Source organism: Leopardus geoffroyi, chromosome A2 (assembly GCF_018350155.1).
Source record: "Leopardus geoffroyi isolate Oge1 chromosome A2, O.geoffroyi_Oge1_pat1.0, whole genome shotgun sequence".
Taxonomy (NCBI): Eukaryota; Metazoa; Chordata; class Mammalia; order Carnivora; family Felidae; genus Leopardus; species Leopardus geoffroyi.
The window spans coordinates 93,619,449-93,691,537 of NC_059331.1; the positions used below are offsets into that span (position 1 = coordinate 93,619,449).

The 72,089-nt window shown below is 35.0% G+C and overlaps 1 long non-coding RNA gene across 2 annotated transcripts; it reads left to right on the top strand.

The window, feature by feature from the left end:
- The first annotated feature begins 11,284 nt into the window (after positions 1 to 11,284).
- On the top strand, positions 11,285 to 56,242 carry LOC123606416. Of its 2 annotated transcripts, XR_006716274.1 has the most exons (5): positions 11,285 to 11,315; positions 35,899 to 35,904; positions 42,405 to 42,719; positions 43,369 to 43,527; positions 55,339 to 56,242. It is a non-coding gene; the product is annotated as an uncharacterized LOC123606416 (long non-coding RNA). The 2 variants fall into 2 exon arrangements; XR_006716273.1 differs by lacking the exon at positions 55,339 to 56,242 and having other exon boundaries at positions 43,369 to 43,906.
- The last annotated feature ends 15,847 nt before the right edge of the window (positions 56,243 to 72,089 follow it).

Consider the following 72,089-nt stretch of genomic DNA (forward strand, 5'->3'; position numbering starts at 1 on the left):
TTCTGCTCCATTGATCTTGGTGTCTATTTTTGTGCTGGTACCATACTGTTTTGATTGCTGCAGCTTTATAGTACATAATTGAAATCTGGGATTGTGAAACCTTCAGCTTTATTCATTTTTTCTGAAGACTGCTTTGGCCATTCAGGGTCTTCTATGGTTTCTAGAAACTTTAATGTTATTTGTTCTGGTTCGATGAAAAATGCTGTAGGTATTTTGAGAGGGATTGCATCAAATCTATAGATTGATTTGGGTAATATGGATATTTTAACAATACAAGTTCTCCCAGTGCATGAGCATGGAATATCTTTGTATTTATTTGTGTGGTCTTCAATTTCTTTTATCAATGTTTTATAGTTTTCAGAGTTACAGGTATTTTACTTCTTTAGTTAAGTTTGGTCCTATATTATTCTTTTTGGTGCAATCGTAAATGCGATTGCTTTCTTGCTTCTCTTTTGCTGCTTCATTATTAGTGTATAAAAATGCAACAGATTTCTGTGTATTACTTTTGTATCCTGCAACTTTACTGAATTCATTTATCAATTCTAATAGTTTCTTTTTGGTGGAGTCTTTAGGGTTTTCTATATATATTATTACCTCATCTGCAGATAGTGAGATTTAATTCTTCCCTACCAATCTGGATGTCTTATAGCTCTTTTCTCTGTATGATTGGTATAGCTAGGACCTCCAGGACTATGTTGTGTAAAAGTGTTGAGTAAAAATACTTCTCTTGTTCCTGATCTCAGAGGGAAAGCTCTCAATTTTTTATCATTGAGTATTGTAAACTGCAGGTTTTTCACATATGGCTCTTATTATGTTGACTTGCGTTCACTCTAAACCTACCTTGTTGAGAATTTTTAACAGAAATGGATGTTGTATTTTGTTCATTGCTTTTTATGCGTCTATTGAGATGATCATACAGTTTTTATTCTTTCTCTTCTTGATGTAATAAATCACATTGATTGATTTGCAAATATTAAACCACCTTTGTATCCCTGAAATAAACCTTACTTGATCTTACTGAATGATTTTTTAATGTGTTGTTTAATTTGATTTGCTAATATTTTCTTGAGGATTTTTTGCATCTCTGTTCATTAGAGATATTGGCCTATAGTTTTATTTATTTTTATAATGTCTTTGGTTTTGAATTCAGGGTAATGCTTTGTAGAATGATTTTGAATGTTTTTCTTCCTCTTCTATTTTTTTTTTTTTTTTGGAATAGTTAGAGAATAAGGACTAACTCTTCTTTAAATGCTTGGTAGAATTTACCTGTGAAACCATCTGGTCTGAACATTTGTTTGTTAGGAGATGATGATGATGATGATGATGATGATTATTCATTAAATTTCATTGCAAGTAATCAGTTTGTCCAAATTGTCTATTTTTTCTAACTCAGTTTTGAAAGGTTATATGTTTCTAAGAATTTATTCATTTCTTCTCAGTCATCCAGTTTGTTGGCATATTAGTTTTTATAATATTCTTTAACAATCCTTTTGTATATCCATAGTGTCAGGTGGTATTTCTCATCCTTCACTTATGATTTTATTTATATTTGTCTTCTCTCTTTTTTTCTTTTTATGAGTCTGGTTAAAGTTTTACCAATTCTGTTTATCTTTGTAAAGAAACAGATACTGTTTTCATTGATCTTTTCTATTGTATTTTTAGTCTCTCACATTTTTCTACTCTAATATTTATTATTTCCTTTCTTCTGGCTTTGGGCTTTGTTCTTTTTCTACCTCCTGCAAGGTGTAAGGTTAGGTTGCTTATTTGAGATTTGCTTATTTCTTGGAGTAGGCCCATATTTATATAAACTTCCCTTTTAGAACTGCTTTTAACTGCAGCTCAAAGATTTTGGACCATAATATTTTCATTTTCCTTAGTCTCCATGTATTTTTTAATATCCTCTTTGATGTTATGCATGACCTATTCTTTAGTAGCATCTTATTTAGTCTTCATGTATGTATTCTTTACAGATTTTTTCTTGTAATTGGTATCTAGTTTTATAACATTATGGTCAGGAAACAAGCTTCATATGATTTATCGAGACTTGTTTTGTGGCCTAACATCCTGGAGAATGTTCCATGTGCACTTCAAAGACTATGTATTCTGCTGCTTTGGAATAGAATGTTCTATATATATCTGTTAGGTCCATCTGGTCTATTGGGTCATTCAAAACCATTGTTTCCTGGGGCATCTGGCTGGCTCAGTTGGAAGAGCATGTGACTCCTAATCTAAGGGTCATGAGATTGAATCCCACATGGAGTGTAGAGATTACTTAAATAAATAAAAAACTTAAAACAAATATTGTTTCTTTGTTGATTTCCTCTGTGTGTGATCTTTATACATTGATGTAAGTTGGTTATCAAGTCATCTACCATAATTGTATTGTTGACAATTTTTCCCTTTATATCTGTTGATATTCACTGTATGTTTCCATGTTAGGTGCACAGATATTTACAGTTGTTATAACTCTATTTGGATTGTTCCCTTTATCATTACATGTGCCTTCCTTTGTCGCTTGCTACAGTCTTTTTTTTTAATGTTTATTTATTTTTGAGAGAGAGAGGGAGACAGAGCATGAGTGAGGGAGGGGCACAGAGATAGGGAGACACAGAATCTGAAACAGGCTCCAGGCTCTGAGCTGTCAGCACAGAGCCCGATGCCGGGCTCACACCCATGAGCAACGAGATCATGACCTGAGCCGAAGTCGGACACTTAACCAACTGAGCCACCTAAACACCCCATACGGTCTTTGTTTTAAAATCTATTTTGTCTAATATAAGTATTGCTACCCCAGATTTTTTTTCACTTCCAGTTGCATGGTAAATATTTTCCCATTCATTTACTTTCAATCTGCATGTGTCTTGAGATTTGAAGTGAGTTTCCTGTAGATAGCATATATATGGGTTATGTTTTTTAATCCTTTCAGTCACCTTATATGTGTGTGTGTTTGTGTGTGTGTGTGTTTATTGAAGCATTAGCCCATTTATGTTTAAAGTATTATTGGGGAACATGGGCGGTTCAGTTGGATGAGCATCTGACTCTTGACTTCAGCTTAGGTCATGATCTCAGGGTCACGGAATTGAACCCTACCTTGGGCTCCACAGAGAGCATGGAGTCTGCTTATGATTCTCTGTCTCTCTCCCTCTCTCCCTTTGCCCCTCTCCCCTGCTGGTGCTCTCTAAATAAATAAATAAGTAAATAATTATTGATATGTATGTACCAATTGCCATTTTTTAATTGTTTTTTGGTTATATTTGTAGTTCTTTTTTATTCTTTTCTTCTCTTGCTCTTTCCTTGTGCCTTTATGGCTTTCTTTAATGTATGCATGGGTTCCTTTCTTTTTGTGTATTTATTACAGGTTTTTGATTTGTGGTTATCATTAGGTTCATATTAGAACATTTTATGTGTATAGCAGTCCATATTAAGTTATTGTCGCTTAAATTTAGCACATTCCAAAAGCACTAAATTTTACTCTGCTCCCCCCCACATTTTATACATATAATGTCCTGTTCTACATTCTTTCATTTTGTGCATCCCTTGACTGATATTTATACATATAATTAATTTTATGGCTTTTGTGTTTTGACTTTCATACTGGTTTTATAAGTAACTAATCTAATTTGACCACATGTTTGCATTTACCAGTGAAATTTTTTTCTTTCATAATTTTCTCACTTATAGTTATGACTTTTTCACTCAAATAATGCCCTTTAACAATTCTTATAAGAGTGATTTAGTAGTGATGAACTTTTTAAATTTTGGTTTGTCTGGGAAACTATCTCTCCTATTATGATAGAGAACTCTTGGTTGCAACTTTTTTTTTCCCTTTCAACACTTCGGATATATCATGCCAATCTCTTCTAGCCTATAAATCTTCTGCTGAAAAAGCAGCTCATAGCCTTATAGAGATTTTCTTCTATGCAGCAACTTTTTTTTTGCTCTTACTGCTTTTAACATTCTCTATCACTGCTTTTTGCCATTTAAATTATTATGTGTCTTGGTATGGTCCTCCAAGGGTACATTTTGTTCAGCACTCTCTGTGGTGCCTCAATCTGTTTATCTTTCTCCTTTACCCACATTAAGAAAGTTTTCAGCTATCAATTCTTCAAATAAGTTTCTGCCCCCTTCTCTCTTCTCTTTTTAGGATTCCTATAAGGCAAATGTTTTGATTGAGGCTATCACCGAGTTACCATAACCTATTCCCATTTTTTATTCGTTTTTTTCTCTTCACCTTGGTTGCTTTATATGACCCTGTCTTCCAGATCACTGATTCATTCTGCATCCTCTAATCTGCCATTGATTTCCTCTAGTGTATTTTTTAATTTCAGGTATTGAGTTCTTCAGTTCTGCTTCTTTTTTATATTTTCTATCTCTTTGTTGAGGGCCTCAGTGAGATCCTCCACTCTCTTGTCAAGTCCAGTGAGTATATTTATGACCACTACTTTGAATTCTTTATCAGGCATATTGCTGATCTTTGTTTGATTTAACTCTTGTGCTGTCATTTTGTCTTGGTTTTTTATTTGGGTCATATTCCTTTGTCTCTTCATTTTGTCTGATTCTATGTTTGATTCTATTTGTTAGAAAAGTCAGCTACATCTTCTGTTCTAAAAGTACTGGCCTTATGAAAAAGAAATCCTATGGTACCCTGTTGTGTGATGCCTCTGGTCACAGAACCAGGCAGTCCAGGGGTGTCTCCTGTGTGAGCTGCCTGTGCCCTCCTGTTTGGCTAACTGGCATTTGCTTTCAGTCCAGTAAGCTGCAATTTACCTGCTCTGGGTGTACTGGGTAGATTTTGGTCCCTGCACTGGTAAGGGGTCTGTCTGAGGTTCCATGGGCTTGAAGGTAGGTAGTATGAGCAATCTGGCTAGTAGTGTGCACCTACTCTGTCTGCTACAGAAGCATGTGCCTCAAATGGCTATGTGCTTTCCCTGTAAGGCCTCCTGATAGGTTTTCATTGGTAGGCAGGGTTGATAATCAGACCAGATGTCTGCATCCCATCTGTTTTCCAGAGCTGCAGGCTTACTAAATGGGAGGATACTCTTCCTGCATGGCCAGCTGAGAAACTAGGCAGCTGGGACTGATGGTGTGCTGGTGGGTGTGGTTATCTCCCCTTTCCCCAGGGCAGGAGTCACTCTGGAGTGGTGCTGGTTCCAGCCTGGACTGCTTTCAATGTGTGTCAAAGTCCAAGCTGCTTTAGAGGATACCTGCTGAGACCGGCAGGTTGATGAGGTAGATCCACAGGGGAAACAGGGGGGACAGGGCACTCAGTGCTGGAAAAATAGGTGGAAAGTGTTCCTGCTGGTTCACACAAATCCCATATCTAGACTGAGAGGAAAGAAAAAGAAATGGTGCCTGTCAGCACTTTTGTTCTTGAAGAAGTCTCCTGAGTTCTCTGCCCCTCAAAGCACTTTCTGAGATTAGTAAATAACTTTCCTTCATGTATAACTCAAGTGCTTTTCAAACTGCTACTTTTGTGCTATGTCTCAGCTGAATTATGCTGCTTCTTTAAGACTGTTTCCTATTGTCCCCCACCTTCCCAGGAGCTAAGCCTGCTGATTTTTAAAGTGTCCAGAGTTAATATCCACTAATTTTTAAAGCTCATGAATTTTAGCCCCACTGGTTTTCAAAATCTAATGTGGTGAGCAGCCGTCCCAATAATGTGATCCTCGGGCTTCTCCATGCTTGTGATGTCTCATTTGTGATTAGTCTCATCAGCGATTTGGTTCCTAACTGCGTACCTCCCTCTCCTACCCTTTAAAAAATTTTTTTAAGTTTGTTTATTTATTTTTCAGAGAGCGAGAGAAATTGTGAGTGGTGTAGGGGCAGAGAGAGAAGAGAATCCCAAGCAGGCTCTGCACTGTCAGCATGGAGCCTGACGCAGGGCTTAAACCCACAAACTGTGAGATCATGACCTGAGCCAAAATCAAAAGTTGGATGCTTAAGTAGATGAGCCACCCATGCACCCCATTCCTAACCTGTTTAATGTGGCTTCCTGTGTATGATTAACTATGGAAAGTCTGTTCTGCTGATCCTCAGGTCATTTTCAGAGTGAGTTGAACAAATGTGGCTGTTACCTTGTGTATCCATGGGATGAGGTGAGCTCTGGGTCCTCTTACCCTGCCATCTTTTTGACACTTTCTAGAGGGTCAGTCTCCCAGAGGTAGACTATTGGTTGGTACTTGGCTCAGGAAAATTTTCATTGTGATAATTGGGGTATTTTTCTCAATCCTCCTATAGTATCTTCATGCTTCCTCATATCTTGTGCACCTGAGCCCTAGGAGTAAACTTAGCTCAGCCTTCCTTGTCTTTTCCCTTTGGTGAGTTTAAGCATAAGAGTTTCCTGCTCTGTCTTCAGTGATAGCAGCACCCTGCATTGTATCCTCAGGAAATCCCAGGTACAAGAAGGTTCCTGACCTTTACACAGTGGAAAGTTATTTTCTTATGTATATCCCCAAGTGAGAGGAGGAGGAAAGAGAAGAAAAGAAGGCTCGTTGTCATTCCCTCTGCAAAAATATTTTTTTCCCTTTAACTTCATATCAGAGAAATGTCCAGGGCACCAAATAAGCTTTGGTATATCACCCAACATCACCTAAGCACTGTCTGCATACCTTTGTCACTAGGCATGTCACTTCATTCTCTTTTCTGTCCCCAATCTTCCTCCTGAGGCCTCTTAAAAATGTCAAATAGGTGCTAACTCCTATTGTGTCTGGAACTGCATGTGATTTTCAGTTGTCAAGCAGACTTGCATTTGACATTTAAGAATTTATTAAACTTTTATTTTTTTTTTCCTGCTTGCTTTTATATATGTTGTCTCTTCCTCTTGTGCTCTGTTTAATAGAAACACCATTTATGTGCTCTGTCTCTTCTCATGGGGTCTTATTTCTTTGAAATTTAGTTCAACTTACTGTTTGGGTTAGTAGTTTGCTAATGAGCTTTAAAAGTATCTGATTGCATAGATTACAGATTTTACATTTAGTAGTGTGGAATCTTTTGCAACATTCTACATTCTAACTGAAAGTGGAGTTTGAACACAAGTACATTTTGGAGTACAGTTTTTTACTATTTATCCTAAGGCCAAAGATTATAAAGTATTTCAACAAATTTTGAATTCTAGTTAGTATGTGTATATATTCTCTCTCCCTCACCCCCCTTGCTCTCTCTCCAGTGGAATAACAACTTGTAAGTGTAGAAGAAATGATGTAGTTAGAAAATCCCATTTTGGCAATCAAGACACTAATTTATTCAGAAAATGATCCTAAATTAATGCTCAAACTAACAGTGAAAATTTGATGAGAAACAAGATACAGCCTGAAAGTATCTCCCCAAGAAATGCTTATAAATTACAAAAGCAAAAATAGAAATAGCTGGCAGACACCACCTGAACCATGTGGTTAAAGTTGCCATAAACAGGATTGAGACAAGATCTCGCCTTCTGACAAGATACACAGAAAAGGACATAACACTACTTCTGCGATAATTCTGCCAAATATGAGTCACCTGGTTCTGATCACAAGGAAATATTAAACAAATCCAATAATTGGACATTCTACAAAATAACTGGCTGTGTTTTCAAAATTGTCAAAGATGCAAAAGGCAAAAAATCATTTTGAAGAACTGTTCTAGATTGGAGTCTAAAGGGGATGCCAGTAATTGAATCACAGATCCTGGACCACAGTAACTTTTTCTCCTGTTTGCTTTGTTTAGATGTTATTAGGATACTTAGGTTTAATCTCAATAAGATCTGTGGTTTAGATGGTAGTATATCAATAATTTTCTGATTTTGATCATGGGATAATGGTTATAGAAGAGAGTGTGAGACCTCTCCTATTTTATTAGGAAATATATAATAATTATTGGGGTAATAAAGTGTCCTATCTGCAAATTATCCTCCAGTGATTCATAGAAAAATATTCAACTAGACATACGGAAAGATAAATAGAATGTATGGAAAAATTTTAATAGATGGGTAATGTAGTTGAAGGTCATATACAGTTTCATAGCCTTTTCTAGAAACTTTTCCATAAGTTTGAAGTTACTTTGGAAAGATGTAAATTTCTAGTACTGGAAAGTAGTAGATCTCATTAGGAAATTATGCTTTATGTTTTCTTTTGCTTTTCTTTTATGTCTTCCCACCCTTCTCCCAGCTTTCTTGAGATAAAATTGATGCATAACGTTTTTAAGTTGAAGGTGTACTAAGTGATAATTTAGTACGTTTCTATATTGTAAAATGATTACCAGAGTAACATTAACACCTGCCTCCCATCATAAAGTTATCATTTCTTTTTGTAGGGAGGACATTTAAAATTATACTTCCTTTTTTTCGTTTAAAATTATTTAAACTATTTGAAACTTTTTAAAAAGTGATTTAAATTCCATTTAGTTAACAAACAGTGTAATATTTTTTTCAGGTGTCCAATACAGTCATTCTGTACTTCTATAAAACACCCAGTGCTCCTCATAACAAGCGTACTCCTTAATCCCCATCACTTATTTAACCCATCACCCCACCCACCTCTCCTCCAATAACCATCAACTTGTTCTCTTGTTTCTTATTTTTTTCCTCTTCTTTTTCCCCATGCTCATTTGTTTTGTTTCTTAAATTCCACCTTTAAGTGAAACCATATGTTATTTATCTTTTTCTGACTGATTACACTTAGCATAATATTCTCTAGCTCCATTCACATTGTTGCAAATGGCAAGATTTTCATTCTTTTTATGGTTGAGTAACACACACACACACACACACACACACACACACACACATACATATACATTCCACATCTTCTTTATCCATTCATTGGTCAATGGACGTTCAGGCTATTGTTGATAATGCTGCTATAAACATTGGGATGCATGTATCCCTTCAAAGTAGTATTGTATCCTTTGGATAAATCTCTAGTAGTGCAATTTCTGGATCCTAGGAAAGTTCTATTTTTAACTTTTTGAGAAACCTCCATACTGTTTTCCACAGTGGCTGTGCCAGTTTGCATTCCCACCAACAGTGTAAGAGGGTTCCTCCTTCTCTGCATCCTCACCAATACCTGTTGTTTCTTGTGTTTTTTTTTTTATTTTAGCCATTCTGACAGGTGTGAAGTGATATCTCATTTTAGTTTTGATTTGCATTTCCCTGATGATGAGAGATGTTCAGCATCTTTTCATGTGTAAGGTCACACTTTCTTAGCAATATTCAAGTATATAATATAGTATTATTAACTGTAATTACTGTGCTGAACATTAGATCTCCAGAAGTTATTCATCTTATAGCTGGGTGTTTGTACCCTCTGACTGACCTCAGCCCCTGGCAACCATCATTATAGTCCTTTTTTCTGTAAGTTTGGCTTTTTTTTTTTTTTTTAGATTCAATATGTAAGTGATACCATGCCATATTTCTCTTTCTCTGTCTGGCTTATTTCACTTAGTATGATGTCCTCAAATCCATCCATTTTGCCACAAGTGGTAGGATTTCCTTCTTCTTCATGCCTGAAAAACATTCCATTGTGTATATGTGTGTGTATGTATGTATGTGTAGATATCACATCTTATTTACGCATTCATACATTGACACACACAGGTTTCCATATCTTGGCTAGTGTAAATAATGCTGCGATAAACATGAGAGTGCAGAGATCTCTGAGATACTGATTTTGTTTTCCTTTGGATACATACCCAGAAGTAAGATTGTTAGATCATATGGTAGTTCTATGTTTATTTTTTGAGGAACTCCATACTATCTTCCATAGAAGCTATACCAATTTTCATTCTACTATCCATGCAGAAGGGTTCCCTTTTCTTCATCCCTCACCAACACTTGTTATCTCTAGTCTTTTTGATAAGAAAGTTTAACAGATGTGAGGTGATAACGCATTGTGGTTTTGGTTAGATTTCCCTGATAATGAGTGATGTTGAGCATCTTTTTCTTCTGCCTGTTGACAATTTGCAGTTTTTCTTCAGAGAAATGTCTATTTAGTTCCTCTGCCCACCTTTAAAAAGTTATTAGATTTCTTTTCTATTAAGGTGTATGAGTTCTTTATATCTTAGATATTAACCTTTTTTTCAAATACATGATTTGCTGATATATTCCATTCTATAATATACCTTTCCATTTTGTTGATTGTTCTTTTGCTGTGCTGAAGTTGCTGTTTTGTGTGTGTGTGTGTGTGTGTGTGTGTGTGTTTTTTTTTAATAGAAAGGGTGAGCCAGGGAGATGGGCAGAGGGAGAGAGACAAAGAATCCCAAGCAAGCTCCATGCTCAGTGCAGAGCCCAACACGGGGCTCAATCCAACCATCCTGGGATTATGACCTGAGCTAAAATCAAGAGTCAGACACTCAACAAACTGAGTCACCCAGGCTCCCGTGAACCTTTTTTGTTTGATTTTGTTGAACCATTTATTTTGCTTTTGGCACATTTGCTTTTGGTGTCATATTCAGGTAATAGCTGCTGAGAACATTTTCCCTTTATTTTCTTCTACAAGTTATATGATTTCAGGACTTAAATTTAAGTTAATTTATTTTGAATTCATTTTTGTAAGTTGTATAAGGTAGGGATCCAATTTCATTCTTTGTCATGTGGTTATGCCAGTTTTCCCATTGTCAGATATTAGTTGACCTTAAATGTAAGGATTTTTTTCTGGGCTCCTAATTCTGTTTCATTGGATTATGTGTCTATTATGTCAATACCATACTAATTTGATTACCATAACTTTGTGGCATAGTTTGCAATCAGGACACAGGTTGTTTTTGGCTTTGTTCTTTCCCAGGATTGCTTTGACTGTTTGGGGAGATTACTTGTAGCTCCACACAAATATCAAGTTTTTTAAAAATTTCTGTGAAAAATGCCATTGGAACCTTGACAGGTATTGCAATGAATCCATAGATAGATGACTTTGTACTGTATGGACATTTTAATAATATTAATTCTTCCAAACTATGAAGAAGGAATATGTTTCTATTTGTGTATTCTTCAATTTCTTTCATCAAAGTCTTGTTACTTTCATTGTACAGTTCACTTTCTTGGGTAAATTTATTCCTAGGTATTTTACTCTTTTTAATGCTATAGTGAATAAAATTATTTTCTTTTATCAGTTGCTGTATTGTTAGTATTCTGTATGTTAATTTTATGTCCTGCAACTTGGCTGAATTTATTGATTAGTTCCAACAGTTTTTTGGTGGCCTGTTTAGGATTTTCTTTATAGATGATCATATGATTTAAAAGCAAAGACAAGGTTACTCTTATTTTCCTATTTGGATGTCTTTTATTTCTTACCTGATGGCTCTGTCTAAAACTTTCAGTGCTATATTGAATAGGAGTGGTAATGGTGAGTACCCTGGTCTTTTCTGATCTTAGAGGAAAAACTTTTGACCTTTCACCATTAAGTATGATGTTGGCTGTGGGGTTATTGTACATGGTCTTTATTTTGATAAGGTATATTTCTTATATAACCAACTTACTGAATGTTTTTATCATGAAAGGATATATTTTATCAAATGCTTTTTTGATATGATCATAGGATTTTTAGCTATTTATGTGGTGTTATCACATTTATTGATTTGTGTGTGTTGAACTCTCCTTCTCTTCCAGGCATCAATCCCACTTGATCATGGTGAATTACATTTTAATGGGCTGCTGAATTTGACTTACTAATATTTTATTGAGAATTTTCTTCATCAATATTTAGTGATACTGGTCTTTATTTTTTTTTTTTCTTATAGTTTCTTTATCTGGTTTTGGTATCAGGGTAATGCTAGCCATGTAAAATTGAGAATGTTGATTGTTCTTACATTTTTGGGAAGATTTTGAGAAGGATTGGCTAGGTTATTTTTTTAGTTTCATAGAATCCATCAATGAAACAATCTGTGGCTTTTCCGTGTTGGGTGGTTTTGACGACTAATTCAATCTTACTAGTATTTCATCTATTCAGATTTTCTATTTCTTTATGATTCAGTCTTAATAGGTTTTGTTTCTAGGAATATTCTCTTCTAGGTTATCCACTTTGTTAGCATATATGTTCATTGCAGTCTATCTCAGGACCCTTTGTATTTCAGTATTCAGTTGTAATGCCTCCTCTTTCATTTATAATTTTGAGTCTTTTTTTTTTTCTTAGTCCAGCTAAAGTTTTGTTACTTCTGTTAATTTCTTTTTTCAAAAATCAGCTCTTAGTTTTATCAATCTTTTCTTTTATTTCCTTATTATTTTTTCTGGACTCCATTTTACTTATTTCTGCTCTGAACTCTATTTCCTTCCCTCTAAGTTTGGGCTTAGTTTCCTCTTTATTTTCTAGTTCATTGAGGTATAAAGTGAGGTTTTTTATTTGAGATCTTTCTGGTTTCTTAATGTGTAAGTGCTTAGAAACTCCCCTATAGAACTTCTTATGCCGCATCCCAGAAGTTTTAATATGTTTTGCTTCCATTTTCATCTGTTTAAAGATATTTCTTGATACCCCTTTTGATTTCATGTTTGATCCACTGATTATCTGTTTAATCTCCACACACTTGTAAGTTATTCAGGTTTCCTCCTGTTATTGGCTGCTAGTTTCCTATCACTGTGGGCAGAAAAAATATTTCGTATTATTTCAGTCTTTTCACATTTGTCAAGGTGTTTTGTGACCTAGCATGTGATCTATCTTATGCAATGCCCTGTGTGCCCTTAAGGAAAATGTGCATGCTACTACTATTGGATGAAATATTCTATACTTGTCTGTTAGGTCCATTTGGACCAATGAGTGGTTCAAGTCCAGTGTTTCTTTGTTGATTTTTTGTGTGATCTGTCCATTGTTGAAAGTGGGCTACTGAAGTTCTCTGCTATTATTGTTAATTCTCCTTTCAGATCTGTTAGAATTTGTTTAATGAATTTAGATGCTCCAGTGTTGGGTACATATGTAATTGTTATATGTTTTCATGAAATGACTCCTATTTCATTATGCAATGGTTTGTTTTCTCTTATCAATGTTTTTGGCCTAAAGTCAATTGGATGAAAGTATCATTTCTTCCACTTTGTTTTGATCTTCATTTGGATGGAATATCTTTTTGCATTCCTTCACTTCTAACCTATATATGTCCTGAAGCTGAAGTGAGCTTTTTTTTTTTTCAATACATCCAGCCACTCTATATCTTTCATTGCAGAATGCAATCCATTTAGAGTATCTTTAACATTTAAATGTTTACTGAAGCCACCTTATTGTTTTCTGGGTGTTTTGTGGTTCATTCCTTCCTACCCTTCATTGCCTTCTATGTATGTGATGATTTTCCATAGTGTATGCTTGTCTTTATCTTTTGTGTACGTATTGTATATTTCTCTGTGTAGCTCCCAAGAGGTTTACACAAAAAAGTCACATGTTTTATATATATAGTATATAATCACATATATCCATTTTATACAGATAATTTAATTTTTATTGCATTTAAATTCAATTTTTTAATGTTTATTTTTGAGAGAGAGAGAGAGAGAGAGACAGAGCAGAGTGAGAGCAGGGGAAGGTCAGAGAGAGGGGGGGACACAGAATCCGAAGCAGCTCCAGGCTCTGCACTGTCAGCACAGAGCCTGATGCGCGGTGAAACTCACTAGTTGTGAGATCATGACCTGTGTCAAAGTTGGACGCTTAACTGACTGAGCCACCCAGGCACCCAATTGCATTTAAAATTTTAGTTTAAGTTTATTGTTATTTTACCTTTCTCTTTTATATTTTTGATGTCACCATTTACATAGCTTTTATTGTGTATCCGTTAACAAATTGTTTAAGCTATGGCTATTTTTAATAATTTTGACCTTTAGCTTTAATTCTAGAGTTAAGTAGTTAGCACATCATTGTATTACAGTTAAAGTATTCTGAATCTGACTGCATGCTTACCATTATCAGTGTTGCATATCTTCATATGTTTTTATGGTACTAATTGTGATACTTTGCCTCAGCTTGAATAACTTCTGTTAACATTTTTAAGACAGTTTAATAACAAAGGATTCCTTCAGCTTTTTTTTAATGTTAATTTTCAGAGGGAGAGAGAGTGAGAGCAGAAGAGGGGCAGAGTTAGAGGGAGACACAGGATCCAAAGCAGGCTCTAGGCTCTTTGCTGTCAGCACGGAGCCTGACGCAGGGCTTGAACCCACAAACCAGGAGATCATGACCTCAGCCGAAGTCACACTTAACCGACTGAGCCACCCAGGCGCCCCTATTTAATTCTGAAGGACAACTTTGGGCAAAATATTTTTGATTGGCAGTTTCTTTCTTTAGCTCTTTGAATACATCACCCCATTTCTTTCCTGGTCTCTGTTGAGAAATCTGATAAATTCACTGGGTTTTCTTTTTTTGATAATTTTTTTTTCTTGCTGCTTTTAAAATGTTCTTCCTTTAATGTGAAACAGTTTTATTATTGTGTGTCTTGGAGAAGAGCGTTTTGGATTCAAATTTTAAGGTGACCTATTAGTTTCATGAACTTCTTTTTCCAAAAATCCCCTTAGGTTTGAGAAGTTCTCAACCATTATTTCTTTAAATAAGTGTTCCACCTTTCTTTCTTTGTTCTCTTTCTGGGACTCCAGTAATACATATATTATTTCTTTTCATGATTCTTCTGCTTTTACAAGATTGCTGTTAAGTTCTCTATGGAATTCTTCAGTTCAGTCATTGCATTCTTCAGCTCCAATTTTTTTTTTAGATTTTTTGGGGTTTTTTTTCCTCTTTATTTAACTTCCATTTTATTCTTGTATTTTTGATGTTAAATTGCTTGTATGCTTTGTAACAGTTTGAGCATCTGTATATCAGTTACTTTGAATTTTTTTATTTCCATTTCCATGGGGTCAGTTACTAGATGTTTACTATATTCCTTTTGGATATATGTTCCCCTGTTTCTATGTGGTTCCTGTAGCCTTGTGTAGATGTCTGCACATTTGAAGAATCAGTCACCTCTTCCAGATTTATGGGCTGATTTTGATAATGAAAGTCTTTCCCCTGAAGATGGGGGCATATTGTATCATGCTGTGACCCTGGGTCTGGTTGTAGAGTGTGCCAGTGCAGGGGAAGTGTGATATCTCTTCAACTCAAGCAACTGGGTCCACAATATTGATAATTAGGTTTTCCTTGGCAAGGATTGTGGAGAATCTTCAAAGGTTTCAAGGGTTGATTAGTCTTAAGTGGTGCCTTCAAGTCCAGTAGCTAGAAACCAGGGCAGGGAGCAATGGTGTCCAGGGCCCGTGGTATTCACACACTTAGCTGTGGAGGCTAGCTGTAGGTGTCAATGTAGTGGCAGAGACCAGTTAGAGACAAACTCATGGAGATGGAGATCAGGGCAGGTAGCAAGGTCAGAACCAACTATGGGCTCACTGGAATCTGCGGAGGCCCCAGCTGTTAGTGTGCTCTCCTATGGCTTCACACCCCATCCCTAGTTGTGTATTGTGCAGTGAAGTGCAGTCACAGGAGTCACACTGGGGAGTATGCAGGTGCACACATGGAGGGAGGGGCTAATTATATGTTGTCATGGTGTTGCCAATGACAGAATGGAGGGCCTGATCTGGGCCTGCAAGCAGTTGTGGGGGCCCAAGATGCCAATATGCTTTCCTAGTTATGCATACTCTCCCACTGGGCATGCACACTGCAGTGGAGGCTAGTGATGAGGATCAGTCTGAGAATATACAGGTGCATAGTGGGAGGGTCAGGAAAGGACTGAAGTATCTGATTTTAGGAAACAAAAATACCTGTAAGCTAATAACTGCCAAGATATGAGGGGGATCTACAGTGATTGTACAGGCTGGTGACTTTGTCAGTGGTGGAAGCTGCTGAGTCTATATACAGAGCAGATCTTTGGGAACCACAGACATTCTCCCTGCCTATCTGGTAACAATTGTCTTTACTTTCTTGTTTGTTCCTAAAGAGATTTATATGTATTAGCTTTGCCAGTCTGGGTTTTATAAAACCAAAGCTGGACTTTTGTTTTGCATCATGCCTGAAGAGGCTGGTTGGTCACCCCACTCTTCCTTTCCTGGTGAGAACTCTTTCTAGTTGGTTAGACCCTCGTTGTCAGAGAACAGTGCCAACTTAGGGCATGTGATGATGCAGGCTAAACGAAGTCTTCTTTTACTTCTTGTATAATTATTCTCAGGTTTGTTTTCATTCCACGCTGTGGCTAAAATTTCCTAAATGTGTTTTCAAGGTCTTCTGGAGCTACTTTTATTTGTGGATAGCTGTCCAATCACTTCTCTTTATGGAGAGATGTGGAAGCTGGGTTCTTGTACCTTGCCATTTTTTTCTACAAATGAAAGTATTTTAATATTACCCTCTAGCAAAATAAAAGGAACTATGAATCAAACACAAATTTATTGCTGTTTCATGGAAGTTTTGCCTATTTGTTACACTCAGAACATAAAATTATTTTTCTATGAGATCCCTCCCCCAATTTCTTCTAATACTACTTTTACAATGAAGATAATTTCTGTAGAGAAAAAGTGGATCTACGTGATTTAGTTCTCATACAAGCTTTAGACCTAAGCTTGAGTGTGGTATAAAAGGTTCTTCATACAGTCAATGCATCCCGTAGGTATAATTCATTCATGGAGAACCAAACACCTGTGATTCCATATGTTCTCATTGATTTCACTAAGTTGGAACCTCATGGATGAATCTCTGTGTAATTAGATGAGCATGATAACTTCCCAGAAAGACAGGCTTTCCTGGGATACACTATTATCCAAATGCTTGTGAATTTAGAGGGAAGTAAGGATGGATGTCTAACTTGTCATACATGTATACATCAAATTAGTGAACTTGACACAAATAATTTCAGTCATATTACAGATATAAATGAATGCTTAAAAGTGTGAACTGTTAATGTGTTTTGCTAAAATACTTATAAAACATTAATACAACAGATGGTGCAATATACCTGAATGAATCCTATGCCTACTTAAATGGGTGCATTTCTGGGTTAGGTCAGCATTTAGGTTATTTAGAGAAACGTGGACAGCTCCACGCTCTTTAAGAAAAATCATTTTCTGTCTTTTAAAAAATTTAAAAGACACAGACATGAATATAGTGTGATATTCTTTAACAAAGTCAAAGGGATTTTTTTATATTCATGATAAACTCACTGAAAATTCAGTGCATGATCTTGATATTAAAAAGCGATATACTTATTGTACATCTGAAACACATACTTTATTGTAGCTGCCAATTTTTCTTCCACCTAGTTAGATTTTACTGCTAAAAAATTACTGTTTCAGAAGAATTAAAACTACAGAGAATTGCAAAATAAAAATAAAGTCTAACATTCTGAAACATGAGGTATGAAAACTTTATGAATGATTGAAAAGTAAAGAACATATTCCTTTGAAAAAAATAAAAGCCTAGAGAAAAAAAAAGATTTAATGGAAAAATAAATGAATTACAGAAATGTCATAAAGCATATATGCATTATAGATCTAACGTTTTTAATCCTGTTGATAGAATCTAAATATCAACGGAATGCTCTTGTGAGGAATCAAATTGAATTTTCAATGACAAGTGGAAAGTTTCTGTGCTACAATGTCAACAGAGAACTGAAGTACTTTGTTAACTTGAAATTTTGACAAATTAAAACCCTCCTATTAGTGCATCAGTAGTTTGTAAATTCTGAGTACAGAAAGCAGAGATACGTAACCCTTTTATTATATTAATATGCTTAAGAATGTAATGAATAATTGTGTATTAACAGATGATTCTGAGGTTTTCTCCAAGAGTAACTTTAATCTCTACTAATGTCTATAAATTAAAATAATATAAATATTAATAACTTAAGTAAAAGGCTTGACAAGAAGTTCCAAAAAGCATGGTAGAAAGAAAGTAGTAGAGGAGGAAACAAAAAAGGAATGGACTTAAGGATACATGGTGGAAACACAAGATGAGAACACATTATTCTGTGGGTGTTATTTACCTATACTCACTTACCTATACTGTGGGTGTATATTTACCTAAGGAATTCAGTGTTTGTAGACAGAATGGGGGGGGGTGTACATGGATACAGTTAATTTAGAAAAATCTTCTGAAAGTAAACAACCCTACACAGGTCAATGGAATGTAAATATAGAGGCCTAAAAAAGCGAAAAGAAATTCCATTAGATAATCAAGCATTTAATCTCTAGATCATTAATAAAAATTATCCTAACTGCATGATAATTTTAAAAATTTAGATCTTTGAATATGAAAACATTTCATCATTTTTCAGAAAGTTTGAGCAAAATGTAAGTTAATATCTCTTATCATATATATTGACCCTACTCAAAAAAAGTAAAATTTACCCATGTTGTGGTTTCTTCTTCAGAAACCATGCTTTTACCCAGATTTTATATTAAAAGATTCTGTGCTATTTTTAAATCTGTTAACTATCTACTTTTAGAAATGAGACACATCAACTCTCTATTACTCAGTACCCTTTTCTCAATAATTAAAATCTGAAATTAAAAATTTTGATTTTCGCGTCACTAACCATTATTCAAACACTCCATCGTTACTAGTGGACAGACACCATTGCAAGCCAAGGATATTTTCATCAACACAGAAAATTATATTAATCAGGCTTGTCTAAGATATATTGTATTTATATAATTTATTTCGTGTGTTTTGTGTCTTTAAAAAATTATATGTAAATTTAAGGTATGCTACATGTTGATTTGATACATTTATATATCGCAATATGATTACCATCCTAGCTTTACCTGACACTTCTATTACATCACAGAATTTTTGTGTGTGTGGTACCATAAATTAAGCTCTAGTCTTAGATAACAATGCTGTATCATACACTTCAAATTGCTTTCATCACTCTGCTGTACATTAGATCTTCAGGGCTTATTTATCCTACTAGTTGCAGATTTATACCTTCAACAGTGTATCTTCCCAATTCTCCTACCCTCTTGAGCCTGGTAATCACAATTCTTCTGTTTTTATGAGTCTGACTTCTTAAAACTTCCACATATATGTGATATCATACAGTATTTGTCTTTCTCTGACTTATTTAGCATAATGTGCTCAGGATTCATCCATACTGTCCCAAACGGCAGGATGTCCTTCTCTTTCACAGTCGAATAATAATACATTGTGTGTGTGTGTGTGTGTGTATGTGTGTGCGCAAGTGTGCACACAGGCATGAGAGAGAGAGAGAGGGTGGTGGGGGAGGGAGAATGATCACCTCTCCTTTATTTGGCCATCCATTGATAGACACTTAGGTTCCATATCTTGGCTACTATGAATAAATGCTGCAATAAACATGGGAGTGCATACATGTCTTCAATATCCTCTTTTCATTTCCTTTGGTTATATAACCAAAAGTGGAATTGCTAGATCATATGGTAGATATATTTGTAATTTTTCAAGGAAACTCCATATTGGTTTCAAGGAAACTCCATATTCAACTCCATAGTGGTTGAACCAACTTACATTCCCACCAACAATGTACAAAGGTTCCATTCCCTTTTCTCCACATCCTTGCCAATTCTCTTCTTGATGATAGTCATTCTGACAGATGTAAGGTGATACCCATTATGGTTTTGACTGCATTTCTCTGATGATTAGTGATGCTGAACATCTTTTTAGATTCCTATTAGCTGTTTGGATGTCTTCTTTGAAAAAAAAAGTGTCTATTTAGTTCTTCTTCCCATTTTTTTTTCCATTGAGTTATATGACTTCTTTATATATTTCAGATATTAATCCTTGTCCATATATGGTTTGCAAACATTTTCTCCAATTCTGCCTTTTCATTTTTCTGATTGTTTCTTTCGCTGTATAGAAGCTTTTAGTTTGATATAAGCCCACTTGTTCATTTTTGTTTTTGTCACTTGTCCTTTTGGTGTTACATCAAAAAATGCATTTCTAAGACCAAAGTCAAGGAGCACCTTCCTTTTGAACTCTTCTAACACTTTTATGGTATGAGATCTTATGTTAAAATCTGTAATATGAGTTCATTTTTATGAGTTGTGTAAGATAGAGGTCCATTTTCATTTTGCTGCATATGATTATCCAGAGTTTCCAGCACATTTATTTATTTATTTATTTATTTATTTATGAGAGAGCCAGCAAGCAAGGGAGCACAAGTGGAGGAGGGACAGAGAAAGGGGGAGACAAAGAAGAGACAGAATCTGAGTTGTTAGCACAGAGCCTGATGTGGGACTCAAACCCACGAACCATGAGATCACCATCTGATGCTTAACCAACTGAGCCACCTACGTGCCCCCAGCACCATTTGTTAAAGAGGCTATCCTTCTGCTATTGAGGATTTTGGCTTGTCAAATCTTAGTTGACTTTAAATGTACAGGGTTTTTTTTGTTTTGTTTTGTTTTCTGAGCTCTCAATTCTGTTTGGTTTGTCTTTGTGTGCATGCTTTGATTACTGTAGCTTATAGTATTTTATATCAGGAAGTTTGATGCCTCCAGATTTGTTCTTAGTTCTCATAATTGCTTTAGCTGTTTGGGGTTTTCTGTGGTTCCATACATATTTTAGGATTAATTTTTCTGTTTCTGTAAAGAATGCCATTGTAATTGGGGTTGGGGAGTTGCATTGAATCTATAGATTGTTTAATATAGTATGGACATTTTTTTTTAATTTTTTTTCAACGTTTATTTTTTTTTTTGGGGACAGAGAGAGACAGAGCATGAATGGGGGAGGGGCAGAGAGAGAGGGAGACACAGAATCGGAAACAGGCTCCAGGCTCTGAGCCATCAGCCCAGAGCCCGACGCGGGGCTCGAACTCACGGACCGCGAGATCGTGACCTGGCTGAAGTCGGACACTTAATCGACTGCGCCACCCAGGCGCCCCTAGTATGGACATTTTAACAAAATTCTTCCAGTCTGAACAAGGGATATCTTTGTGTATTCATAAACTTCTTTCATCAAAGTTTTTATTGTACAAGTTTTTATTTAGCTAAATGTATTCCTATTGTTGTTCATACTATTGTGAATAAGATAGTTTTCTTTATTTTTCAACTTTGTGTATGGAAATGCATCTGATTTTCTGTATGCTGACTTTATATTGTGCAACTTTACTGACTTTGTTGATTAGTTCCAACAATTTATTGGTTGAATCTTTAGGATGTTACTAATATCATATTAACTGCAAATGAAGACAATTTAAATTATTTTACTCTGATTTGGATGTTTTTTATTTTTTTCGTCTTGCCTAAATGCTACAGCTAAGACTGCTAATACCACATTGAATAAGAGCAGTGAGAGTGGGTATCCTTGTCTTGTTCTTTGTCTTAGGGTAAAATCTTTTAATATTTCACCACTGAATACAATGCTACCTATTGGTTTGTTTTATATGGCCTGTATTATGTTATGCTGAGGTAGATTCCCTTTATATCCAGGCTGGTGAGAGGTGTTTTTTTTTTTTTTTAATGAAAAAATACTGTATTTTGTCAAATGTTCTTTCTGCATCTATTCAGATAATCATATGATTTTTATTTTCTGTTAATGTGGATATTTGCATACATTGAGACATCTTTGTATCCCAGGGATTAATTCCTTTCGATCATGGTGCATAAGCCTTTTAATATTCTGTTGAATTTGGTTGGCTAGTATTTTGTTTAGAATCTTTGCATCTATGTTTTACATTAGGTATATGGGTCTTTAGTTTTATTATAGTGTCCTTGTATCTAGCTTAGTAACAGGGTAATCCTGCCCTGTAAAATGAGTTTGGAAATGTAAGAGTTTGAAAAGTTTGAAATATTCTTTAAATGATTGTTGGAATTTGTCAATGAAGCCATCTGTTCCTAAAGGTTCTGTATTGGGAGGTTTTTGTTTACTGATCTAGTCTTCTTCCTCACATTTGTCTATTCAGATTTTCTATTTCTCTCCACTTTAGTGCTGGTGGATTTTAGAAATTTATCCATTTCTGTTAGGTTATCCAATTTGTTAGTATCTCACTTTATAGGAGTCTCTTATGAAACTTTATATTTCTGTGCTGTTTTAACATCTCTCTCATTTCTGATTTTGTCTTCTCTTTTCCTCTTAGTCTAGCTAAAGATTTGTCAAATGTGTATTTTTTAAATTAGCTGTTTGTTTTTTTCTATTATTTTTCTCATCTCAATTTCATTATTTTTGCTCTAATCTTCAGTATATCCTTCCTTCTGGTAAACTTGGGCTTAGTTCTTTAGTTTTCCAGTCCTTTGAGAGGCAAAGTAAGGTTTCTTGAGATATTTCTATTTTTAAAAATATTTATCACTATAAACTTCTTCTCAGAACCACTTTTGTAGCAGTCCATAAATCTTGGTATGTTGTGTTCCCATTTTCATTTGTCTCAAAGTATTTTTGAATTCCTTATTTTTTCTTTGATCCATTCTTTGGTCAGGACTATGTTTTCTAATTTTTGTGTTAAGTGTATATTTTCCAGTTTTTCTCTTGTTGTTAACCTCTAATTTCATACCATTGTGGTCAGAAATGATACTTGGCATAATTTCAGTCTTCTCAAATTTGCTAAGGATGATTTTGTGTCTTATATGATCTGTCCTGGAAATTGTACTATGTGCACTTGTGTATGCTGCTACTGTTGAACAGAATATTCTATAATTACCTGTGAGGTTTACTTGCTATAATATATGGTTCAAGTTCAAATTTTCTTGTTGATACTGTTTACATGGTATGTTCATTGCTGAGTGGACTACTGAAGTCACCTACTATTAGTGTATTGTTGTCTATTCTTCCTTTCAGAACTATTAGAATTTTCTTAATATTTTCAGTGCTCCAATGTTGGGTGCACATATATTCGTTAGTGTTTTCTTGATAAATTGATCCCTTTATAAGTGTACAATGACCTTTTTCTCTTGTTAACTTTGTTGGCTTAAAGTCTATCTGGTATCATTACAGTTATGCCCACTTTATTTGGTTTCTATTTGCATGAAAATCTTTCCATTTTTTCACTTTGAACCTTTGTGTATCCTTAGAGCTTTAATGAGTTTCCTGTATACTGCATATATTTGAGTCAGTTTTGTTATCCATCCAGCCACTCTGTCTTTTGATTGATGACTTCAATCCATTACATTTGATGTTATCATTAGTAATTAAGGGCTTATTAATGCCATCTTTTTTTTTCTATTACCATTACTGCCCCCATGCACCATGTTTCTATGTATCTTTGTAAATTGGTGACTTTCTGTGGTGTTAAGTTCCGTTTTACCTTTATACTTTGTTCTGATTTTCTAGCTTCTTGCTTTGTGGTTACCATGAAGCTGACATAGATCTCATAGATAAAATAGCCTATTTTAAAGTGATAGCAGCTTAACTTGATTATCTACAAAAGCTTCACCCTTTTACTTCCCCCCTTTCACATTTTTTATTTCATGATATACTTCTTTTTCATTTCATTACTTGTTCATTAATAAATAACTTTTCCTTTGACTTTTATACTATAGTTAAGTAATTAACTCACCATGCTATTACATAATTAGAGTTTCCTAGTCCAACTCTGTATTTACTTTTACTAGTATATTGTATACTGGTATATTTGTACTTTCGTATGTCTTTAGAGTCCTGATTAGCATCTTTTATGTCAGCTTGAAGAAATTCTTGCAGCATTTCTCACAAAGTAGGTGTAGGCCCTCAGCTTTTGTTTGTTTAGGAAATATATTTTTCCTCCAAATCTGAAGGATAAGCTGCTGGATAGAGTATTCCTGGATGATTTTTTTTCCTTTCAACATGTTAAATATAATATTCCACTCTCTACGGGCTTGTAGGGCTTCTACCAAGAAATCTGCTGATAGCCTGATGGTGTTTCCTTTGCAGGTTACACTGCATCAGTGGCTGATTTTAGAATTCTCTTTTTTATCTTTGATTCTTGACAGTTTCTTTATGTTTTACAGAAGGTGTTTTTGCATTGAGATAATAGTGTTTTCTAATAGCTTTTAGAATTTGGAGGTCCAATTGGGGCGCCTGGGTGGCGCAGTCAGTTAAGCGACCGACTTCAGCCAGGTCACGATCTCGCGGTCCGTGAGTTCGAGCCCCGCGTCAAGCTCTGGGCTGATGGCTCAGAGCCTGGAGACTGTTTCCGATTCTGTGTCTCCCTCTCTCTCCGCCCCTCCCCCGTTCATGCTCTGTCTCTCTCTGTCCCAAAAATAAATAAACGTTGAAAAAAAAAAAAAAAAAGAATTTGGAGGTCCAATTCTCTATGTTTGGGATCTTCTCTATGATTTTTTCTTCTTCTTCTTTGTCCTCTACTTGGGCTATTTCAATATTGTTATCTTTTAACTTATTTCTTTCATTTGCTCTACTCTACTGAAGACCTCTATTACATTTTTAATTTCATTCATTTTTGCAGCTCCAGGATTTAAATTTTTTAATTGAAGTATAACAAAATATTTTATTAGTTTCAAGTATACAACATATTGATTTGACAATTGTATAAATTATTCATTGCTCACTATCTGTCCCCATACAACATTATTACAATATTATTGGCTATATTTTCTATGATGGACTTTTCATCTCCATGACTTATTAAGTGGTATAAATTTCCAGTTATAAAATAATCTCTTTATTTCATCCATCCCCTTCCTCCCTCTGGCAATCATCATTTCTTTGTATTTCAGAGTCAGTTTGTTGTTTAGTTGGTTGGCTGCTTGGTTGTTTAGATTCCACATGTAAGTGAAATCATACGTTATTTATCTTTGACTTATTTCACTTAGCATAATACTCTCTAGGTCCAACCACGATACTACAAATGGTAAAATCTCATTCTTTATTACTAATATTCTATTGTGTTTGTTTATGTATATCACATATTCTTTGTACATTTATCTATTGATGGACAGTTGGGTTGTTTCCATGTCTTGGCTATTGTAAATAATGGTTCAGTAAATATAGGAGTGCATGTATCTTTTTTTTAACATGGAAAATGTATTTTGTTGTGTTTTACATATTCATTTTTTTAACTTCTAAAATTCCAGTTAACATAGAGTGTAATATTAGTTTTAGGTATATGATATAGTGATCCAACACTTACATATAACACCAGCACTCATCACAACAAGTACAGTCTTTAACCCCCATCACTTATTTAACCCATCCTTAAAACCACCTCCCCTCTGGTAACCATCAGTTTGTTCTCTATAGTTAAGAGTCTGTTGGTTTGTCTCTATCTCTCTTTTCTTCTCCCTTTGCTCATTTTTGTTTCTTAAATTCCACATGAATGACATCATATGTTGTCTTTCTCTGATTGACTTATTTTGCTTAGCATAATATTCTCTAGGTCAATCCACTGCAAATGGCAAAATTACATTTTTTTTATGGCTGAATAATATTCCATTGTGTGTGTATATATATATGTATATATATATACACATATACATATGTGTATATATATATACACATATACATACATGCGTGTATATATATGTATATATATGTATATACACACACATATACATATGTGTATGTATATATACACATATACATACACACTTATACATATGTGTATGTATATACACATATACATACATGTGTGTATATATGTATATATATGTGTATACACACATATACATATGTGTATGTATATACACATATACATATGTGTATGTATATATAAACATATACATATATATATACACACACACAATGGAATATTATTCAGCCATAAAAAATGTAATTTTGCCATTTGCAGTGGATTGACCTAGAGAATATTAATGTAAGCAAAATAAGTCAATCAGAGAAAGAAAACATATGATGTCATTCATGTGGAATTTAAGAAACAAAAATGAGCAAAAGGAGAAGAAAAGAGAGATACATATACATATACATATACATATACATATACATACACACACACACACACACACACCACATCTTCCTTATTCATTCATCAGTCAATGGACACTTGAGCTATTTCCATAATTTGCCTATTGTAGATAATGCTGCTATAAACATTGAGGTGCATATATCCCTTTGAATTAGTATTTTTGTATTTTTTTTATATAAATATCTAGTAGTGAAATTGCTGGATTGTTGGGTAGTTTTCTTTTTAGCTTTTTGAGGAATCTCCATACTGTTTTCCACAGTGGCTGCACAAGTTTTTATTCTCACCAACAGTACAAGAGGGTTTCTCTTTCTCCACAACCTTGCCAACACCTACTTTTTCTTGTGTTGTTGATTTTAGCCATTTTGACAGGTGTGAGGTAATCTCATTGTAGTTTTGATTTGTATATCCCTGACGATGAGTGATGTTAAACATCTTTTCATGTGTCTGTTGGCCATCTCTAACTCTTCTTTGGAAAAATGTCTATGTCCTCTGACCATTTTTAATTGGATTATTTATTTGGGGGGTTTTGAGTTTTATAAGTTTTTATCTATTTTGGATACTACCCTTTATCAGTTCTGTCATTTGCAAATATCTTCTTCCATTTTGTAGGTTGCCTTTTAGTTCTGTTGATTGTTTCCTTTGCTGTGCAGAAACTTTTTATTTTGGTGCTCAATATTTGCAAATCAACTACCATGATATACCACCTTAACAACAACAAAAAAAGATAAGAATCATATGATCCTCTCAATAGATGCAGAAAAATCATTTGATAAAGGGCAACATCCATTCATGATAAAAACCCTCAACAAGTAGGTCTTGGGGAAACATTCCTCAACATAATAAAGCCCATCTATGTAAACCCACAGCTTTTATCATCCTCAAGGGAGAAAACATTTCCTCTATGATCAGAAACAAGACAGGGATGTCCACTCTCATCACTTTTATTTAACATAGTACTACAAATCCTAGCCCCAGCAATCAAGCAACAAAAAGAGATAAAAAGGCATCCAAATTGGCAAGGAAGAATGACGACTTTCACTGTTTGCAGATGACAAGATACTCTATAAAGAACAAATATAGTAAAATTTTTATACTACCCAAAGCAATCTGCACACTTTTTTTAAGGAAAGGACTTTTTTATGTTCATTTATTTTTGAGCAAGAGAGAGATATGCAGGGGAGTGGCAGACAGAGAGGGAGACAGAAAATCTGTGCTGTCAGCACAGAGCCCGATGCAGGGCTCAAACCTGTGAACATAGGTAATAATCTCTTTGACGTTAGCAGTACAACATATCCATAAATATGTCTCTTCAGGCAAGGGAAACAAGAGCAACAATAAACAAGTGAAACTACATCAAAATAAAAGGCTTTCATAAAACAAAGGAAAACATCAACAAAGCTTTTAGTTGCCTTTTAAGCAACATAGTGACTGGGAAAAGATATTGGAAATGAAATACGGTAATATTGACATATACAAATAATTTACACAGCTCAGCACCAAAATGTTTTTTAAAAAATCCTATTAAAAATGGGCAGAGAACCTGAATAATTATTTTTACAAAGAAGACACACAGATGGCCAAGAGATACATGAAAAGAGGCTCAACAGTAACCTTCAGAGCAATGAAAATCACAACCAGAGAGCTGTCACCTCCCACCAGTAAGAATGGCTAGTATCAAAAACACAAATATATATTCACAAGGATGTAGAGAAAAAGGAACCTTCATGAACTATTGGTGGAAATCAGTATGCAAGTTCCTCCAAAACTTGAAAATAGAAATACCATAAAATCCAGTAAGTCCCCTACTGGGTATTTACCCAAAGAAAATGAGAACATTAATTAAAAAAGATATGTACAGTCCCAATAGTTTGATTTTGTTTCCCTTTACTCAGGAGACATATCTAGAAAGAAGTTGCTACAACCAGTGTCAAAAAGGTTACCACCTGTGTTGTCCTCTAGATTTTTATGGTTTAAGGTCTCACATTTAGGTCTATAAATTTTTTATTATTTTTTTGAAAATTTTTAATGTTTATTTTTTTGAGAGATACAGAAACAGAGTGCAAGTGGGGGAGGAGCAGAGAGAGAGGAAGACACAGAATCCAAAGCAGGTCCCAGGCTCTGAGTTGTCTAACTTGTAAACTACGAGATCATGACTTGAGCTGAAGTAGATTGCTTAACCAATGGAGCCACCCAGAGACCCCATGTCTTTAATCCATTTTGAGTTTATTTTTGTGTGCAGTGTATAAATTGGACCAATTTCACTTTTTTGCTTATTGATGTCTAGTTTTATTGGCAGTATTTACTGAAAAGACAAACTTTTTCCAATTACATATTCTCACTTCCTTTGTCATAGATTTATTGACCATGTAGGTGTGGCTTTATTGCTGGGCTTTGCCTCTTCTTTCATTGATCTATGGATCAATTTTTATGGCAGTACCATATTGTTTTGATTACCATAACTTTGTAGTATATCCTAAAATCTAAGATTGTGATACCTTCAATTTTGTTCTTTTTTAATCCAGATTGCCTTGGCTATTTTGGGTCTTTGTGGTTGCATACAAATTTTAGTATTATTTGTACTAGTTACGTGAAAAATGCTTTTGGTATTTCGATGGAGATTGCACTGAATCTATAGATTGCTTTGGATAAAATGGACACTTTTAACAATACCAATTCTTGCAATCCATGAGTATGGTTTATCTTTCCATTTGTTTGTGTTGTCTTCAGTTTTTTTTCCCCACAATGTCTTGTAGTTTTCAGAGTATAGATTTTTAATATCCTTGGTTAAATAATCTTTTGGCATTTTATTCTTTGGTTGCATTTGTAAATGGAAATGTTTTCTTAATTACTGTACAGAAATGCAACACATTTCTATGTATTAATATTGTAGCTTGCAACTTTACTGGATTCATTTATAACTTCTAATAGTTTTTTTGGTGAAATCTTTAGGGTTTTCTATATATGTAGTATCATATCATATGCAAATAGTGACAGTTTAACTTCTTCCTTGGATATAATTTCTTACTCTTGTCTGATTACTACAGCTAGGACTTCCAGTTCTATGTTGAATAAAACTGGTAAGAGTGGACATCTTTGTCTTGTTCTAGACTTGAGAGAAAATTTTTTTTAGCTTTTTGCTATTGAGTATGTTGTTAGCTGTAGTATTTTTATTTATTTATTTTTTCAACGTTTATTTATTTTTGGGACAGAGAGAGACAGAGCATGAACGGGGGAGGGGCAGAGAGAGAGGGAGACACAGAATCGGAAACAGGCTCCAGGCTCTGAGCCATCAGCCCAGAGCCTGACGCGGGGCTCAAACTCACGGACCGCGAGATCGTGACCTGGCCGAAGTCGGACGCCCAACCGACTGCGCCACCCAGGCGCCCCTTAGCTGTAGTATTTTTATATTTGGCCCTTATTATGTTGGGATATCTTCCCTCTTAACAACACTTAGTTGAGAGTTTTCATGAACAGATATTATATTTTGTTAAATGTTTTTTCTTCATCCACTGATAGATCTTTTCTTTTGTTAATGTGTTATATTACACTGATTGATGGGCAAATATTAAGACACATTTGCATCCTTGAAATAAATCCCACTTGATTATGGTGAATGACTTTTTTAAATGTATTGTTGAATGTGGTTTCCTAATATTTTTTGAGGATTTTTACATCTATGTTCATCAGAATTATTGGCCTGTAGCTTTCTATTTTTGTAATGTCTTTGTTTGATTTTATTATGGGAGTAATGTTGGCCTTATAGAATGAATTTGTAAGCTGTCCTTCCCCTTCTAATTTTTTGGAAATAGAGATTTGAGAAGAATAGCTCTTCTTTGAATGTTTGGTAGGACTCACCTGTGAAGCCATCCAGTCTTGGGGTTTTGTTTGTTGGAAGGTTTTTATTGTTGATTCAATTTCAATATTAGTAATCATTTTCTTCAGACTTTCTACTTCCTCCTGATTTAGTTTTGGGGATTTTATGTTTATAGCAATTTATCCACTTCTTCTAGGTTGTCTAGTTTGTTGGCATATACTTTTTCATAATATTCTAATTCTTTGTTTTCCTTTGGTGTCAGTTGTTATTTCTTCTGTTGTTTTTTCCTTGAGTCTAGCCAGACCCAAGAAAGGTTTATCAGTTTTTTTATTTTTATTTTTTTTATTTTTTTTCTTTCATCTTTTCAAAGAACCAGCTCCTGGTTTCATTGATCTTTTTCTTTTTTTTTCTTTGTTCTTTACTTTCTTCTTCTAACTTTGGATTCATTCCTTTTCTAGCTTATTTAGGTGAATGGTTAGATTATTTGAGACTTTTCTTTTTATTGAAGTAGGCGTGTATTACTGTATACTTCCTTTTTAGAACTGCATTTTCTGTCTCCCCAAAATTTGGACCATTGTGTTTTCATTATCATTTGTTTCCATATATATATATTTTTATTTTCTCTTCAATTTCTTTATTGATCCATTGGCTGTTCAGTAGCATATTGCTTATCCTCTATGCATTTGTGTCTTTCCAGGTCTTTTTTTCCTTGTAATTAACTTTTAATTTCATAGTCAGAAATAATGCTTGAGTTCAACCTTCTTAAATATATGGATACTTGCTTTGTGATCTAAATGTGATCCACCCTGGAGAATGGTTCATTTGTACTTGAAAAGGATATGTATTCTGCTATTTTTTGATGAAATGTTCTGTATTTGTTATGTCTGTGTGGTCTAATGTATAGTTCAAAGTCATTTTTTCTTTGTTGACTTTTTGCCTGAATGATCTATCCATTGAGGTAAGTGGGGTGTTAAACTCTGTGCTGTTATATTACTGTCAGTCTCTCCCTTTATGTATGTTAATACTTCATTTATTTAGGTGCTTCTATGTTGGGTGCATGGATATTTACACTTGTTATATTCTCTTGATTTGATCCCTTTATCATTATGTATTTCCTTACTTTGTCTCTTGCTACAATCTTGATTTTAAAATCTATTTTATGATATAAATATTGCCTCAACCAGCTTTTTCCCCCCACTTCCATTTGCATGGAATAGCTTTATTACTTCCTTTCAATCTTTGTGTGTCCTTTTGTTTGAAGTAAGTCTCTCATAGGTAGCACATAGACGGGTCTTGTTTGTTTGTTTTTTTAATTCATTCAGTTATCCTATGTCTTTTGATTGAAGCATTTATTCCACTTACATTTAAAGTCACTATTGATAGGTATGTACCAATTGTCATTGTGTTGTTTTCTGGTCGTTTTTGTAGTTCCTCTGCTTCTTTCTTTTCTTTCTTTGTGGTTTGATGGCCTTTTTGTGATGCTTGGATTCCTCTCTATTTTGTGTATCTATTACTGATTTTGGATTTTGGATTACCATTATATCTATATGTAACATCTTATGTATATAACAGTTCATAAGTTGGCAATTAAATTTAAACACATTCCAAAAGCACTCAATTTTTACTACCCTCTCCACTATTGATGTCATATTTTACAACTTTTTATTTTATGTAGCCCTTGAATAATTTTTGTAGATATAATTGATTTAACCTCCATATTGGCTTTATAAGAGGTGATTCTACCACCTTTGGTATGTTTCCTTTCACCTGTGATGTTTTTTTTTTTCCTTTCAAAATGTTCTTTACATTTATGGCCTTTTTTTTCTCCACTTAAAAGAATTCCCTTTAACATTTCTCGTAAGGCTGGTTTAGTGATAATGAACTCTAACTTTTGTTTGTCTAGGAGACTCTTTATCTCTCCTTCTTCTCTAAATGATAACCTTGCTAGGGTTAACCTTGCTTGATTCTGTGGGTTTTTCCTGTCACCACTATGAATATATCATGCCACTCTCTTCTAGTCTACCAATTTTCTGCTGAAAAATCTGATGATAGTCTTATAAGGTTTCCCTTCTGTGTAATTCTTTTCTTTTCCTATTGTCACTTTTAATACTTTCTCTTTATTACTACATTTTCCACTTTAAATGTTACCATCCTTGTTGTGGCCCTCCTTGGGTTCATCTTGTTAGGAGTTCTTTGTGCTTCTTGGACATCTGTTGCCTTTCCCAGATTAGGAAAGTTTTCACCTATTTTTCTCTCTGCTCCTTTTGGGATCAAAACAGTTATTTTGAAGTCTTTATTAACTAGAATGTAAGATTCCATGCCTTTGAGCTTTGTTATTTTAGAATTATTACTATCTTTTGGTGATAACATGTTTTCTTGATTGTCTCTGCTTCTTGTAGACTTATATTGCTGCTTTCATATTTGAAATAACAGCCACTGCTTTGTTAATTGCCTTCAGATAGGGTCTTCTGTCTTTGGTTGTGTTATTATTTGGGGGTTTTCTCTGCCTTTGTATGAATACACCTATTACACTTTTATTGGTTCTTCTTGAGAAATTCTTAAGCTTTCAAGGATTTTAATTTTTTTAAGCAAAATTCTTAAACATTTTTTATTTTTTCAGAGACGGCACTTCAACTCGAACTTGTGGTTTTTCCCTTACCTGTAGGCCCTGGCCTGTTTTCTGGGCATATTCTCTGTCTACTGCAGTTTCCTCTCACTCACACAGGAGTTTATATAAGATGGCTACAGAGTTGGGGAGGTGTGGGTAGTACTCAGGGCGTTAGGCCTACTCTATCTACAAGCACCTCTATCACCATGTGTGGTACTCCCAAAGGCTTGTTGTGGCCTTCCTGCTAAGTCCATTCAGCAGGAACTGTGTCTTGTTATTCTTACCTGCATTTTTCCTGACCTTTTCCCTCCAGCCACTCCTAGAGGCTCCCAACTCAGTACTTTGGGTGCTTTTGGAAACCGTTTTTCCAGCTGTGTCCTACACCACTGGGGTAGCCAGGCACTTACTCACTGTTTTTCTTTTCCCTTTGCTGCCACTTAATAGTTCAGCATTGTGCAATATTATCTTTGAGGGCGTGGAGAGGAATAGCATTGATGAAGTTCTATGTACCAGCTCTACTGCATCTAAACATGTGCACACACACCAATGGTATGCTGGAATCTCCCCTCAGGAAGACTGGCCTTCTGAAATTTTCTTGTCTGTGGTTATCTTCCCAACTCAGCACTCTCAGGTTTGTTTGTTCCCCGCACCCCCCCCCCTACAACAAGAGGGGTTTAGAGCAAGTTTGCTGCTCTGCTGGTTCCACAGTTGATACTGAAGTCTGTCTACCTGTAACTGGATGCACAGGTGGGCAAGACTTCTCTTGAGTCCTTCAGCATATGGTGCTGGATCCTATAACTCCCACAAAAGTACATTTATTCATAAATAAATGTCTAACTCTTTGTTGAAAATGGGGAACTGAAAGGCAGAATGTCCTATTTTTTAACTTTTTTAATTTTAATTTTTAGAGAGAACATAAGGGGGGAGAGAGAGGGAATCCCAAGTAGGATCCATGTTTGTATGAAGACCTATGTGGGGCTCCATGACCCTAGGATCATGGCCTGAGCCTAAATGAGGCATCAGATGCTCAACAGACTAAGCCACCCAGGCACAAAAGACAGAATGTTTAAACCACTTTGATGCTTACATCACTCCTATAATCTTTAAATTATCAACTATATTTTACACTATATAACCTTTCTCCTATACATATTTTTAGTTATGCTTCTAATGTCTTACTAAAATAAACAAATAATGTAATAATGTAATGTTTTTCTGGTAATTCCTTTATAACCTTAGGTATATGACATCTTCCTGGATTTTATGGGCACAGATAGTCTACTCTGTTTGTAATCCCTAGACAATGACTTAATTTGACATATTTTCCTACATAATGATTTATTATTTGGGCTCAGCTACTTAAACACTTAGTATGCCTTTCATATATGCTGAGTATTAATTATAACAAGCTCTTCACTTTAAGTTTGTTTTAAAATTCCTATAACGAAAGGTAGTATTATTTCCATCTTATAGATAAGGAAGCTGATATTGAGATGATATACCTAAGGAAACAAGGGTAGTTTTGAACTGGGATTCAATGACAAAATATAATCTGCCCTTTCCACAACTGTGATATTTCCTTTATGCTGGCTACCTTGGTACCTTTATCATGCTTGTGTAGAGAAGGAATGAGGAGAAAAGACATGAAACATGTCAGAGAATAATAGATAAACTCACCTCTGTTACAGAAACAGAAATAGAAGCTAATAAACATGTCGCCATTTGCGACTCGAAAAGGTAATATGATTATGCATCAACTGAAACACTGGGTCACTGGTCTAAGAGGAATCAAGGGAATAATTATGTCAACTTGCAGAGAGAAGAGTGGTGGAAAACAAAAAAACACAATGTTCTGTAATAACTAACACCAAAATTGGATCAGAAACATACACTGAAGTCCTCTCAACTAGGGGAGAGACAGGCAGACCATATAAAAGGGCAAGCTGCATAAACAGACACATTTGTAGGATTAGCACTTTAATAAAAAGGAAGGAAAGGGAGAATAACGCTAAACAAAGCTTAGTGACAAAAAGAAATAATGTCTTTTCTGATTTTTTCAAGTCAGAAGTTGAGGTCCAAACCAAAAAGTATACTACAGGCAATGGAGCCTAGAAAGTGGAGAAAAACAGGTCTCTGGTGGAAACCTTCACTACAAGGTCTTCATTAATACTGGAAATTATAGAAAAATGATTCATCACCCTGGAAGACAGGGCCTTGAACAGTTTAAAAACATCAGAGCCGCAAACAATAAAGCTGAAATTCTAGGTGAGGCTTCTGCTAGGCAGACAACTGTAACTCCAAGCCAAGCCACAGCAGAACACTCCCAGGCCAAGAAAATGGGACAGAAGGTTGTGAAAGTTTGATTGTCAGGGCCAAGTGGAGGTTCAAGACTCATATTATATATACTGGACAACAGATCTTTGGCAATAAGCTGCATTCTGTACTCACCAGTGGTTAGTGCCAGAGTTGTGTTGTTTTGTTTTTGAGCTACATATAAAGAATATAGGATTCCTAAGGAATTAAGGATTAATTCCTTAATCATGGTAGGAATTAGGCTGAGTCTGTGTGTACTGGCTGAGAAGGTCTGGAGAAAAAAAAAAGGCAGAAGTTGGCATTGTGCATTAAACAAAGCCTGTTCCAACCCCTAATTCTGGCATCTATCTACAAGAGTCTTCTGACTTACAAATTACTTGTCAATCACTGATAAGCTAGCTAACTTACCAGTCTTTCTCCCATAAGCCCTTTAAAAGCAAATTTGTATTCATTCATATGTGTTCCAGTAGGTTCTTTTCCCCCTTTCATAACTATAGAAAATATATTGTTAGTAAAGTGTATCTACATAGAATTTAAAAATACTGCATACTCTTAGTAAAGTCTATATGGCTTAGGGACTATGGCTTTACAGCACTATATAAGGAATATCAATTTATAGCACTTAACTAATACTGTTCTAAAAGATTCCTGTAGGTAGTTGCATTTTACATGTATTACATTTATTTATTTATTGATTGATTGATATTTAAATTCAAGTAGTTAACATACAATGTAGTCTTGGCTTCAGGAGTAGAACCTAGTGATTCATTTCTTACATATGACACCAAGTGCTCATCCCAAAAAGTGCTCTCCTTAATGCTGATCACCCATTTAACCCATCCCTCACCCACCTCCCCTCCAGCAATCCTCAGTGTGTTCTCTGTATTTAAGAGTCTCTTATGGTTTTCCTCCTTCTCTGTTTTTATTTATATTTCCTTCCCTTCCCCTATGTTCATGGGTTGAGTTTCTCAAATTCCACATGAGTGAAATCACATGTATTATATTTTCTTTATCCTTTTCATACCTGATTATATTTGTTTATAAAAAGCTCTCAATTCCTGAGAACTATTTCTTAAGAACTATTTCTTAAGGGTATTTTTTGTAATAAAACATTGATAAATGGGTACCTAGATTATTAAAATTGAGTCCCACAAGTATTTAACTTATATACACATACTGGAGAGACAGATGGATAAGAAGCTATAACCATTGTTAAGAATCTATCTAGGTGAAGAGAAAGAGACCTATTCATAAATAACTTCAGTGCAAGTTCATAGGGACAAATACTATAAAACAAGTATAAAAATTTCCTGTAGGAATAAAAAGAAAAATGTGATTGAAATTATGGGTTGGATGTTAAGAAAGAGAAGCCTTGCAAAGGGTATGAAATGTGAGTTATATCTTTAAGGATACTTATATCAAGAAGGCAGAGGTGGAAAATAAAAGAAAGGGAAAAGGAAAGGTTATTTTTAACTAAGAAAGGAAAAAAAATCCAAGACCTAAAATTCCATGTTTTATTCCAGGGACAAGGAATAGTATCCTGTCTGGAGTATAGAGGGGTAAGAACAGAGACTTTGAAGAAGTCATTGATAAGGTTCTACAAAATGTGTTCAAGAAGCGTTAAATGGTGGTAAAATAAGTTATCTGTCTAAATAAATTATGTAAGAAATATTGTTGATCCAGATGAGGGAATTTGTCTAGAAGAATGAAGGTTGGTAGGAAGAGGGTACATTTGCATGTTGTCTGGATCATACTATCAAAGAACTGGCTGGTCTTCATTTGACTCCACAGTCAAATGGAGTCAAAGGAAGACTGCATCTTATAGCTTTAGAGAATGAGTGAAGAAAAATTGAAAAACTAGGACTACAGGAAAAAGAAGTGGTATCAGGAAAGACAGTTAAGTTTGATGTGAGAATTGATGTGAGAATCTTGATCTGAGAAACGCAGCTAGCCTCATGTCTAGACTACATTTCCCAGAGTCCCTTGTTGTATGAACCACGGATCTGAGCTCTGTGCAAGGAAATATAACTGGCATGATGTGTACCACTTCCAGGTCTGACCAAAACATCCTCCTGTGCATATTTCATGTTCTTTCTCCTTCTGCCACTAATGAAAGTTACTGTGCTGCCCCAAAAGAATAGATGATGCTTCAGTTCCTGGATATCTGAGAACCAGATATACTTACCTTGGTTGGTTATTTGATCTGTAAACCTCTAGTGTTTTTGAGATATTGGAGTCTATTTGGTTCTGTTCTCTGAAACAGTGTAATGTTCCATGAGAGATAAATAAGCAGGGTCCCAAGATAATATGGAGAAGAAGCAACTAATTCAGGATGAGAGGGCTAAGAAAGCTTCCAAGAAGTTTACCTTAAATTGAGATAGGGAGTTTGAAGAGAGAAAATTATTGGGAAAGTCATTCTTAAAAATAAGCATCATCTATATATGAACACAAGATTGAAGGCCAGGATTTTTGTGAATTTCTTGCCTTTTGGATTCTAGGAAACACAGACATCCATTAGTTGGTCTTACTGAGATGTAGTAGTTTGATTATAGATTATCTGGTTAAAAATAAAACAGAACTATAAGCAGGTTCTTTTGTCCCATACAAGTCTTAAAGATTTGAAAGCCTTAAACAAGCTTTAATTCACCCACCATCCGCCCTAGACTAAGTGGAAAAGCAAAAAGTGGGTCCTCAGACCAAAACAAACAACAACAACAAAAACAGTGGTTTCTCACACCTCTAGTAAGGGAATTGAAGAAATTGTCAACAGAGAAGGGGAAATAAAAGTATTTTGACAAGCTATGGTGTCAAAAGAAAGTGGATTTTTCCTCATTTTGTCAGAGGTGAAAAAGCACTTTCTAGTAAGTGCAAGATAACAGCACAGATCAAATTCATCTTGTTACCTGAATTACCCTTCTTTGCATTTATATAAATTTTAAAACCAGCTTGTTAATTTCCAAAAAAAGGAAAATAGGTAGACATTTTATTGGGATTGCATTAAAGCTATATGTCAATTATGTAGTACTGACATCTTTATAGTATTGAGTGTTTCAATCAATAAACATCATAAATCCCTATACAGATTTCCCTTGCTATCTGAAGTGCAGTGTTCCTATGAAATATTTCATTAGCTTCAATGACCTAAAGCAAAGCAGCAAGTGTCATTAATTTATATGGAACATGTTTTAAGCATTCTCAAACCCAAAAAACAACCTTAGGCTTTGCTAAGCCTAACAGACGCACTTGCTCTGTTAACTTTGCTCTTGCTAACAGACGCACAAAAGAAATTGAGATAAAGCACAAATGCTCACAGACACAGGTGAAAACTATAGCTGCTTGATGCGGATGCTAAGTGTAGGCAAGGGGAATATGTGTGATGGTACTATTCTCGTTTTTCACCTTTTTGTTGTAAAAGTGAAAATCCTCTTCAGATTTCTTTGGAGTAGCAAAAACTGGTACTAATGTAAGTCTTTTGTAAAAGCAAAATGGTGTAACACAAACTTTCAAAAATGGACAATACCTGTGTACAGGTCTTCTCTTGCTCTTATGCCACTTTTTAAAATTGTTATCATATAGAGTAGTGGTTCTTGAGCAGTTTTATGGGGTTTCAAAATTCTGATGTAGATACAAATGTTTGCTGGGTTTTATCTACTGTAAGATGATATTGTCACTACTTCATTGATAACTTTTGAAACGCCATTTCTACTTTGTTGCTGAAATAGAAACATGGTATTTTTATATACTGATCTTATATCCAGTGACTTACCCAATTCACTTATTAATTTTAATAGTTTATTCCCTTGGATCTTCTTGATTCAGTCATGTCTTCTATTAATAATGGTAGATTTGTATCTTTCTAATTCATATATATATATATATACATGAATTTGAATATATATATAGAATATACATATATATGAATTAGAATATATATATTAGAATATATATATATAATTTCCTTTTCATGACTTACAACACTGGTTAAGATATTTAATAGAACTGTCACAGTCTGATACCCCCTCTTATTCCTAATCTCAAGCAGTTTTCAGTATTTCACCATTACGTGTAATGTCTGCCAAACATTCTTTTTAGAGATACCATTATCAGATTAAGGAAATCACCTTATATTCCTAGTTGATTATTTTCACTACTGAGTGAACCTTAACAAATATTATTTATACATCTATCAACGTAATAACTTGCTTAGTAAATGTGTACATTTCCTCAAATAAGTAGTTTTTCCAGACAAAAGATGTTACACACTTTAAAAATTAGATTTAGGGGCACCTGGGTGGCTCAGTCAGTTAAACATCCAACTGCGGATCAGGTCATGATCTCACAGTTTGTTAGTTCGAGCCTTGTGTTGGGCTTTGTGCTGACAACTCAGAGACCAGAGACTGCTTAGGGTTCTGTGTCTCCCTCTCTCTGTGTCCCTCCCTGACTCACACATTCACTGTCTCTCTCTCCCTCAAAAATAAATAAGCATTTAAAACAAATTTTAATTTGATTTAAAACCCACTGAAACTCTTCACATGGCAGATTTTAATTTGTTACAAAATTCTGTTTCTAACTGTCTACATTTATACATCCATAAAAGATAAGAGTTTTGATGATCCATATCTGTATCACATAAGACTAGAAACATTGCCCATTTTCAAAATGTTTGATCATCCAAATGTTGGCAATACATTTTCTTGGCATGTCTAAACAAATGAGCAGCATCTCATAAACTCCTAATAAATTCATGAAAATTAGGAGCACTGTTTTGGAGGGCAGTTTAATCCTATCTATCAAAATTACTGCATTTATATCTTCTGCCTTAATCATTCCACTTTTGAGAATTTAAACTTCGTCCATTTAAATATTTTCAAAATGATATGTGTATGTCATTGTAGCTGTATTTATTGTAGCAAAAATACAAAAGGAATTGCCTGGAACATGGGGGGCTGCAGTGAAAAAGGAATGTCAAAAGTATGCCCCATGACATAAAGATTCTTATTACATTAATTCTGTTTACATTCATTTGGCAAGAACAGGGAAGATGGCCAACTTTGGCCCTAATGAGAGAAGGAATCTGAACATAATTCTTTTCCAGAGAATTAAACGCTGAAGAACTACAATAGGCTTTACCACAGTCTTGCTCTAAGATCAGCAAATCTTGGATTCTTCCTTCTCTTGCTTACATACTCACCTCCTCCCAAGCTAAACTATACAATCTTCCCTCTCATTTACTACTTAAGCTCAAATCCTAGGTCTAGGAGTTCTCCACCTGCAGACACCCTCTGCCAGATCATTCAGATTCAGAGCAGTGAAACAAGGAAAGCCTACCTACCATGAACACTTCTATTCAGATGGAGAAACATACACTCATTGTTCATATTTAGCAATGCCAGTTCATATTGGCCATATACAGAAATGGGCTTCTTTCCTAGTTGAAGGGAATAATCCTGGATAGGGCTCTGATTTGTCCTCCTGAAGGTAATCCCCAGTCCATTGTTGTCTATGGTCCTTAATCCACTCACCTCAAGGCAATTCTTTTTCCATTATCTTCAGAATATGCTCCAGCTGAAGAAAATGTGTGACACTATTACTTTTTGAGTGGTGAAAATCTTTCTCAGCCCATTTTCTGACCACAGAGAATTGTAAGCACAGTAGTCTATTTTAGTCCACACTAGTGTTCCTCTTGATAGTAAAACTCTTTCCAATAATTTATTGGCCTCTAATTTCAGTCAATATTATGTACAAACAACCACATTCAGAATTTTTCTCAAGGCATGCCTCTCTATATATATTTAATTGAAGACACCTTGAATGGCCAGGACTTTTTTAAGAAAGTCACATTCTTACTCTTTTTTCACAGAAATTGTCTTTCCAATGAAAAGCACAGACTTTTTGCCACTTAACCTGTTCAGATATCTTAGCAATTGTTATGTGGTCCATATGTTTTATACCATCTTTGCCACAAGGCTGATTTCAAACACTTTTTCTCTAAACTTTTCCTGTTAGAAATCAAAACACAACATGCCTTGCAAACCTCAAGTCTTAACTTTCAGGACTGTCTCTCATGCTTTTCATTTCTTCTCTCAAACTGGCAATTTCTGCCCTCGGCTTATCTCCTCATGTAATTCCTTTTCAAGGATAGTCAACAGTAGACAATTCACGCTACTAGGGTCTTCCAGCATTTCCACCAAACTATAAAAGACATTACCGACTTTCCAAAGTATTGCAGGTGACAGTTTTATCATTCTTTCTCCTTCCAGCTCTAACAACACTTATCTTTCCCCTCCCTTACTTGGGGAAACTGGGACTTATAAAGTAACCTGAAACCATGCAGCATGGAGATAATTTTTCCTACCCTCTTGATAGCATTTGGTCAGGTTTCTCACTCTCCTTGTATCACTGTATATGCCTCTAATAATACCACTACCCTCTTAGTACCATTATCCAATTGGCAGCAGGCTGGGAAACAAGATAGCCAATTTGGTTCACTTTAAAATGTATACAGATGGACATAGATATATGGCTCTGAGTTATTAAGCCTCCTCCATCCAATAAAGCTTTGGCTTTTTGTTCATACATTTGTGTCTGTTATTTTGTGCTGATTTTGTCAGTCAAGCTCTATCATGACTATTATACCTAAAGAGATTTTTCCCATCTTATTTCACAATTTAAGATACTTCCTAGAGATTTGATGTGGTTAGAGACTTACCCCTGGATAAGTGTTTAAACAAATTGATACATGTTTAAAAAAAAATGTTTCCATGTTTGATAAAACAAAATTCTATTATTCTCTTAACGTTTCTTTTCTTTCTTCAAAAAGCCAAAAATTATATTTATTTTCACATTTTTGGTAAGCTATAAATGATTTGCCTTTTTGTATTTGTAATATGCCTGTTTTTATTTTATTATTCTGAAAAGCAAGGGCAAGTACTTAGTTGGAAAATTCTTTTAGCTCCTCTATCCTGTACATGAAAAATAAATTATTTTAGAGTGAGTCCTTGGACTCTTAGCACTAGAATAACAGAAAATTGGCTGGGGCTTTAAATACTGGCTATCATCCTCATTCTCAAGAGCTCTGCAACCCTAGCAAAGTTCTATAGATGCTACAGAAAAGAAGAAGGGGATATCTACTTAGCAATTGCTCTCACAATTTGGTCCATTAGTACCTAATTTTCCCCTGCTTGAATTTATCACTATATAAATGCAAATGTAAACATTTTCACAATATTCTAGGAACTCTTAGAATAGATTATGCATAAAGTAAGTTGATTTATTAATCAAGATATCAACTCCCAAGTATCAAACAAAGGTAGTTATCTGCCATGTTGACTATTTAGAGTCTAATAATGCTCAGTCACGTCAATTAAAATATAAGTATTTTGATTTCCATCAAGAATATGAACAAAAACATCTTAGGGGATTATGAAACATGGAAACTAGATAGAGCTTTCCTTAACTATGATAAATAAAAATGAGTAATATGTTTTTGAAAAAAATTTAAGTGCATATTTATATAGTAATTTATTTCTCCATATATTTTCCAAATAATTTTGGGGAAATGAAAATTTATCATATTTACACAAGTGGTAAGTTAGAAGAGGATTTTCTATGTGGAAGAATCTAATATTTATAGAAAAGACTTGTTTTATACAGGCATTTCTTTCTTTGTTCCCACAAGAATGGAACATTTCCTGAAGTGTGGAATTTACAATTGGCAAATAAACTCTTAAGAGCAAAGTGATTTCTTTACTTATATTTTGGGTTTAAAAGGTAAAAGCTCTATTTTAGCTCAAAAAGCTTTTCTCATATGCTTCTTGGGCATATTATTGTAATTTGAAGAGGTTCTGAAAATAGAGGCAATAAGACTGTTTCTGCTTACATGCTGTGAATTTCTCCCCATAAGATTTTTAAACTGAACTTGCTCAACAGGAGAGAACCGCCTTCTTTTTCAAAGACAGAGGAGGACTTGTTCAGCAAGAGGAAAAGGCAGCATAGCAGTCTCTGAAGGGGCACGTTGAGTGCACTTGTGATTGCTGCTCCTATCAATTGTTCTCCTCTCATCAGAAGATGCCAAAGAAACACAACATGTGCATGTCACAGGGAGAGTAAGTTTAAAGCAGAAGCTAACCTAACTGCTTGGAAAAAACATCTTCAAAAGAGAAGATCATTTGATTTATACGTTTTGTGGTCTGAAAATTCAAAAGGACCAGTGCTTAGCATAGCAGTATTTTCCTCAGTCTGCTGCAGGTAAAACTGAAAATAAGTTCCATTCTCCTTGAAACAAGGTTTCAGACTTACTTAAGCTTTGAGGCTAGGTTGGGGGTGAAGTGATAATAGAAACATAGGGAAATATTTTCTTCTATCATTCAAGGTTTCTATAATAATGCAAACTTTCAGCCCTTTAATAAAAGCAAAAGTTACTTGGGGCGCCTGGGTGGCGCAGTCGGTTAAGCGTCCGACTTCAGCCAGGTCACGATCTCGCGGTCCGTGGGTTCGAGCCCCGCGTCAGGCTCTGGGCTGATGGCTCAGAGCCTGGAGCCTGTTTCCGATTCTGTGTCTCCCTCTCTCTCTGCCCCTCCCCCGTTCATGCTCTGTCTCTCTCTGTCCCCCAAAAAATAAATAAACGTTGAAAAAAAAAAAAGCAAAAGTTACTTTACAAGAAATATACATTTTTGAATTGTAATCAGACTTCCAAGTCAAAAGTCTTTTATGTATTTGCTAAGTACTCTGCTAACACACTGATTCAGTTTGTGGGCTTTTGGGTGTGGGAGTAACTGAAAGGAGAAGATCAATTAGCTCCAACTGAGAATGTTTGCATACATGTATTTGTTATGGACTGAATGTTCCCTAAATTTCATTTGCTGAAATCTAATTCCTATGGTGATGCTATTTGTAGGTGACCTTAGTAGAAAAGTCAGAGAGCTACCTCCATCTCTGTCTGCCATGTGAGAACACAAGGAGAACTCAGAAGTCTACAGATAAAAAAAGAAGTCACCATGCTGACAACCTGATATCTGAGTCCCAGCCTCCACAACTTGAGAAGTACTTTCTGTTCGTAAGTCCTCCAGTCTATGGTATATGGATAGAGCAGCTAAAATTAAGATGCTTTATCCAGGAATTATTTGCATGGACTCTGCAGTGTGAAGAGCTGGCTGTGAATACATGAAGGGATAAAGGTTGCTGAAGAAGTTAGACAAATAAAATGACTAGACAGGACAATTTGAATGTGCAGTGCCTCTAGAAAGAAGTGACAAATGGCATCATAATGCAGTGCTTTGAACTACTCCAGAATATAAAATTAACCCTCAGAAAGTGTTCTGAATGTATAAAACTAACACTGGTATCAGAAGTAGTGGGTGATGGCAAACCTTACCCACTTCATCAAAATAGATTCTGGAGGAGACATGGAATAAAATGCAACAATCTTCTTAACAGCTTTGAGTTTATTATTATAAAAAAGTAAAAGAATTAATTCTTTATCTTTTGAGAACACTGTATGTAAAAGCACCAAGAGAAGAAACATTGTACATCCCGTTCCTATAAGAATAGGTTGTCCATGAGATTATAAGAATGAGAAGATTTATGTTCACCCAACACCACATCTGCTGACACCCATCTCACTTCTGATGCAGCAATGTCAGGTCACATTTTGCAAGCAGATCATCACACAACTTGTTAAAATGTACTCCACCCCTGCTGGGGATCAAACATTACCCACAACAGGGCATAAGTCTTAAGGAACTTAGTGAGTCCATCAACTGTAAAACATTTGTATTATAGGGATCTCAGAAGAAGAAGAGAGATAAAGTGGGCAGAATATTTGAAAAAAAAAAAAAGCTGAAGACTTTTGTAATATGGGGAAGGAAATAGATATCCAGCTTGGAGGCACAGAGATCCCCCACAAAAAATTCATCCCAGGGAAGTCCACAACCAAGCCCCATAGTAATTAAAATGGCAAAAAGTAGAGATGAAAGAAAGCAGTTACATACAAGAGAAACCCCATAAGGCTCTCAGTGGATTTTCAGCAGAAATTTTGCAGGCCAGAGGGAGTGGCATGATATATTCAAAGTGCTGAAAGGGAAAAATCTGCAGCCAAGAATACTCTATCCAGAAAGGCTATCATTAGGAATAGAAGGACATATAAATATTGTTTCTCAAAGAAAAACTAAACATTCATGACCACTAAACCACCCCTATAAGAAATATTAAAGGAGACTCTTTAGGTAAAATAAGACCATAAGTGAGAGTAGTAAAATTAAAAAAGAAAAAACATTAAAAATAAATATTTTGATAAAAATCAGGGGATTCGCAAAATAAAAAGATGTAAAATACGACACCATGTATCTAAAGCATGGCAGAAGAGGAATAAGAATGGTTTCAAATTTAAGCGACCACCTACTTCATATAGACTGCTATATACAGAAGATTTTGTATACAAACCTAACGGTAACCACATATCAAAAACCACTAATGCATATGCAAAAAAATAAGGAAAAGGAATCTATATCACTAAAGAAAGCCAACAAGCCATGAAAGAGAACAAGAAAGGATCAGAGAAAAACCACAAAACAAGTAAAAAATAGCAATAAATATTTATCAAGAATTACTTTGCATGAAAATGGACTAAATGCTCCCATCAAAAGGACAGAGGGTGACAGAATGGATAAGAAAACAAGACCCACCTATATGTTGCCTACATGAGACTCATGTCAGACTGAAAGTGAGGGGATGGAGAAAGATTTATAATGCAAACTGATGTCAAAAGAAATTTGGGGCAGTAATAGTTATATCAGACAAGATAGACTTTAAAACAAAGACTGTAACCTGAGGGAAAGAAGGACACTATATAATTATAAAGGGAACAATCTAAGAAGAAGCAATAATTGTAAATATTTATGCACCCAACATGATAGCACTCAAGTGCATGAAATAAACATAATGGCAATGATCGATAGTAATATAATAATAGTAGGGGACTTTAACACTCCACTTAACATGAATGGACAGATCATCCAAACAGAAAATCAACAAGGAAATAGTTTTGATTGGGCAAGATGGATTTAACAGACAAATACAGAACATTCCACCCTAAAACAGCAAAATAAACATTATTTTTAAGTGTACAAAGAATACATTAGGCCACAAAACAAGTCTCAACATATTTTTAAAAAGCTGAAGTCAGGGGGCACCTGGCTGGCTCAGTCGGTTGAGCATCTGACTTTGGCTCAGGTCATGATTTCGCGGTTCATGAGTACAAGCCCCACATTGGGATCTGTGCTGATGGCTCAGAGCCTGGAGCCTGCTTCAGATCCTGTCTCCCTCTCTCTCTCTCAAAAATAAACATTTAAAAAAATTTAAAATGTTGAAGTCATACCACGCATCTTTTCTGAACACAATCCTATGAAACTAGGAATCAAGCACAAGAAAAAAATCTGGACAGAGCAGAAAAAATACATGAAGATTTAATAACATGCTACTGAATGATGAATTCGTCAACCAAGAAATCAAAGAAGAAATAAAGACAAATGACAAACACAATGATCCAAATCTTTGGGATTCAGCAAAAATAGTTCTATGAAGTTCAGAGCAATATAGTACTACTCAAGAAGAGGGAAAAAAGCCAAAAACAAAACACCTAACCTTACACTTAAAGGAACTAGAAAAAGTAGAAAAAACAAAATCCTGCAAAAGGAAGGAAATAATAAAGATTACAGCAAAAATAAATGATATAGAAACAAAAAATAGAACAGATCAAGGAAACCAGGAGCTGGTTTTTTGAAAAGATCAGCAAAATGGATAAACTTCTAACAGACTCAGAGAGAGAGAAACCCAAATAAAATCACTAAAGAGAATAAATACAATACCAGAGAAATACAGTTCTAAGAGATTATGAAAAATTATATGCCAACAAATTGGCCACCTAGAATAAATTAATTCCTAAAAACATATACCCTACCAAAGTCAAAGCAGGGAGAAATAGAAAATTTGAACAGACCAATTACCAACATTGAAATTGAATCAGTAATCAAAAAGCTCCCAACAAAGACAGACCCTGGACCAGATGGTTTCATAGGCTAATTCTACCAAACATTTAAAGAAGGGTTAATACCTATTCTCAAACTATTCCAAAAAATAGAAGAGGAAGTAAAGCTTCCAAATTCATTCTACGAGGCACATATCACCCTGATGCCAAAACCAGATAAAAACACCACACACACAAAAAAGAGTACAGACCAGTATATCTGATGAACAAAGATGCAAAATTTCTCAACAAAATATTAGCAAACCAAATATAACAATGCATTTAAGAAAGTCATCCACTACAGTCAAGTGGAATTAATTCCCAGGATGCAAGAGTAGTTTAATATTTGCAAAACAATGTGACATATCACACCGATGAGAAAAAGGATAAACACGTATGATTATTTCAATTGATGCAGAAAAAGCATTTGACAAAGTACAACTTCCATTCAGATAAAAACCTTCTCCAAACCAGATCTAGAGGGAATATACCTCAACAGAATAAAGATGTTATATGAAAAACCCACACGGGGGCGCCTGGGTGGCGCAGTCGGTTAAGCGTCCGACTTCAGCCAGGTCACGATCTCGCGGTCTGTGACTTCGAGCCCCGCGTCAGGCTCTGGGCTGATGGCTCAGAGCCTGGAGACTGTTTCCGATTCTGTGTCTCCCTCTCTCTCTGCCCCTCCCCCGTTCATGCTCTGTCTCTCTCTGTCCCAAAAATAAATAAACGTTGAAAAAAAAAAATTTAAAATAAAAAAAAAAAAAAAAAAATGAAAAACCCACAGTGAACATCATACTTAATGGTGAAAAACTAAGAGCTTTTCTCCTAAGGTCAGGCACAAGACAAGGATGTTTATTCTCACCACTTTTATTCAACATAGTACTGGAAGTTCTAGCCACAGCAATGAGACAACAAAAAGAAACAAAAGGCATCCAAATTGGTAAAACTATCAGTATTTGCAGATGACAGGAAATTATACAGAAAACCCTAAAGACTCTACCAAAACACTACTAGAACCAATAATGAATTCAGTAAATTGCAGGATACAAAGTTAATGTACAGAAATTTGTTGCATTCTTATATAATAATGAAGCAGCAGAAGTGATATTAAGAAAATAATCCTATTCACAATTATACCAAAAATAAGTAAGACACCTAGGAATAAGCCTAACTAAAGAGGTGAAAGATCTGTACTATAAAACACTGTTGGAAGATATTCAAGATGAGACAAAGAGATAGAAAGATATTTCTTGCTCATGGACTAGAAGAACAAGTATTGTTACAATGTCTATGCTAGTCAAAGCCGTCTACACATTCAATGCAATCCCTATCAAAATACCAACAGCATTTTTTCACAGAACTAGAACAATCCTAAAATTTATATAGAACTACAAAGACCCCAAATAAACAAAACAACCTTGATAAAGAAGAACAAAGCTGGAGACATCACAATTCCAGATTTCAAGTCACGTTACAAAGCAGTACTAATTAAAATGGTATGGTACTGGAATAAGAACACATGGAATAGAATGAAACTGGGCCACTTTCTTTCACCATATACAATAATAAGGTCAAAATGAATGGAAGGCCTAAATGTGATACCTGAAACCTAAAAAATCCTTGAAGAGAGCACAGGCAGTAGTATCTCTGTCATCAGCTGTGGAAACATTTTCCTAAATCTGTCTCCTGGCACAAAGGAAATGAAGGAAAAAATTATTGGGACACCAAAATAAAAAGTTTCTTCACATTTAAGGAGATAATCAACAAAACTAAAAGGCAACCCATGGAATGGGAAAAAAATACTGGCAAATGACATAACTGATAAAAGGTTAATGTCTAAAATATATGAAGAACATATACAACTCAACACGCAAAAACTAAGTACTCCAATTAATAAATGGGCAGAACACATTAACAGATATTTCTCTACACACACAGAGTGGAATATTACTCAGCCACAAAAAATAATGAAATCTTGCCATTTGCAATAACATGGAAGGAGAATATTATGCTAAGTGAAGTCAGTCAGAGACAGACAAATACCATATGATTTCACTCATGTGTGGCATTTAAGAAACCAAGCAAATGAGCAAAGAAGAAAACAAAAACCACAACCCAAGAAATAGACTCTTGATTATAGAGAACAGTTTATTACCAGAGGGTGGGTGGATGGGGATTAAAGAGTATACTTTTCATGATCAAAAAAATGCTAATACAGACATAATGTTCTGTAACACAACAAAAAAAATGGTAAGCCACTTTAATGTTAGAAATCTAAACATATTTCATTTGGGAGCTACAAGGGGAAAATAAAAATATAACAGAATAGATATAGAGCAATGGCTTCCAATGAACTCTATTCATCTATCCCCTTGGCAGTCAAAGTTTGGTTGAAAACCAGTAGCATTGGATCACCAAAAAGCTTGTTAGAAATGCACAATCTTGTGTGCCTCGTTAGGTATGGAGATTCTACAATTTAACAAAATTCCCAAAGTGAAAAGCAAGCTTGATTTAATAATTTACATATAAATGTTAGCCTTTTCTCCATCCTTACCTAAGTTTTCTCCCTTCCCTCCTAATTTTTGGATCTCTTCATCTTTTTCACTTTGTGTGGTGGGTATTTTTTCTTCTTTTCATTGTACCTTGACATGTTTTGTTTTGTTTTCAATAATTTTTTGGCAATGCTTTCCTAAATGTATTCATGATATTCCTTCTGTCAAGAATGGTCGCCTGCCCAAAATGTTAGTATTGTAACTGGATAAAAATGTTATCTCATTGAAGACTGGGATAATTCACTTTTGCAACTCTCATCACAGTTTCCACAACATATCTTACATTAGCTGTATTTCTCTTAGACTTCAAATGAAATCAATAAAGGTCAACATGCTTTCACTAAGTCCTACCCAAATCTAGGCTGACACATAGCGTATAAAAAGTTTCAAAGGAGGCCTACCAAGCTCACCTTATTCCTGAATAAACTGCCCTTCCCCAATTGGGACACCAGGTGAAGTTTTTAAAAGAAGCCTATAGATATTCATGATCTGTTTAAGTAGCACTTCCTACCAATCCCCAACCCCATGACCTCAGTAACTGCCTGAGAGAAATCCCAAGGGGATGCTGTAAGGTTTTCCTTCTTCTGAAAGACCAATAAAACTCATCTCATGTTATCATACATTGCTGTACATCTTAGTCACTGCCAAAAATCCAAACCAGGAAGACCATCAAATCCACGGACAAATCTTAGATTACCTCCACACAACTCATCATTAACACCATTTCCCCTCTGGCTATGATTTCCCAACCACTATTCCCTTGTAATTTGTGTCCTCATATCTGTAAAATCTAGTCACCTTCCACCTCTTTTTTTAAAGCTTCTTTCATGTCATTTGCTCTCATCAAAACCAGTGGAAACAACCAATTGTTTGAAAAGTCAAAGAGGGAACAAAAAAAATACATAAAGACAAATGAAAATGAAAACACAATGATCCAAAATTTGGGGCACACAGTGAAAAAATTTTAAGAGGGAAATTTATAGTGAATACAAGCCTACCTCAAAAAATAAGAAAAATCTGAAATAATCTAATGTTAAAACTAAAGCAAAAAGAAAAAGAACAAAAAAACCCCAAAGTTAGAAAAAAGAAAATAATAACAATCAAAGCAGAAATAAATGAAATAGAGTAACAACAACAGCAACAAAACCAGGAAAGAGCAAATGGCAACAAAACCAGGAGCTTATTCTTTGAAAAGATAAGCAAAATTGATAAACCTTTAGCCAGATTCATCAAGAAAAAAAAAAAGACCCAAATAAATAAAATCAAAAATGAAAGAGAAATAGTAACAACTGACACCAAATAAATACAAAGGAATATAAGAGACTAATATGAAAACTCACATGCCAACAAATTCATTACTAGCAATGAAATTGAATCTGTAATAAAAAAAATTTCCCAACAAACAAAAGTTCAGGACCAGGTGAATTCTACCAAACATTTAAAGAATAGTTAATTCCTATTCTTCTCCAGTATTTCAAAAGATAGAAGAGGAAGGAAAGCTTCCAAATATGTTCTATAAGGCCAACATTACCCTGATGCAGAAAATAGAGAAACTAAAAAAATTAAAAACTACCAGCCAATAATTCTGATAAACATAAATGCAAAATCCCTCAACAAAATATTGGCAAACCATATTTAGCAATACATTACAAGGACCATTCACCACGATCAAGTGGGATTTATTCCAGGAATGCAAGGGTGGTTTAATATTCACAAATTAAACAATGTGATACGCACATTAAGAAAATGAAAGATAAAAACCAAATGACGATGTCAATAGCAGAAAAAGCATTCAACAAAGTTCAACATCTGTAGGACGGCTGACAATACTGACTCCATCTTTGGCCCTCCATTTTGTTCATTTCCACACAAGGACCCATTTCAAGGTTACATGTTCCAGGTCCCTTGGTGGTTAACATGTGTCCTGACCAGAATATCGGAAAGCTTGTTTTGATCTTTTTAAAAGTTGTTTAGATACACAGTAGCAATAACATTTTCTTCTCCACTGGCACCCTCTGACTTACAGATGGCACCATGAGATCTGTTAAATGTTAAACCTTTTATTTCACCCCAGTGACTTCTGCACATCCCCTCATTCTATGAAATCTGTGGACTAAGGCCTTAAATTTGTAGAGAATAGCTCTGCAGCTCCTGGATTTTCATCCCTCTGTCAGTAAGTTACCCTAAATAAAACTCTGTGTAAACTATATGAAGTTGACTGCTTAATTTTCCAGTCTTAAATTATCTTGTCAGTTGGTAGCATACTTTACTTTCCCTTCTCCAGTTTCTAACATACATCTGTTCATAATAAAAACTCTCAATAAAGCAGGTTTATAGAAAATATACCTTAACATAATAAGGGCCATACATGAAAAACCCACTTCTAAGATCACACTCAATGGTAAAAAACTGAAAGCTTTTCCTCTAACATCAGAAATAAGACATGGATGTCTACTCCTGCTACTTTTATTCAACACAGTACTAAAAGTCCTAGCTGCAGCAATCAGACAGAAAAGTTAAAAGACATCCAAATTGGTAAGGAACAAGTTAAATTATCACTATTTGTAGATGACAAGATACTACATATAGAAAATCCTACAGACTCCACCAAAAGACTATTAGAAGTTATAACTTAATCAGAAAAGTTGCAGGATATAAAATTAACATACAAAAATCTGTTGCATTTCTGTACACTAATAATGAAGTAGCACAAAGCTCAATTAAGAAAACCATCCCAATTATAATTGCACAAAAAAATACCTAGAAATAAACTAAGTAAGAAAAATACCTCTACTCTGAAAACAGTAAAACTTTAATGAACAACAATGAAGATAACACAAATGGAAGGATATACCATACTTATGAATTGGAACAATTAATTTTGTTAAGATATTAATGCTATCCAAAGCAATCTACAGATTCAATACAATCACGATGAAAATAGAAATATTTTTTACAGTTCTAGAATAATCCTAAAAATTATATGGAATCATAAAAAAACCTGAAAAGCCAAAGCAATCTTAAAAACAAGAACATAGTTGGATGTTATCATAAGCCCCAATATCAAAATATATTATAAATCTATATTAATCAAAACAGTATGGTACTGTCACACAAATAAACCCACAGATCAGAATTGACACATAGAACAGAACAGAGACCCAAGAAATAAATTCACCCTTAGTCAATTAATCTGTGACGGGGGAATCAAGAACTTACAATAGGAAAGAGACAGTCTTAAATAGTGTTTGGGAAACTGGACAGCTACATGCAATAGAGTGAATTTGGACCACTTATTATGTCATACACAAAATAAACTCAAAATGGATTAAAGACTGAAATTTGAGATCTAAAACATAAAACTTCTAGAAGAAAACAGAGGCACTCATCTCTTTGACACTGTCCTTAGCAACATTTTTCTAGATATGTCTCCTAAGGCAAGGGGAACAAAAGCAAAAATAAACTATTGGGACTAAACCAAAATGAAAAGTTTTTCACAGAAACCACCAACAACATGAAATGCAACCTACTAAATGGGAGAGGAATATATCATTTTCAAGTATTTCTAAGGGGTTAATATCCAAATTAAATAAAGAATTTGTAAAACTCAACCCTCAAAAATAGTCTGATTTTAAAATGGCAGAGGACCTGAATAGACATTTTTTACAGAGAAGACGTAAAGATGACCAACAAACGCATGAAAAGATGCTCAACATCACTAATCATCAGGGAAAGACAAATCAAAGCCACAATGAGAGACTGATTACCTTATATCTGTCAGAATGGCTAATATCAAAAAGACAAAAAATAGGGGCACCTGGCTCCTCAGTCAGTAGTGCATGTGACTCTTTATGTTGGGGTCATGAGTTAGATCCCCACACTCGGTGCAGAGATTATTTACTTACATACATACAAACATAGACAGATAGATAGAAAATAGCAAGTGTTGGTGAGGATGTGAAGAAAAAGGGATGCTTGTGCATAGTTGGTGGGAATATAAATTGGGATCATGTGGGGAATACCACACTATCTACTAGTTCCACTACTGGGTATTTACCCAAAGGAAATGAAAACACTAAATTAAACAAGGATATTTACTGCAGCATTATTTGTAATAAACAAGATGTGGAAGCAACTTAAGTATCTACTGATAGATAAATGGTTATGAAAGTGTGTGTATATGTATGTATGCATATATATGTATATGTATAACATACCCACAATGGAATATTAGTCAGCAATAAAAAAAGAATGAAAGCTTGCCACTTGCAACAACATGGATGGATCTAGAGGGTTGATGCTAAGTGAAATAAATCAGATAAAGACAAATGACATTGGATTTCACTTATATGTGGAATCTTAAAAAGAAAACAAAGAAACAAAAATGTAGAAACAGACCCACTAATACAAAGAACAAATTAGCGGTTGACAGACTGGAAGGAGGTGGAGGAATGAGCAAAATGTGTGCAGAGGCATGGGGGGTACAGACTTCCAGTTATGGAATGAGTAAATCACAGGGTTGAAAGGTACAGCAAAGGGGAATATAGTTAATGGTATTGTAACAGCAAGTGGTATCTGCACATATTGTGAACAGACTAAGGTAAACAGTTGTTGAAATCTATGTTATACACCTGAAACTAATGTAACATTGTATATCAATTATACCTCAATAAAGAAACTGTTAAGTTCTGCATGTAAAATATCTTGAACTAAATAAAAATAAAAATATTTTTTCAAAATTCATAGGCAATATGAAAGCAATGCCTAGAGGGTGCTGGTAGCAATAAATACATAACATTTAAAGAGAAGTAGAGCTAAATTTAATACTAGCTTTTGCCATATAAAACTGGAGATGAGCAAATAAACCTCAACCATACATAAGAAAAAAATGCAAATTAGAACAGAAACCATTAGAACATAAACCAATGAAAACAAAAGAGAATATCAACTAAACCAAAAGTTCTTTGGGAGGCAAAAAAGAATAAGATTATAAATACGTAGCTACACTAATGAAAAGAATAAAATTTGCTACTGTCAGAAATCAAAGAGTTCATGACTACTGACAGCATGGAAATTAGAAAGGCAATAAAGAGGAATAGTGCAAAGAGCTCTATTCCAACAAGTTTGATATATTATATGAAATTCCCTGAAATACAAACTACCTAAACTCACCTACGGAAAACAAATTTAATGGTTTTATATCTATTGAAGAAATTAAATCAATAATTGATAAACTTTAGGGAGGGAGGGAAGAAGGGAGGGAGGAACTAGGTCCAGCTAAGTTTATTGATGGTTTCAACCAAATACCTAAAAAACAGTACCTATTTCCATAATCTGCTTCATAACTGGAGAGAAGAGTAAACACTTCAAAACTCATTCAGTAACTCCACATTTACTCTAAGAGCAAACAAGGACATTTTGAAGAAAAGGAAAATTACATAGCAGCATCTTTGATGAGTATAGACATGAAAATTCTCAACAAATTATTAGCATAGTAAATCCAGCAATGTATAAAAAGCAATACCCATGACAAAGTGGGATTTATTTCAGATGCGTAAGAGTGGTCCAGCATTCAAAAAACAATGTAATCCACATCAACAGACTAAAGAAGAAAAATGACAATCATACCAAAAGAAGCGGAAAAAGCATCTATTGGACAAACTTTGATATCCGTTCATAATATAAGAAAAAAACCTCACAAAACTAGGAATAGAGAACAACTGCTTAAACTTGATAAAACATCACAAAATACCTACACTTACCATAACACTTAATGATGAGAAACTGGATTTTCCCCAGTAAGATTGGAAATAAGGTAAGAATATCCTTTATCACCAATCCTATTCAAAATTTTACTGAAAGCCTGAGCTCATACACTAAGGTAAGAAAAACAATAAAATTATACAAACTGAAAATGGAGATATAAAATTGTTTTTATTTAAAGACGGAATAATGGTCTAGGTAAAAACCCCAAAGAATTGAGAAAATAATTAATGGAACTAATAAATGAGTATGGGATGGTCATAGGATAAAAGATCAATATGCAAAAATAGATTACTTTCCTGTGTCAGCAATAAACAACTGGAATTTGACATTTAAAAATCACTATTACAGTAGCACTGATAAAATGAAATACTTAGTACACATCTAACAAAGTATGAACAATGTCTGTGGAAGAGTACAAAACATTGATGAAAGAGATTTCAGATCTAAATAAGTAATTTATCTCATATTTATGTAATGGAATATTCAGTAATGTTAAGATACCATTTTTTCTTCATTTCATCTACAGATTCTCCAATACATACTCAGTCAAAATTCTAGGAAGCTGTTGTATAGCTATCAACAAATTATCAGTTTTTATGGAAAGAAAATGACCTAGAGTAGAAAACACAACACTGAAGATGTTCGAAGATTCACAGAACACAATTTTTAAATACTCACTATAAAGCTATGCTAATCAATCCAGTGTGATTTTGGCTACAGAAGAGATCAATGGAATAAAAGAACTATCTCAGTTAAAGACCCATGCAAATATAATCAACTATTTTGACAAAGGAGCAAAAGCAATTAACTGAAGAAAGAATTGTCTTTCATAAAACTGAAGAGTGACATCACCAAGATGGTGATGTAAATTATTCCTGATTTTGCTCCATCTCACAAGAACAAAAACCAACAACTATTCAAGAACAAAACACCACAAGGACAATCCTAGAACATGGCATGAGGCTGAAGACACAGCTCTGCACCATAAAAACCAAGACAAACCGCATTAGAAGGGTAAGAGAAGAGGCCAGAGGTTGACCCCATTGCCCCTCCCCCCAGGCCAGTGCCGCACCACATGGAAAGATCTCCCCTGAGCCTCCAGTTCCTCAAGAGGGAAAAAAGAGCCAGAAAGGACAACCACCCTGAGCATTGTGACTCAGTTCATAGAAGCCCCTACTCTAATTTCACATCACAGGGTTTGCAGGGAAATCTTTGGGCTCAACCATTGGGAATCTGACTGATAGAGCAGGGGGAAGTGCTTGCAACAACTTGCACAGGACCTTGGCAGACCAAATCCATACCTATAGTGCCCAAGTAGTAATCTCAACCATTGGCTTTGCTAATATGCAAAACCAAATAGCACACTGTGGGGCTCCTGGGTGGCTCAGTTGGTTAAGCATCTGACTTCGGCTCAGGTCATGATCTCGAGGTTCATGAGTCAAGCCCCGGGTCAGGCTTTGGGTTGACAACCCAGAGCCTGGAGCCTGCTATAGGTTCTGTGTCTGCCTCTATCCCTGTTCTTCCCCTGTTCACACTCTGTCTCTGATTCTCTTTCTCTCTCTCCCTCTCTCAAAAATAAAGTTAAAAAAAAAGCCAAATAGCACATTCTGATTAGGGAGAGTTGCAGGGTACACATCTGCCAGATTTGGATCTTCAAAGGTCCTAGGGCCTGGTTTGCCCTCACCCAGGCAAGTAGTTGAATCACAGCCCTACCTCCTGTGGAATGTCTCCCACCAGATGGGCTTGTGACAACTGGAAGCAGTGTGACCCAGGGGTGCTTGAGCAGAGAAGCAAGCAAGCAAAGCTGATCATCCCCAGAGCAAATCCAATGCCAGATGTGTGGTACTCCCCTTCTTTAATAGACCAAAGGGATTAATTCATAGCCAAGGATAAGGGTATCTCCCAGCATTTCCCAACCAGAAAGCCTGCTTGAGAGTGGTCTGGAGCAGCCACTCCTCCCATACAGGCAAGAATTTGGATCACAGCTGACCCAACCTGAGAGTGTTTTCTGGACTCATATGACTAGAAGGGTTGGCAACAACTCCTGGAAGTTGTGCTGATCAGCAGCACTTGAGCAGAGATGTAGGTGGGCAGAGTAAATAGTTTGCAGAACAAACCATATTGCCCTATTTGGTCACAAAACTTGGGGTGCAGGTAGCTTGAGTTAAGACAACAAAGAACTTTATCAGCCTTAAAGCTACTTCTCCCACTGTGCCTTGGCAAGAAATCTAATTCACTTCCCTGCTCATTGCTGAATATACCCTTTAACCTGTCCAACTGGGGAACCTAACCAGAGCACAAGGGTAGCAATGCAACAGCCCTATGTATGGTGACACCTGAACAGCACAGGCCATGGCTTCCCCTGTCTATAGAGTAAAACCAGTGGCCTTACCCGATCAGAGAATCCAGTGTATAGTCTGTCCAGATTTGGGGCCTCAAATAAGCTGTATAGTCCTTGGGTCTCATCCTGATGCTCTGCCTGGTCAGAAAACCTAATTCATAGCCCCATATACTACTGAATATAATATCCGATTCTGACTATCTAATAAGCCTAATCAGAGAATCCAGTCAACCATGCAGCCCACACTACAGCTTCACTTGGATAGAAACCAAGCCAGCAGTCCTATCTGCTGTTCTCAGGCAGGGGCACAACCCCCATTCCATCCTCAAAGTTCAGATAGTTGCCTTGCCCAAAAATAGACCGTGATAGCAGTCTCTATCTTCCCAAGAACATCACCAGCAGATACACTTGGAACCCCAAACTGAGCTGAATGGTAAATAACTGTTTCTGCCTGAGCAGACCTCTATTACTCAATTACTCAAATACACAGATACTAATGTAAGAAATACAAAATACTGGGGCGCCTGGGTGGCGCAGTCGGTTAAGCGTCCGACTTCAGCCAGGTCACGATCTCGCGGTCCGTGAGTTCGAGCCCCGTCAGACTCTGGGCTGATGGCTCAGAGCCTGGAGCCTGTTTCCGATTCTGTGTCTCTCTCTCTCTCTGACCCTCCCCCGTTCATGCTCTGTCTCTCTCTGTCCCAAAAATAAATAAACGTTGAAAAAAAAATTTTTTTTAAATAAAAAAATAAAATACAAAATATTGAAAAGTGATAACACCAAAGAAAACTAATAAAGCTCCAATAACTAACCCTAACTAGTGTAGATCTATAAAGTGTTAGACAAATAATTCAAAAGAATCCAATCAAGGGGCACCTGGGTGGCTCAGTGGGTTAAGTATCCGATTCTTGATTTCAGCTCAGGTCATGATCTCGCAGTTCACGGACTCATGAACCACATCATGCTCTGCACAGACGGCAGATTCTCTTTATCCCTCTCTCTGCCCTCCCCCACTCATTGTCTATTTCTCTCTCAAAATAAGTAAATAAATATTAAAAAACTAAAAACGAAGAATCCACTTAAGGAAGTTTAATTAATGATAAGAACATGCAGACATACAACAAAATTAGGAAAATAGTATATAAACAAAGCAGGAAGTTCAATGAGGAAATATATCACCATCAAAAAACAAACAGGAATTGTAGAGTAGAAAATAAATGAAGAATGAATTCCATAAAAAGTTTCAAAAGTAGACACAACCATGCAGAAAAAAATAATCTGTGACTTGAAGGATAGGACATTGGAAATTGGAGGAGCAAAAAAAAAAAAAAAAAAAAAAAAAGAAAGAAAGAAAAAGAGTGAAGAAAGCCTATAGGAATGATGAGATACAATGAAAGAAAATATTATTCTTATTATAGGAATTGTAGAAGGGAAAGGGAAAGAGACACCAAGGATATTTTTTAAAAATAATAATAATGGCTGAAAACTTCCTGAACCTAGGGAGAGAAATGGACCTTCACATTCATAAGGCCCAAAAGATCCCAAATAAGTTGAAATTGAATATGGCTACACTGACACATTATAATTAAATTGCCAAAAGGCAAAGGCAAAGAATTTTAAGAGCAGCAGGAGAAGAGAGAGAAGTTACACACAAGGAAATCTCCACCAATTAAAATTATTGGTGGATTTCTCAATAGAATTTTTTTAGACCAGGAGAAAATGGGATAATACATTCAAAATACTGAAAGAAAGTAACTGTCAACTAACAACTCTATATCCAGCACTAATATCCTTCAGAAATTAAGGAGTGATAAAGACTTTCCCAAAAAGGAAAAACTGAAAGGATTTATTACCACCAGATCTGCCTTACAAAGAATGTGAAGGGAATACTTGAAGTGGAATTAAAACAACCCTAATTAATATCATAAAAACATAAAAAGGTAGTATAAACCTCACTGGAAATGGTAAATATATACTCATAGTTATATTCTGCAGTATGGCACTGGTGGTTCATAAATCACTTACAACTCTAGTTTAAAAAAATTTTTAATGGAGTAAAAACAACAACTAAAGCTTAAAATAATCAGTATTGGTTACACAATATAAAAAGTATGTAACAGCAATAACCTAAAATATGAGGAGGAGAAGTAAAACTCTCATTTTTGGGGTAACCCAAAAAATGCAAGAGTAGGTATACTTCTATCAGACGAACTAAACTTTAAACTAACAAATGGTAAAAAGAGGCAAAGAAGGTCATTATACAATATACAGGGCAATACATCAAGAATATATAACAATTGTGAATATTTATGTGTCCAACACTGGAGTAGCTAAATATATAAAGCAAATACTAATAGAGCTAAAGAGAAAAGAAAAAAAATATACAATAATAGTGGGGGACTTTAATACCTTATTCTTAACAATGGATACATTATCCAAAGAATCAATGAGGAAACAGCAGATTTAAATGACACTATAAATGGCCCTCACAAACACATACAGAATATTTTATCCAACAATAGCAGAAAAAAAAATTCGTCTCAAGTGTACATGGTCATTTTCTAGGATCAATTATATTTGGGGGCACAAACAAGTCTTAGAAAAGTTAAAAAGACTACAATCATACAAAGTATCTTCTCAGATCATATGGCATGAAACTAGGAATAAGTAAGAAGAAAACTAGAAAATTCATCAACACGTGAAAGTCAAACACCACTCTCCTGAATGAGCAATGAATCAAATAAAGGGATAATAAAATTTTTCCTGAGACAAATGAATATGAAAACACAATATATCAGTACTTGTGAGATATGCAGCAAAAGCAGTTCTTAGAGGGGAATTCATAGCAATAAATGCCTACACTACAAACAAAAAAAATATCCCAAGTAAACAACCCAACTCACACTTTAAGCAACTGGAAAAAATAAAAACTGAGCCCAAAATTAGCAGAAGGAAAGAAATCATATAAAGCAGAATTAAATGAAATGGAAGACAGAAAAACAAAAAATTAACCAAAGTTAAGAGTTGGTTCTTTGAAAAGATAAAACACAATTGAAAAACCCTTAAACTAACCAGATAGAAAAGAAAAATTATCCCAATCAACAAAATTATACATGAAAAAGTAGATATTATAAATGATACCACAGAAATTAAACAATTATAAAAGGCTACTATGAATAACTATACATCGACAAACTGGGCAACCTGGAAGAAATGGAAATATTGCTAGAAACATACAACTTACCAATTTCTAATAAGGAAGAAACAATGTCTAAATAAGCAATGATCTAAATAGGTAAGAAGATTAAATCAATAATCAAAAACCTCCCACTGAATCAAAGCTCAGGACCTGATGGCTTCACTGTTGAATTTTTACCAAGCATTTAAACAATTAACACCAATTCTCAAAATCTTCCAAAAAATCAAAGAGAACATAATACTCTCAAACTCATTTTACAAGGCCAGCATTATCCTGATATCAGAACTAGAAAAGGACACCAGAAAGCTTCAGGCCAATAATCCTGATGAATATAAATGCAAAAATTCTCAATAAAATACTAGCAAACTAAATTCAGCATTAAAAGGATCATTCATCATGATCAATGTGATTTATCCCTGGGATGCAAGTTTCAATATACACAAAGCAATAGATATAGTATATCACATTAATAGAAGAAAAAAAATCATATGAAAACCTTGATCAATGCATAAAAAGCATATGATAAAATTCAACATCCATTCATGATAAAAACTCAACAAATTAGGCATTGGAGGAACCTATCTCAACATAATAAAGGCAATGTATGACAAGCCCACAATTAATAACATATGCAGTGGTAAAAAATTGAAAACTTTTCCTCTATGATTTGGAACAAGTCATGAGTGCCCATTGGTACCACTTGTATTCAACATAGTACTAGAAGTCCCAGCTAGAGCATTAAGTCAAGAAAATCTTGATACTAACCTGTCAAAATTGGAGAGGAAAAGAAGTAAAATTGTCTGTATTTAGGGTAACAGAGTTTTATATAGAGAAAATCCTGAAGACAATTAAAATACTGTTAGATCTAATCAATGAATTCAGTAAAGTTGCAGAACACAAATTTAACAAGCAAAAATCAGTAGTGTTTCTATATACTAACAAAAGACTTTCTGAAAAAAATAAATCCCATTTATAATAGCATAACAATAAAACCTTAGGAATAAATCTAACAAAGTAGGTGAAAGATTTCTACTCTGAAAACTAGAAGATACTGATTAAAAAAAATAGAAAAAGACACAAATAAATGGAAATGTATTCCAGGACTGATGTTCATGAATTGAAAAAAATAATATTGTTAAAATGTCAATGCTACCAAAAGCAATCTAAAGATTAAGTGCAATCCCTATCAAGATCCCAATGGCATTTTTTTTTAAATTTTTTTTTTCAACGTTTTATTTATTTTTGGGACAGAGAGAGAGACAGAGCATGAACGGGGGAGGGGCAGAGAGAGAGGGAGACACAGAATCGGAAACAGGCTCCAGGCTCTGAGCCATCAGCCCAGAGCCAATGGCATTTTTTTTACAGAAGTAGAAAAAACTTCTAAAATTTATATGAAACCATGAAAGAACTTGAAAAGAAGCAGCCTTGAGAGAAAGACAAAACAGGGAACATCACTCTTACTAATTGTAAGATATGCTATAAAGTTACAGTCATTAAAACAGTATAGGACTAGCACAGCGACAGACAGCTAAACCAATGGAACAGAATCGAGAGTCCAGAGGTAAACCCAAGCACTCCTAGTCAACTAGTGTTTGAAAAGAGAGCCAAGAATATTCAATTGAAAAGACAGTCTCTTCCATGAATAGTGTTGGGATAATTGTATATTCAAATGTAAAGAATGAAACTGATCTCATATCTTACAGCACACACAAACATTAACTCAAAACTGACTAGACTTAGCTATAAGGCCTGAACCATGAAACTTCTATAAGAAAATACAGGAATAAAACTCCTTGACATGAGTCTTGCTAATGATTTTTTTAATATTATATGTGAAGCACCTCAGTAGCAAAAAACATACCTAGCACCCAGACCTTTGTTTCTAATACCATTCTCTAATAAAAAGAACTAAGTCTCCTTGGAGAAATGGCTCATTTGGGGGTTGGAAAAGGGAAGTTACAATATGAGTGTGGAGCATCTTATAATGCCGGAAAATAAGTACTCTTGAAAGAAACTTCAATCATGGGGCTATGTCAAGGGACACAGCGGCTACTGTAAAGAGCTCACAATTGCCAAAGCTGGAAGGATTTGAGAAACAAGCAAAAAAAAATTTGACTTTGAATTATAAATGAAAGTATCAAATAATACTTATGAGTTTATACTGATACAGTAGACACATGATTGAATAAACTCATGGAGAATAGACAAATCTCCCTTGCAAAAGAATTCTATGTAATTTATGTAGATAATCTACTCTCAGAGAAGTGGAGTATAACTCTCTTGCACTTAAGTTTGTTCTGTGTATTTCTTCCCAAGAGTTCAAGGGAGAAAAAGAGTAAGTTTACAGTGGAGTAACCCACTTCAGTCTTAAAGGTTAACATCAACAGTCATAAATCATGTTTATAGCATATATCCGTGATGTGATGAGAATGGTATTTAATCTCTGTGGTCTTTCTCCCAAAAACCCATAACCCAAATCTAATCATGAGAAACACATCAGACAAATCCCAACTGAGAGATATTCTACAAAATACCTGACCAGTACTCATCAAAACTGTCAAAGTCATCAAAAACAAGGAAAATCTGAGAAAAAGCCAAAAGCAAGTAGAACCTTGGGAGACATGGCAACTAAATGTAATGTGATACCTTAGATAGGATCATATGGGAACAGACCTAGGTAAAACTTTATTCAGATTTTTCAAGTATGCACTTTAATGTATACTAATGTACAAGTATCGTTATACTGACTGGGACAAATGTGCCATACTAATGCAAGATGTTAATAGTAGGGAAACTGGCATGGGGTATATCAAAATTCTGTTACCTTCACAACTTTTCTGCAAATATGAAACTATTCTACTAAAAACTTCATTTAAAAAGAATGCATGGGCTTAACAAGTACATATTCCTCAAACTTTTGCAAAGGTTGCACATTTAACTAAAAATGCATTCACTTCCTTCCCAAAGACAGACAACACACCACCATCACAATCACACCACAGTTGCATTTAAGTTCAGTCCCAAGATTTTGGAGCAGTCTTTTTTGCATGTGGCAAATTGTGTATGGATAAGAGCTTCCCAGCCTTGGTGATGCAATCCGCAAATTTGCTAAAAACCCAATTTCTGGCATCAAATAACCCATTGGATACCAGATTTACCACTTATTAATTCTTCGACTTTGATATTGGTTAAGGATACAGGACTGCTATGGTGCCTGGGTGGCTCAGTTGAGTATCTGACCCTTGATTCTAGCAGGGATATACCCTGCATCAGGCTCCGCACTGGTCCTAGAGCCTGGTTGAGATTCATTCTCTCTCATTCTCTCTCTCTCTTTCTCTCTCTCTCTCTCTCTCTTTCTCTCTCTCTGTCCCCCACCTCTGCCCCACTCCCCCACTTGTGCCCCAAAATAAAATAAATCTGGAGTGCCTGGGTGGCTCTGTTGGTTAAGCAACTGAATCTTCATTTTGGCTCAGGTCATGATCTCATGATTAATGAGTTCAGGGCCGGCATCAGGCTCCGCGCTGACAGCACAGAGCCTTCCTGGGATTCTCCTTCTATCCACCCTCTCTGTCCCTACCCTGGGCTTGTTCTCTCTCAAAATAAATAAATAAACTTAAAAAATATTTAAAAAAATAAAGTAAACTTTAAAAAAAAAAAAAAGGATTGAAGACTGCTTTGCAGGAATTGCCATAGGGTATGAACAATCACAGCACTTTTTATATGAAAATTTCTTGTCAGTACAACTCCCCACAAGGTTTATTAAAACTTAGAGCAATTTGCATTTGGTCCACCCCAGAGACCTTGTTGAACTACAATTCCTATATCTACAGCATAGTGTGGAAGTCTGGAAATCGTTTTGTTAGTAACAGGCTTTGTTGTTATTGCAACTCACCACCCTACCCAACAGGCAAGAAGTCATGGTTTCTCAGAAAGTGCAAAGCAGAATGGCCTAGGATGGCTAGCTACTTTCTTCCTTTACCTCAAAGCTGGATCCCTTTAGGTCACTCCTTCCAACTTCCACAATTTTCAGGCTGTTATAACAGAGAATATGCCACAGAGGAAGACTGAGAGGGATATGGAAGACAGAAGAGTAAATAGAAGCTTATCTGTAAATTATTGAATCAGTTATTGCATCTAATGGGAAATAAGGTTCTAAAGGAGTAGGCCTGCATCAAGGCACCATCTCTGAAACCTGGGACACAGACAGTCACATCTGAAATATACTATCTGAAAATAAATAAAAATGTGAATACTCCTACCAGAAGATTTCAGAATTAATGCTAAGCTGAGCAAGCAGGAAATATCCACTACCATTCCCTTCCTTAATGTCTAAAGTTTTATTCAATAAATTATTGTGAAAACCAAGCCTTGGGTTCTTCATGGCCATTCTTTTGGGAAGTACAGAGGCCACCTGTTTCTGTTTACCCTGCTCAAATTTATACTATCACTATATATCTGAAAGTAGTCACTTGCTCAAACTATTCCACTGACTCCCAGGAACAATATGAGAACTCATTAGGTTACAGCTGTGAATCGCATGGTGTATTTATGAGGTTAGTGTCCATTTAAATATTTACAGTGCTATTCTTATTGAATAATTTTTGGGATGATTTGTTTTCTGAAAATTTCCACTTGTTTCTCTTTATACTTAATGATACAATGTCACTTGAGCAGCAATTGAAAACGAATTTAAAGCAGATGTTAAACTATATAAGCTTTAAGACTGATTTTCTGAGGTGACAAAAAAAAAAGAACGATGAAAATAATTCTAGCATGGAACAAAAAAGCATTGATATAAATTTGTAAAATAATTTTCCAATAAAAATTGTGATGTAGAAATATGTGTATTTTCATACATAGCTCAGAGATCACATAAATGCCAAAAGAAGTGACAGTTGCTGAAATAAATGTGTTTTTTATGAAAAGCAAAGTAGTAAAACAAGCAAAATAGATGCATAAAATGGGTAAATTTTCAGTGTATTAGTTATTGCTGCCTCAGGGCAGCTGTAAATTACAAACTTGTTTCTAACTTTTTTTTTCTTTTTGGTACTCATGAATATATTCTGGAACTCTTCTTCCTTCTACAACCCTTGTGATTTGACCCCTCGCTGATTTATAATCTTCTATAAAGTTTATAAATCAAAGGGTACCAAAGGGTACTTGGATGGAAAAATTCATATAAAAACAAAAATGTAATGGTGGATAAGATACTAACTTTTGAAAATATCACTGTTAAAAAAATAAGGTGAAAAGGTCAAATTATGTATAAGATTTTATTTCCTTGCCCCCTTCCAAAAATGCTTTTTTTAAATATAAAACTTATTATTTCACTTTTTTCTTTCAAAAATGGACAATGCTACATACAATGACTATGGAAGGTTTAAATGAGAAAGTCATTCATTTGGCCCTACCTTCCTCACAGGTCAAGTTGAATAACTCTGCAGTGAAAACATTTGTAATGAAATACAGATAACCATAAATTGAAATGCTTTTATAGCGTGGCAACAAATCCTCCAATCAGAAGAGTCATTTTACATCTTACATATATTCCTAAATATTTTAGCACAGCCCCCAGCGTTACAGCAAACAAAGCAAAGCAAATGTACCTCTGAATGGCATTGCCCCAGCAGACTACACACCCCAAAGTTCTTGCCTGGCATCCATATATGGAGTTGCAATAGGAATTGAAACAAAAGGGCAAGAGCCATTAAAATGTTTTCTTCCTCATCTTTTAAGCAGAAAATGAGTATCTAGGACTCATTTTAAGTAACTGTCAAAGGTGCAGTTTACAAGAGAGTAGTAAGTTATATAAATGCAACTGTACCATTAATGCATCATTTCCTCCCCCCTTGGGTTTACTGAGGTATGACTGACAAATGAAAATTGTATATATTTGAGGTATTTTCACAAATATATACACTGTTCAATGATTACCATAAACAAGTTAATACATTCATCATCTCACATAATTACCGTGTGTGTGTGTGTGTGTGTGTGTGTGTGTGTGTGAGAGAGAGAGAGAGAGAGAGAAAACACTTGAGATCTACTTTCTAAGAAAATTTCAAGATACAGTATATTAACTGTAGTCACCTGCTATACATTAGATCTCCTAAAATTAATCATTTTATACCTGAACCTTTGTACCCTTTGATCATTATCTCCCTTTTCCCCCTACCTCCTAGCATGTGGTATTTACAATTCTGCTGTTACTGTGAGCCTGACTTTTTTCTTAGATTTCCCATATAAGATATTTTACTTTCAAATATAAGTATTTGTATTTCTGTGTCTGGCTTATTACATTTAATATAATGCCCTCCAGGTTGTGACATTCATATTGTCACAAATGGCAGAATTTAATTATTTTTTTAAGGCTCAACAATATTCCATTGTGTGTGTATTTGTGTGAATAGACAGATAATTCCATTTTCTTTATCCATTCATCTATAGATGGACACTTAGGTTGTTTCCATGTCTTGGTTATTGTGACTAATGCTGCAATGTACATGGAAGTGCAGATATCTCTTTGAGATACAAATTTTGTTTCCTTCAGATATATAACTAGAAGTAGGACTGTTAGGTCATATGGTAGTTCCATTTTTAATTTTTTCAGGAGCTTCCATATTGTTTTCCATTAACGCTGTACCAATTTACATTCCAACCAACAAGTGCATATGGGTTCCCTTTCCTCCACATTCTTGCCAAAACTTGTTACTTTTTCACTTTTTGATGATAGTCTTAACAAATGTGATATAATAACTCATGATGGTTCTGATTTGCATTTCCCTTGATGATTAGCGTGTTTTCCTGTTTGTTGGTCATTTGTATGTCTTTGAAAAAGTGTTCAGGAAATTTGCCTATTTTTTAATTGGGTTATTTGTTTTTTCTATTGATTTGGATGAGTTCCTTTTATATTTTAGATGTTAACCCATTGTCACGTATATGTGTTACAAGTATTTTCTCCTCCTACATAGGTTGTCTTTTCATTTTGTTGTTTCCTTTGCTGTGCAGAAGGTTTTTAGAGTGCTGTGGTCCCACGTGTTTAGTTTTGTTTTTGATGTCTTTGCTTCTGGTGTCATATCAATCAATCAACAAATCCTTGCCAAGGCCAATATGAAGGAGAATATCCCTTATGCTTTCTTCTATCAGGTTAAGTTTCAATGTCTTACGTTCAACTCTTTTATCTATTTTGAGTTGATTTTTGTTCATACTGTAAGATAAGGGTCAGATTTTATTATCCTGTTTGTGGCTATCTAGATTTCTCAGCATCATTTATTAAAACTATTCTTTCCCCATTATGTATTCTTGGAGATTTTGTTGAAAATTAGTTAATGTATATGTGAAATTTATTTCTGGGTTTTTATTCTGTTCCATCGGTTTGCATGTCTATTTTTATGCCAAAACCATTCTGTTTAGATTACTATAGCATTGTAATATAGTTTTTGAAATAATGAAGTGTGATGCCCCCAGTTTTATTCTTCTTAAGATTGCTCTCTTCAGAGACTTTTGTGGTTCCATATCGATTTTAGTTTTTTTTAATTTTTATTTCTGTGAAAAATGTTATTAGAATCTTGATAAGGATTGCACTAAATCTGTAGATGGCTTTGGATAGTATAGACATTTTGACAATATTGATTCTCCCAGTATATGAAGATAGGATATCTTTCCATTTATCTGTATCTTTAATTTCTTTCATTAATGATTTATAGTTCTCAGTGTAGAGCTCTGTAACATCCTTGGCTAAATTTCTTTCTAAGTATTTTATTCTTTTTGATGCTAGTGTAATGGCATTGTTTTCTTCCTTTCTTTCTTTCTTTCTTTCTTTCTTTCTTTCTTTCTTTCTTTCTTTCTTTCTTTCTTTTTTCTTTTATTTTAGATAATTCACTATTAGTGTTGAGAAATACAACAGATTTTTATGTGTAGATTTTGTATCTTGTAATTTTACTGAATTCAGAATTAGATCTAACAGTTTTTGGTGGATTCTTTAGGATTGTCTATGTATATACAATAATGCCATCCATAGAGACAATTTTACTCCTTCCTCTCAATTTGTGATGCCTTTGATTTCTTTTTCTTGACTGAATGTTCTGGCCAGGACTTCCAGTACTATATTCCAAGAGAATGGTTAGTGTAGACAGTCTTATCTTGTTCCTGATCTTAAAGGTTTTCAACATTTTAAGTATGATGGTAGCTTTGGAATTGTCATTTATGAACTTTATTATCTTGAAGTATATTCCCTCTATATTTCATTTGTTGAGAATTTTCATAGTGAATGAACATTGAATTTTGTTAAATGCTTTTTCTGCATCTATTAACATGATCATATGATTTTTATCTTTCATTCTATTAATTGGATTATCAGTTTGCCTCTGTGAAGCCATCCTTGCATTGCAAGAATGAATTCTTGACCATAGTATAATGATCTTTTAGCATGCTACTGAACTCGGTTTGCTAATATTTTGTTAAGGATTTTCTTATCTATATGCATCAGGGATATTGCATTGTAGCTTTATTTTCTTGTTGTGTCCTTATCTGGCTTTGGTATCAGGGTATTGCTTGCTGGAAAAAAAATGAGTTTGGTAATGTTCCCACCCCTTTGATGTTTTGGAAGAGTTTGAGAAGGATTCGAATTAATTCTTTTTTAAATGTTGATAAAATTCACCAGGGACACCATCTGGTTTTAGATTCTCTTTGGAGTTTATTTGATTCAAACTGCCTAATTATTATATTAGTCTGGTCAGATTTTTTATTTCTTCATGATTCAGTCTTTGTAGGGTATATGTTTCTAGAATATTCACTTCCTCTAGGTTATCCTGTTTATTGGCATATAGTTGTTCATAATAGTCTCTTATAATATTTTGTATTTCTATGCTATCAGTTGTAACAAGTATTCTTTATCTTGTCCTAAATATAGAAAGCCCCATAGATATTTTCTACAAATATGTAGGCTCTCCAAGATATCTCATACCCATTTCTTTTTATTTTTTTTAATATATGAAATTTATTGTCAAATTGGTTTCCATATAACACCCAGTGCTCATCCCAAAAGATGCTCTCTTCAATACCCATCACCTACCCTCACCGCCCTCCCACCCCCCATCAACCCTCAGTTTGTTCTCAGTTTTTAAGAGTCTCTTATGCTTTGGCTCTCTCCCTCTTTTTTTTTCCTTCCCCTCCCCCATGGGTTTCTGTTAAGTTTCTCAGGATGCACATAAGAGTGAAAACATATGGTATCTGTGTTTCTCTGTATGGCTTATTTCACTTAGCATCACACTTTCCAGTTCCATCCACGTTGCTACAAAGGGCCACATTTCATTCTTTCTCATCGCCACGTAGTACTCCATTGTGTATATAAACCACAATTTCTTTATCCATTCATCAGTTGATGGACATTTAGGCTCTTTCCACAATTTGGCTATTGTTGAGACTGCTGCTATAATCATTGGGGTACAAGTGCCCCTATGCATCAGTACTACTGTATCCCTTGGGTAAGTTCCTAGTAGTGCTATTGCTGGGTCATAGAGTAGGTCTATTTTTCATTTTTTGAGGAACCTCCACACTGTTTTCCAGAGTGGCTGTACCAGTTTGCATTTCCACCAACAGTGCAAGAGGGTTCCCGGTTCTCCACATCCTCTCCAGCATCTATAGTTTCCTGATTTGTTCATTTTGGCCACCCTGACTGGCGTGAGGTGATATCTGAGTGTGATTTTAATTTGTATTTCCCTGATGAGGAGTGATGTTAAGCATCTTTTCATGTGCCTGTTGGCCATCTGGATGTCTTCTTTAGAGAAGTATCTATTCATGTTTTCTGCCCATTTCTTCACTGGATTATTTGTTTTTCGGGTGTGGAGTTTGGTGAGCTCTTTATAGATTTTGGATACTAGCCCTTTGTCTGATAAGTCATTTGCAAATATCTTTTCCCATTCCATTGGTTGCCTTTTAGTTTTGTTGATTGTTTCCTTTGCTGTGCAGAAGCTTTTTTTCTTCATGAGGTCCCAATAGTTCATTTTTGCTTTTAATTCCCTTGCCGTTGGGGATGTGTCAAGTAAGAAATTGCTGCGGCTGAGGTCAGAGAGGTCTTTTCCTGCTTTCTCCTCTAGGGTTTTGATGGTTTCCTGTCTCACATGCAAGTCCTTTATCCATTTTGAGTTTATTTTTGTGAGTGGTGTCAGAAAGTGGTCTAGTTTCATTCTTCTGCATGTTGCTGTCAAGTTCTCCTGGCACCATTTGTTAAAGAGACTGTCTTTTTTCCATTGGATGTTCTTTCCTGCTTTGTCAAAGATTAGTTGGCCATTCTTTTGTGGGTTTAGTTCTGGGGTTTCTATTCCATTTGTCTATGTGTCTGTTTTTGTGCCAATACCATACTGTCTTGATGATTACAGCTTTGTAGTAGAGGCTAAAGTCTGGGATTGTGATGCCTCCTGCTTTGGTCTTCTTCTTCAAAATTACTTTGGCTATTCGGGGCCTTTTGTGGTTCCATATGAATTTTAGGATTGCTTGTTCTAGCTTCAAGAAGAATGCTGGTGCAATTTTGATTGGGATTGCATTGAATGTGTAGATAGCTTTGACATTTTGACAAAATTTATTCTTCCAACCCATGAGCAGGGAATGTTTTTCCATTTATTTATATCTTCTTCATTTTCCTTCATAAGCTTTCTATAGTTTTCAGCACACAGATCTTTTACATCTTGGCTTAGATTTATTCCTAGGTATTTTATGCTTCTTGGTGCAATTGTGAATGGGACCAGTTTCTTTATTTGTCTTTCTGTTGCTTCATTATTAGTGTATAAGAATGCAACTAATTTCTGTACATTGATTTGGTATCCTGCAACTTTACTGAATTCATGTATCAGTTCTAGCAGACTTCTGGTGGAGTATATGGGATTTTCCATGTATAATATCATGTTATCTGCAAAAAGTGAAAGCTTGACTTCATCTTTGCCAATTTTGACGCCTTTGATTTCCTTTTGTTGTCTGATTGCTGATGCTAGCACTTCCAACACTATGTTAAACAACAGCGGTGAAAGTGGACATCCCTGTCGTGTTCCTGATCTCAGGGGAAAAGCTCTCAGTTTTTCCCCATTGACGATGTTAGCTGTGGGCTTTTCATAAATGGCTTTTATGATCTTTAAGTATGTTCCTTCTATCCCGACTTTCTTGAGGGTTTTTATTAAGAAACGGTGCTGGATTTTGTCAAAGGCCTTTTCTGCATCGATTGACAGGATGATATGGTTCTTATCTTTTATTAATGTGATGTATCATGTTGATTGATTTGCGAATGTTGAACCAGACGAATGAATCCCACTTGATCATGGTGAATATTTCTTTTTATAAGCTGTTGAATTCGACTTGCTAGTATCTTATTGAGAATTTTCGTATCCATGTTCATCAGGGATATTGGCCTGTAGTTCTCTTTTTTTACTGGGTCTCTGGTTTAGGAATCAAAGTCATACTGGCTTCATAGAATGAGTCTGGAAGTTTTCCTTCCCTTTCTATTTTTTGGAATAGTTTGAGAAGGATAGGTATTATCTCTGCTTTAAATGTCTGGTAGAATTCCCCAGGGAAGCCATCTGGTCCTGGACTCTTATTTCTTGGGAGATTTTTGATAACTGATTCAATTTCTTCGCTGGTTATGGGTCTGTTCAAGCTTTCTATTTCCTCCAGTTTGAGTTTTGGAAGTATGTGGGTGTTTAGGAATTTGTCCATTTCTTCCAGGTTGTCCAATTTGTTGACATATAATTTT